The sequence below is a fragment of the Physella acuta genome, unplaced genomic scaffold (assembly GCF_028476545.2).
Source record: "Physella acuta isolate Inbredline_101_S28 unplaced genomic scaffold, ASM2847654v3 ptg000600l, whole genome shotgun sequence".
Taxonomy (NCBI): domain Eukaryota; kingdom Metazoa; phylum Mollusca; class Gastropoda; family Physidae; genus Physella; species Physella acuta.
In genome coordinates, this window is record NW_026732119.1 from 1,053,676 (window position 1) to 1,125,764 (window position 72,089).

Below are 72,089 nucleotides of genomic sequence, written 5' to 3' on the forward strand. Positions count from 1 at the left end.
GACCCTTGGCAATGAGGGCACGCTACCTTGAAATATCCGCCGGTCCGGTTGAATGGGGGGAAGTATGTGTGTGTGGGGGGGGGGGAGGGTGAGGTGTGTATCTCTTTCTACCTTTCAGGTTGTGCAGAAGAATAAAGTAGATCAGGGGTCGGCAACCTTTTGAAGCGGAAGAGCCAAAACTTACAATTTTCAAAATTTCCCTGGTTTTAAAGAGCCACTGACATTTTTTTTATTTCAAATATTTTATTTTTTTATTAATATTATTAGTATTTGTGTAAGGAGCTGGAGAGCCGCATCTTGATATGAAAAGAGCCGCATGCGGCTCGCAAGCCGCAGGTTGCCGACCCCTAAAGTAGATGAAAATGTTTTTCAATTTTTTTTTTCAAGATCAATCACATTTTATTCAAGTATAAACAAATGGGTCACATTTTCAAATCAATTTAATATCACCTAATCTGTACATAACTAATCCTGGCCCTCATAAAACTTTGAAAGGAAATCTGTTGGCTTGGGATTGACAGTGTCTTTAAAATATGCCATAAAATGGGTTGCCTGTTTCCAAATATTTGTAGCTTCAACAAGATCCATCTGACCCTTAATGACAAGCATGTCAATAGCCCGGATGTCTGTCACATGTTTGTTTGTTGGTTTTTAAAAACGTTAAAAATATCAAAGCTCTATTTAATAATTATAATTTTCGCAATACTAGAGCTTAAGTAGTTTATAATGACATTGGTTTTATAATGGAACTGAAAGTAAAATTGTTACTTTTTTAAATAAAAATATATATTTTTTAGAAAGAATGTTATAAAAAATTTCTCATTGGTACTTAAAAAATAAGTCTACAAACAAATTTTAGCAAAAATGTTTGTATAACAAGTAAAACTACTGGTATTTACAAGACTTTAAAAACTCAGTTGTGTGATCTCCCCTGGTAATTTAAAATTTACAAATGGAAGAAACTTTAATGCGTTTTAAAAATAGACAATATTTAAAAAATAACTTTACATTTTTGAGTGTATTCACAACATATTAAATAAATACATAATTTAATATTACCTAGACTGTTAAATACTATGTATTCGTATATATATATATATATATATATATATATATATATATATATATATATATATATATATATATATATATATATATATATATATATATTAGCGTACCCGTCCCCGCGCGTTGCCGCGGGAATATAAGAAAGTCCGACGAAATATATAAGAAAGGATTCATCCATGTGTTACCAATCCTATATTCTTAGACTCGTGACCTTATTTTCTAAAATTTAGTTATTTAAATGTAAACAATGCCTGCGCTTGGATCATAAATATCGGGACACGGGTTTACCTACACTACCGCGTGGAAACCTTATGTGTACATTAATCACTCACCGAAATAATGTGGTAGAACACACTTCGGTGACCACCCATGTGTCAGGGACGTAGAGGGGTGCTCTCAGGAGCCCCCCCCCCCCCGATTACACTATCGCATATGCGCAGCGTACGGCCCCTGGCTCCTTAAAACTAACAGGCGCCATCGTGTTCATAGGATAACCCAGCGTGCCAAATAGCATCCTGTAAACAATGATGCACATTTCGTCATTCGCTGAAGTGACACAAATGAACAGGATTTTTTTTCTTTAACACGTAAAAATTATTTGACGTGTTTTAAACATCAGTGTGACTGATGCAATATGGTAGCGTTACTAATGGTCTATTATTAGATGCTCGATCTCAATTTCTGACTGGATCGTCTAATAATAGATGCTTATTGCATCATTCGCAAAGTGACGAAACTCTACAGTAGGTTCCTCATATTCAAACAGTTATTTTTTCATCTTTTGCAAGGTGACGAAACTGTACAGGATTTCCTCGCGTTACAAAGTTATTTTTAGAAGCCTGTTGTAGTTTTACCGCTGAATATAGTAGTACCCCTTACTCGCTATGCAGGACGCTCGATTAACGGATGCCAAGTGCCAACATAGTCGCTCTAAAACTCTGGGCGCCAAACCGTGTATTGACGAAAGTTGTACCCTATATGGCGATGCCCGTAAGAAACTTTAGTTTTCTTTTTCGCAGAAATATTCTCGGGAGCATTCTCATCTACTCCCTAAAGTTTCGTGGCACTCGGATGAACCGCATCCGAGTTTTATTTTTTATATACCGTGTATAGAGAAAAAAAGAATGCTCCTCCCCGGTGGTGCGCCGCCCTTGCAATATTAAAAACTTTTTTTTTTTGCAGAACCCTACCATTGAGTGATCTAATCATCTCCCCAAAGTTTCATGGTACACGGATGAACGGTGTGAAAACGAAATTTTATAAACCATATATAGAGAAAATCGCAGCCGCCCGTGGCGCCGCCCTTGCGAAATTAATAAAGGTTTTTTTTTTACAGAACCCTTCCCTGAATTGTTCTAATCAACTCCCCCAAAGTCTCATGGCTATTGGATAACGGTGTCACACCAAAATCGACTTATTTTTATAAACCGTATATAGAGAAAAATCGCACCCTCCCGTGGCACCGCCCTTGCGAAATTAATTTTTTTTTTTACAGAACCCTTCCCTAGAGTGGTATAATGAACTCCCCAAAGTCTCATGGCTATCGGATGAACGATGCCAAACCAAAATCGACTTTTATTTTCATATACCGTATATAGAAAAAAAAACAAATCGCGTCGTGTCGGGGCACCACCCCTGCAAATTTGAAATATTTTTTTTTCGCAGAAATCTCCCCATGAATATTCTCAACAACTTCCTAAAGTTTCATGGCGATCGTGTGTCAGAACGGTGTCACGGCAATTCACTTTTATTATTTTTATGTACCGGAGTGGCCAGGGAAAATAAAACTACGAAAGTCACACTATTGTCTTTCATGAGAAGCAGAGTTTCTTCCCGGCATCTCTTTCAGCCCCCCCCCCCCCCCCCCCCGAAGAAAGTCTACAGCCCCACCCCCCACCCGATCGAAATGGAATTCATATAGAAAATATATACTTTAACAGTGTCCGCCCCCCCCCCCCCCCCCGAAAACTTCAGTCCACCCCCCGACCGATATTTTTAAGTACCCTCCCGCCCCCCTCTCCCCACCGGAGAGAAAAAACCTGGAGAAACACTGGGCCTATCTGTAATTAGTTTGACTATATTCTTAGTAAAAAAGAAGGAAGTATTATTGTTGCATTTTGGGTTTTATTGGTATTTTAAAATCGTGAAGCGAGGTCTAAAAACAAATAGCTGCCTTCTTTTTTTTTTAAATCAATTGGAATCTTGTTCTTAACATTTATTTTAGTTAGGTAACGTCTCTCAACATCACTAACGAGATGTGTTGTATGCTAAAAACTATAACACATTTTTCTTGAAACAATGTATTTAAATGAGGAGTAGACAGACCTTTTAAATAAGTAGTTCGCACCTATCTATCATTTATAATAGTATATTTTTTTTTTAAATGTGCATTTTAAAATTACACATCAATTTTCACTGAATATAGCATACGTTATAGCACTCAATTAACTAGGTAAAAATGCAATGTACACACATTATGTTAGGGCACGTTGTAAATACTAGTCATTATAATTTTTTTAAGGTATGTATGTTCGGAAACAGTTTAATCTAAAATTATAAGGGGATTTTGTTTTTATTGAAATAGTGTAGTCGTTTACTTATGTGGGAAATATATTGTTATTGAAATTAAGACGGCATTTACATACATACTTTTAAGATTTGCAAATTAACATTGCACATTCTGAACAAGTTAAAATAAGCGTCGTTAATTACGTTAATTTTGTTTTTAATCACCATTTGAAATAGGACATGCCCTACAATAGTTTACCATTCGTGTTGATATACGTCAAGGGTATTTGGTCAAGGCGTGTGTTTCTCATAGTGGGTGTGGGTGGTCTAGGGTTCAAATTTCAGATGTCAGGTTTTGTGAATCATATTTAGAATAATAGGAATGTGTTCATTCATTCGCGATTTTCTAGTGTAAATTCATCAAAGAACATTTCACCCGTCTGCTCCAGTCATTTCTGATGCTTAACTCTGGTAACTTGATGTTGTCGCTACATGTAAAAGTAATATTTGACTACTTTTGTACCAATGCAGTATTAAAAAGAAATTAAACATATTTTCGACTGCCGAAAAATACAGTAATAGCATCGTTTATACGTATCTTTCTTTTTATAAAGGATATAATTATTTTATTTGCTTAATGTTTTCAATAATCTGATAAAAATACAGTATTTTAATACGAAAATAGTAAACTACATAATTTATACATTTTGATATACAGGTACATTTTTTAAAAACTTGTTTAAAAGTATAAACATAATTTACTTTGTTTCTTTTATGTCAATTTAATGAACTTCTCTTATAAATCCCTTATTTTTTTCAATTACAAAATTGGAAAGAAAATGTATTACTAAATATTTATATTTTCAACATAACAATATCTTATGTTGTTAAGGTTTCAAAAAGTTTTGCAATACATTATTAAACGCCTTTGCAAACCTACAAGATTACCTTAAAGAAGACTGTCACTTCAAATTGGATGCATGATTTTTTTAGCGCAATTTCCATACTGACGATTGCGATTATTAACTCGTCAAGGATGGATGTGTGTCCGATGTGTGTCCGCAGCTTTAAGTCGTATATTCTCCTCAACGAAGCAATATCGAGGACTAGTTGCAAAAGCAAATATGTTAAGCAAGTTCCGAGGATGATTGTGGGCAAAAAAAATTCCCGGAATTCCTTCCTGGATTTCTCGGGAAAAAGCCAAAAAACCTCGAAAAAATGCAGTTTTTGGCCCATATTTCGGCAACCAGACCACTTAGCGACTTGAAACATTTATCAATCGAATCCTGCCATAATTTAGAACAATATAGCCGAAGAAAGTTTTCAAAAATATCCTTTCGTTCGGTCACAAAAAAATAATTAGAGAAAATTGCGCTTAAATTGTCACTAGACTTAATATTAACTTGTTTTAATATCACAAATGTTTGAAGCATAGCATTATTATATACAGCCTCCTTTATTTCCTAACCTCGGGTCGGCTCGTATACCTATAGTCCATACATTTAGATGTGGGTGATTTCTGATTTCAATTGATCCATCAGATTTGCTAATTATTGCTTTGTGAATTTATTTTTAAAATATGTTACGAGAGTAACAATTTTTAAAATAATGATTAATGTATAATGTGTCTTCCATTACTGATATTTAGAAATATTACTTAAAGGTTTATTGTTTATAAACATCCAATTTAAAGTGGAACTCTACTTTAAGGCAATGTTGTAGACATTAAAAGGCGTTTTGACAGTTTTAGAACATATTGCATTGTTGAAAGTAGAAATTTTTTGAAATATATTTCTTTTCAGATTGTGTGATTTAGCAGTCAAGGGAAACAACTTAAAACTTTATAATAAAAATTACACAAAACAGCATTATATTAAAGTATTCTAAAAGTAATAAACAAATAATTATTTCATTATTAAGTTAATACATTTTCTAATTTATGTGTTTGTCAAAATCTATGATTTTATATATATAAATGTTTAAAATGTTAAAACATTTTTTTATTGTACACTTAGACAAATGAAGATATTATTCTTTTTAAAATGAAAAACTTGATTGAAATAGTTGTTCGTTTACTCTTAGTTTGTTTAGAAAATTTATTTTATGCAAAAATAAATGTTGATAATATAATGTGTCAAAAAAAAAAAAAAGAAAAACAAAAAAAAAAAAAAAAAAAAAATTTATATAATGTGTCCTATTCTTCTTCTTCTTCTTTGTTCTTAATTATTAGTGTTGAAGGGGATCGAGATTTATCTGCTAGTGCGTTTGAACTCGAGACTTTGTTCGAATTTATCAACCATGAGCTTTTTTTTGCCGACTCGACCACGCCTCCAACACAATTAATGTTTCCTATTCATTTAGTGCATGGGGTACGCAACCTGCGTCTCGCGAGCCGCATGCGGCTATTTTGATGTTTAGATGCAGCTCTCCAGTTCCATGAACAAATATTAATAATTATATTATTTCATTTTCAAAGCTCATAAAAAAATATCACACTGTAAGGAAAAACAACTTCAAACATGACAAAAAATTCTCATCAGAAAACAGTAAGAATAAGTGGAGTAAGAGGCATAGTGACCGTTCCCGGCGCACGGGGACAAATTCGATTTGCCCCCCCCCCCCCCACACGAACTTTTGATTTACTCACATCCCCTCAAAATTTTGATTTGCACCCCCCTCAACACATTTTGGCGACCCCCCCTAAGGTCGGCGCCCTGGGATTGATGTCCCTCGCCACCACCCCCCCCCCCTCGCTACGCCTTGCTGTTACTATATATTTAGGCTGCTGCGGAACAATATCTAAGTTAACAATCAATAAGAGAAACACAATTAATTGCTTTACATGTCAAACTTCTGCTTACACTTAATTTTCCGGTATATACAGTTCACGTAGCTAATATAATAAAAATTAAATTAACAAAAGTATGATTTTAGTAAAGACATTTATAATCTGCAGAAAGTACTTCATTAAAGTATTTTTATTTTCATAAAAGAAATTATACAAACTATTGTTTAGACCAGGGGTCGGCAACCTGCGGCTCGCAAGCCACATGCGGCTCTTTTGATCGACAACTGATAGATTCCAAGTTTGTTATGGCCTAGATTCTTTCCTATAACCTTGGAGATTCCAATCTGGTGCCTGCCTGGTGATGTTGCTAGTTGGATTACAAACATGTTTGCAAAAGTTTGTAATGAAAGGGGCAGGTAACTACGGACATGGGTACGTGGTTACATGTCTGTTTGTAACACCCAGACAAATTTAAATACGAGGAAATAAAGTGAGGTAAACAAATAAAAAAGAGGCAACTCTGGTGTCCCGCTTGTTTTGTCATATACTCGGGGATAATATACCATCTAGATTTGTTTTCTTTAATACATTTTTAAATTAAATTTTTAGTTTCGGTGTGTATAATTGTAATGCAAAATAAAGCTTTACACATTGTAACTGTGCCAGCTATGAAGTTTTCAACTGGCACACACCATTGTAGCGGGACGGATGTCCCAATTTCCACCACTGACTTACAGACAACGAACAAAACAACTTCCGTATATTCTAATTTTAAAAATGACGTCATTCATTTGGCTGCATGGGAAGTTGAGATTCATTAAAAAAAAACGAGTATTTAACGATTTATTTTACAACATATAACATTAAAAGAAATCAAAAGAAAAAAGCCAAAAAAAAATAATGCATAATGTATTTCCTGAGCCATTAAAAAAAATCACAGTAGAATATATTTTTTTTTCATATTAAAAAAACTGCTTACTTTTATGTAAGTTCCCATATAAAATAAAATATTACACTTGCAAACATGGTGTATCATGTAGGGCAGGTGATGTAGAGTTATGTGACCTTGGGATTTGATAGGATAATGCTCACTCACCATGTCCACACCAAATCACATCCCATCTTGTCGTCACACCACTGGGGTTACAAGCCAAAGTTGAATATTAAAAAAAAGGGTTTAATAACAAGCTTTTATGTAATAATGCAATCAAAACTAGACAATTAATTACAAACTACTATTTAAATAACTATAAAGAAAAGCGTGGGTCACTTTAATATTTATCGGCTACCGTTACTAATATTTAGGAAGTGACCCACGCTTTTCTGTATAGTAATTTAAATAGTAGTGAATAATTTATTTTCACTTTTTACATAAAAGCTTGTAATCAAAACGTTTTTATTAATTTGTTTATGATTTTTTTTCCTGCACTTTATTTATTTACTTTTCAAATTTGTACTAGTTGCAATTACACATTTTTTAATTTCAAGTTGAGATAACACAACTTAGTATTAAAAAGTCATGGAAAAACATTTTTTATTGAATATACTAAATAAACATGATTGAATACATTTCTACATTCTATAATTGTTGTTGATTATACATTTTTTTCTTTAGTGTAGATCGAAAACCTTAATCTTTATTAGCTAGATAAAGTGTAATCGTTGAAAATTAAGTTGATTTAACAATGTAGGTGTACATTTAATGGTAAAATTATTATTCCTATATTGTTTGTTACCCACTTCGTTTTGTTAAAGGAGAGAAGGAAAATAATTTTCGGCCTTTACGTTGACATCAAAGTGTAGCATCTAACATAGGTCTACACGTAGGTCTTAAGTCATGGCTTAAGTCAGTCGTAATTCTGACACCAATGTCATGGACTGTCAAGTTCAATAGACCAATCATCATGTAGAATTTCGGGTGAGGGGTGGGGGATCGCAGGTTTATTATTTTCCTTCTTTTTTTCCATCTTTTTTAAAATATTTTCCGATGCTTTAAAAAATTCTTTAACGGGCAGCCGAGTCCATATCATTAAAGTCCTCCATCCAAATTCGTGAATGTCCCCACATCCTACCGCCTGTTACGAGCCCCACATGAAGGTTTTCGATAGACAGCTCGTGGTACATGTCCATACTACCTGAGTTGTTTTGTTTTTACGATACTTAGACGGATATAAACAGGGACCAATCGCATTAGTGATTATTCCACGGATGTCTAAATTTTCTATTTGATCTATGCATTAAATCGTTGACTAAATTGAAACAGGCGCGTCCCCGTAAGGTGCGATTTAGCGCCCTGGGCTTTCCCTTTAACGCAATGGCGCATACGTTCGTTCTAAACAGTGCGATAGGTTATGCTAAAGATGGGGTTTTAGAGTCGTTTAAATATATATATATATATATATATATATATATATATATATATATATATATATATATATATATATATATATATATATATATATATATATATATATATATATATATATATATATATGTGTGTGTGTGTGTGTGTTTATTTATTTTTGAGTTTAAAAATAATGGTCTGTTTTAGAAAAAAATAAACCAATTTTTTATTATTTTTTTTATTTTTTTGTTCACACAAGCACTAAATCTATGTCATTGTCAATATTTTCTCTGAATTATCGTGTAACAAAATGAGTTTGGATAAAGTGCTGAATATAGAAAACATCAAATGCACTGAACGAACATTTGGTTAAGATTAACTTTCGTTATAAAGACATAATGGTTTCATTTAATTAATATTTTTAAGTAAACTAATACAATAAAAAAAGAAATTCTACGATTAAGTATATTTATTCTCATTATTCTAGCTTAATAGTATGTCTGCTTGTATTAAATCTGCAATAAAATACATATTTGTGTATCTTTTTTATTGTTACTTAGTGTATTGATATTTAAAAAAAATTAAGTTGTAAGTTGTTTCCCTTAAATACAAAATCACAAAATAGGAAAGAATATATTTTTAAATGTTTATATTTTCAACATTGCAATATGTTCTAAAAGTTTCAAACAATGATGCAATACTTTATTAAACGCCTTTTCAAAGTCCACGAGATCAACTGAAAGTGGACAGCTATTTTCAAATTGGATGTTTGTGGACGATAAGACTTTTAACATTCATTTTTGTTTATAAAATAAATAGTAATCAACATTTCAAACAGAGAATAAATTAACTATAACTCTCATAATTATAAACATATTTTCTAACAGGGAATTCCCAAAGTAATTAAACAAATTTATTAATGAACAGAAACTAATCAAGTCTATACATATGGGCAAATTGTGTGCATCAGCCACAGCTCATTAAGTCATTAAATCGTCCACATTATAAGAAAAGCTGATAATTGCTGACTTTATATTTGAACCAAACATGGCGGCAAGAGTATATCAAGAGTATATCAAGGGTACCCTGTGTAGTGTTCCCTACTATTAGAACAAAGGAGCATTGGTTTTAAGAAAATTGTGAGTGGTGCACACCCCTACCAATTATTTAAACTCCAAAACGAGACGGCATACAATCGTGTACTGAATTTCAAAAGGATTTTCAAAGACCCGCTCCACTTTATTGTGCTCAGGTTAATACAAATGTCTCTCTAACAAAAATTCCTCTCTAATCAAATATAATTTCTCTTCCTCTGACATGTACACCGTTCACACAATAAGCTCTTGGATTAAGTGGGGTGAACTGTGTGAAAATCTAAAAGGCATGCACCTATTTCTGAAAAAAAACAAACAAATGAAACGCATAAGTGAATCCAATGGGACTGACTGGTTGCCATTAGAAATTCATAATCCCTTTAAAGTGATATAGCATACCTTATGATAGCCACATTTTAACATACACGTAGAGAAAATTACTTGAATAGAGCTTTTACAGCATTTAATCCCAAACCAAATAGGGACAGTACCCAAATAACAAACTACAGGCCAGTCTCGCTGCTAAACACGGATTACAAGATTCTGACCAAAACACTAGTTAGGAAACTCGAACCTTTTATTGATAAAATAATACACCCTGACTAGCAATACAACATACTAGACACACAAAACCACACACATCTACTACGTGACGTTTTAATCTATAGCACACAGAATGACACACAGTGAGCTATTCTAAGAATAGACCAACATCAATGTTTTGATAGAGTAGATCACACATAGTTGAATAATACAATAGATACGTACAACTTTTAGGAAAGTAGGTCGACGTTCAATATATTGAAACAAATTCACCTTTCTTACATTGCTTAGCCCTTTTCTCGTGAATATCTCTGGTTTTGTAAACATCACACTGTGCTTTCTTTTATTCGTGTTGTAATAAGACTTTAATGTAGAGCGTGTACGTTTAGCATTAGCGTGAGTTTTATTTCTAGATTGATAATAACGTTCTATATGTTTTAATAACTCTTAATTCTTCTATACGACACAGCAATGTTGCAACTTGATAAACATGTATTAAATAGGTTTCTTTTAGTTACTTCCTATACATGTTTAGAAAAATAAGGGAAACAACTTAAAATTAAGTTATCGAATTGATAAAAAACCAATACCCCAGTTGAAATATAATAATTAGGTAAATACTTGTTGAATTTGTTATGTTTTATAAAAGTATTAATAAAATGTATATAATTATTTTGTCAACACTAAGAGTTTATTGATATTAAAAGAAAACATCATTTTGTAATTAAATTACGAAACTATTAATTGTTAAAAATAATGTTGTGTTAATAAAATGACTTTCTTTTATTTCGACGTTGAATTATTCCTTTAACAGTAGTCTTTTTAAAAGAATATTGTCAATGATGCTCAAACTGTTGATATTTTCAATGATGAGAGAGATGGAAAATTGAGGGAAGTTGGAAACCAAGCAGTTTGGTCTCTTTCATCATTTAAACCAGGTTTTGGTGTTGATCAGCTTCGTGATGAATCTAATAAAACATACTGGCAATCTGATGGTCCACAACCTCATACAGTTAGTATTCAATTCAGGAGGAAAACTGCCATCCAAGATGTCTGTCTTTATGCAGATTACAAGTCAGATGAAAGCTACACACCAAATAGATTGTCTATAAGGGCAGGTAATCATGGCAATGACTCGTGTGAAATTGAACAGGTAGAGTTATGTGAACCAACAGGCTGGGTGTGTATTCCTCTAAAAGATGTTCATGACAAACCAATATGAACATTCATGATTCAAATTGCAGTCTTGAGTAACCACCAAAATGGACGGGATACACATATAAGAAGATTTAAGATCAGGTCACCAATAAATTATGGAGCTGTGCCAAATTCAAATAATTCGGCTTTAAGTAATTTGTTGTATACGATTAGGTGAAAAGCAAGTCAGTCAAAGATAGTTGTATAGATTATTTAAAGGCATTTTTCAGTGACTACTTTTTTGCAAAGACTTAAACTTACACAAGAATAAAACAGATGTATTCACCCATTTCTATTCCATAAATTTTTGTCTAACTTTAACTGAAATACTGAAGTTGAAAAGTAAGTTTTCTACAGACGTGTATGTTTATTGATGAAACATGTTTAGTTCATACATGTCCTCAATAAATTATCTTTGTGGACGTTATAAAATCTTAACTGTATATTGAAATGTGACTTATGTTTGTTTTAAATATTTATGCAACGTTATTTTAGTGAACGACTGCAAAATTGACAGAATTAATGCTAACATTTATTTAAAATAATTAAGGAAGATATAATTAATACCAGAAGTGTGTATTTCTTATTGTTGTAATGATTGTTGAAGATTGAAGTATAAATACAAATCATCGCAATGCTAAAAAAAAAGTCAAGTATCAACTATGTATTCAAACTGGGTTTCTTAAGTTAACCAAATAAATTACGCGCGTAACCCCATTAACTCTAACCATACAACTTATTGCAAGACCCAAACACACGTACAGACCGGAACATACGAACTCACATATGCTTTGTAGTATGTATAGTGTTAGTCGCAATCAAATTTCAGTTTTAGGCCTGAATGTGCAAATTAAGTAGAGTCAACCAATGTCTGATACTTTGGTTAGTTATTGCATTATGTCCAGCTGTTTTTTACTTTCTCTATCGTTGGTTACAACATTGTCTTCATCTGTCTCCATCTTTTCCACACTGTTTTAGATGACGAGTATAAACTGTTGTTGGATTTTGTTACTCCACGTAATTTTGTAAAGTCAGTCTTCTTTCATTAAATATTTATATTTATGTACTTACATATACCATTGTTTACTTACACTTAACAATAGACAAGCGGATTTTGAACTCATAACATACAAAACTTACGATATACAAAATGTAACAAGACCCCAACAATATACATCGATACTACACCAACACAAGAAGCCAGTATCGAGAAGCCTATCAACACCTAATTTCAAATTAACTTACACTTATTCATTTTGTTTTACAGTTTGCAACATTTAAATGTTGTGAAATTATCTAACGTTATTACCATAAAATTGGTCGCTAAATTATATCAGATAACTAATAAGCAATCAAAGCTTATACTTTAGAAAGCAAGATGGTTTTAATTTCTAATTTCAGTGCATTTAAAATCAATTAACATAAAATGGTATATATTTCTTACTTTTTTTTGTTGTTTTTATTAATTGAAATGCTCTAATCATGTTACAAACTTAAAATTAACAGGGAAAATGAAGCAACTTTTCCGTGTTTTTTTTTTTAATGTAATACCTGCAAATGTTGTCGCAAGACAGGCACAAAATAATTTGTTTTGTTAGATTTTCAGTTTTTGAAGATACTGTTTGATTAAAAAAAAATTGTATATATTGAAATGATTTTATCATCAATTATTTACTACATAGTAACAACGAATTTATAATCGAAACAGCTTTTTCTTCAAATAATGTTTAATTCCTTACATTTGTTAAAGTTTTAATTTGCATTATACAAACTGATATTTTTAATTATGAAACGAAGGTTGTCATCGGCTCAGTTTTTGGTTTAGAAAGAGAACTACATTCCATCATGTTTCAATGTACTTAAAACAGTTTGTTATGTATTAATTTAAGTACAATAATGTGCATATTACTGTTTAACACTAAAAAATAAAAACAATTTTTAATCCCAATTTGAATAATTGAATAATTACATAAAATGACGTCATTTATTTGGCTGTAAGTGAAGTTGATATTTCTATTAAAAATAGCATTTTTCAATGAATTATGCTACAACTTTTAACATTTAAAGGGATTAGGAAAAAATAGAAAAAAAAAATACCTAGTGTACTTGCTAAGGCAGTATAAAAATAAGAGTAGATTTTATTTTCTTTTCATATAAACTATATATTTATGTGCAAGTTACCATATAAAATGAAATATTACACTTGCAAACCTGGCGTACCATTTGGGGTAGGTGTTGTAGAGTTATGTGACATCGGCATTTGAAAATTTCCTCTCCATAGAAGAATGATTTATCTTAATAGCTTATTAATTTCGATTTTTAAACAGTCAGACTATGTTAGCCAATGATTACAATAGATGCATTACTCCACATAAACCGCTCTCTCACCATGCCCACCCCAATCACATCCCATCTCGACGTTACACAGGAACCACCCCTTCTCAATATAACACGGACCTATTAAGTCAAATAGTACGTAGTGTTGCATTTATTCCTAATTTGTTTTTCGCTGCTTACCAATTAAAAAAACAGGGAGTGATCTCCCCCCAAACTCTCTCTAATATTCTAATATAACATTACGTGGGATGGCACCTCTGGACATAGGCAATATTTGTAATCCATTTTTAATTACTTAAACTTTTTATAATAGTATTAAAAGTAAAAAAAAAAAAGAATTGCACACCAAGTGAGCACCAAATAAAATGTGCATAATAGTGCGGGATAGTATTAGTACTTTGCAAATTCACATGGTTTTTTTTTAGAAATCGGAAATAGCGTGTCGATTGATTCATCGTCCTATATAGCCTACTCTCTTCTACTCGTTCGCAAACGTATAAGTGAGTTAAACACATACAATTCAACAAATTAAAACATTTCTAATATGTAGGCTATAAACGTATACATATTATGTAATAACCTAGGTAATATTTTATTATAAGTTTATTTAGTATGCTGTTATTACACCCAGAAATGAAAAGTTAACTTTTATAAAAATAGTGTCTATTCTTAAAACGTATTAAAGTTAAATCCATTTCTAAATTTTAAAATACCAGGGGAGATTACACAAATAAGTTTTTGAAGTCTTGTAAATACCAATAGTTTTATTTACTATAAGACATTTTTGCTAAAAAATTGTTTATAGACTTATTGTTATGAACCAGAAAGCAACTTTTTATGAAGTTCCTTCTACAATATATACTTTTTATTTTAAAAAGTAACAATTTTACTTTCAGTTTAATTATAAAACCAATGAATTTATACACTACTTAAGCTATAGTAATGTGAACATTAATATATATTTATATTGTGAACTTCAATCTAAAATCTGTATTAGATCTATGTATAAGTAAACCATCTTAAATAAAAAAAAAAACATCTTAAATGAATGAAAGTAGGCTCCAAGTAAAAAAGAAATATTACTATTGTAAATCTGTATCAGTCCTCACAAGCCAATGATGAAAACTGTAATACTAAAGCTAGGGGCGTAGCGAGGGGGGGCGGGGGTGCGGAACACACCGGGTGACACCATTTAGGGGGGTGACACCAAGGCAAAAAATAGCAAAATATAGAGAGAAAAACTCGAGGGGGGGGGTGCAAATCGAAAGTTTGAGGGGGGGTGGGTGCAAATCGAAAATTTGAAAGTTTGTCCCTGGGAAGGGCCTCTATGCCTCTGGGGGGGGGGGGGGGGGTGACACCATTAAGTGCCGCACCGGGTGACACCCGACCTCGCTACGCCACTGACTAAAGCGAACATACAACTGACACTGAAAATAACATGTCTGATGCGGGAATTTTTTTTTTTAAAAAAGGTAACTATTTTGTGAACACTTAACTGTTCCATGTAGTTTGAATGCTGTCTGACAACGTTACTTTACAATTATTTTATCTTAATTAATCCTATGTTCTTTGAAGCTTTCAGCGACTAATGCTGTTGTTTTGGTGGTTAACGGCGTAGCATCGTATTAAACTGTTTCAAGATTTAAGTATGCTCTAAAATAGGATTTTGCCATGTTCAAATTAAAATTTTGTTTGAAATTAAAAAAAAAAAAAATAAAAAAATAATTGATTTCACCTACTTTATTCTTCTTATATCTATTTCCGTTTTCTGATGCTCTCCAAAATCTGTAACGGGCAGCCGAATACATTTCTTGTATTGCTCCATCCAAACGCCTTCCTTCTATTCCCCCCAACGTCACCAGCCCGCATTATATTTGATAGACCGTTGGGGTCAACCGTGTATGACGTCCACAAGGAGGAGGAGAGGGGGGGAGGTCGAATAAAGTAGACTTTTGTGGACGAATGGGGGGGGGGGGTTGGATTAAGCTCCAACTTCACTGTAAAGATAAGATAATTCTTCACGGTGGTGATGAGCTCCCACTTCATGGTATGGATACGCTCCCACTTTAGGTTGAGGATTAGCTCCCACTTCAGGGTGAGAATAAGCTCCCACTAAATGCCCCTTACATCCCACGTCACTGAAAGTTTCTGACAACCAGATCCAGCTCTTGACCTACACGTGTGGCCCAGTCTCTGAGCCCGGCCAATCGCATTTTAAACAAACAATACAAGGGGAAGACAAGTAATATTATTTTATGGCATTTCGATTTTAAATTGGATTGTTTTAAATTAAAAAAAAAACAGTTCTATCTCTTACTTAGTTCATTAAAGGTTTCTACAAAACGATAATATAATGTTTACTGTAATGTGTTAGAGGCAGACTAAGGCAGTCTTATCTTATAGAGGCCCATAGAACAGAGTTAAGAGTTAAGTTAAATCTAGGCTTAGTGTTGGTTTTGGTTCTAGCGCTTGGTTGTATTTGGTATTTACCTTTGGTGTTAAAGAAATGGTCAGTAATAATATTTATGTGAGAAGGTTAAATGTTAGGATTCGTGTTTTACTTTTGATGTTAGGGTTAAACGGTTAAACTAGAGACACGTTTGGTTTACTTTGTAGTTAGTGTTTGATTTATGTTACGTACTTAGCTTAGTGTATAGCCTGTATAGATAATCGTGTTATTTATCCTCGGGACTATATGATAATTATAATGTTAAGACAAGGCTTTCGAACAGGCAAAGAGGCAGTGACCTAATTATAAGTTAGGATTTTTACAGCATAATGTAAGAGATGAAACGCTAATCTTCTGTTTTTTCTCTGCGTTGTTTTATACACATGAATATATTGTGATCATACAGTGATATATATTTTTTTTTCAGTAATATATCATCGGCATAATTATTAAGAAAAAGAAAGTGTTTACATTTTGTACATTTAATAAGTATGATTACTATTTTTTAACAAGTTGGAAAAACCACATAGTTTCAAATACATAGCTTCTTTATTTTAGTAAAGTAGGTCTACCTTCAATATATTAAAATAAATTAACCTTTCTTACAATGCTCGGCCCGTTTCTAGTAAACATAACTTTTAATTCTTCTATACAACAAAGCAATGTTGCAACTTGATAGATCGGTATTATACGGGTTTTTTATTGTTACTTCCCATATAACAGTTTAAACGAGTAAGGGAAACAACATAAAATTTTGTTATCACATTCACAAAGATACCAATATCCCAGTGGAGATATAATAATTATGTAAATCCTTGTTGATTTTGTTTTCTTTTCTTTAAGTTTTAATAAACTTTATGTACTAGTTTTGTCTACCTTTAAATGGTTTTTGATACCGATAGAAAAAAAAATACCACTAATTAAATTACGAAACTAGTAATTATTTAAGATAACTTTGCTTTTATAAAAATGAATTACTTGTGTTTAAAGAATTGTCCGATCCCTCAGCTTCGTTGCTCAAAATATTTATACAAGATTAACAAGATTTCATATTTAAAAATGGCTATGGAGCATGGATCCCATACAAGTGTTCAAAAACTGCTCTAAACATGGCAACCATCATGATAAGCAGAGAACTAAAAGATTCTGGCATCCTTGTTACTGCCATCCACCCTGGCTGGGTGCGTATTGACATGGGCACAGAGGCGGCTCCCACTGGTAAGGAGGAAAGTGTTGCTGATTGTCTGAAAGTTATTGGAGAGGCTGGACTGAAGACACATGGGAAACTGGTTGATTTCAAGGGAAACATTATTAAATTCTAAAACGTGTTGTTTTTGTTATTGAAAAATGTGATCTTGGTCAGGCAGAAATGTTTATGAAATGCAAAGTAGGTATAGAAAAAAAAATTATTTATATTTGTCTGAACAGTAATATTTTTTTCATAATAGACACAATATGGTATTGTCAAATATGTCTTCATAATTTAATATTCATGTGCCTTTATAAGGGCTAGTGCCCTATATGCATGTTTTCGGTTTTATATTTTTTCTATACGTTACTATAAGTCTAAAAATTTTGGAAATTTTACTATTAGTTTGTACAGCATTTAAGCATCAACCTGTTTTGAATACTTTCAAGAAACTAAGTATTTTTTTTTAAGTAGTGGAGCTTAAAGTAAGGAAGTCAACATAGGCCAAACAGCTGGATCACACAGCAGTTTCTTCTTTCACCTCGTATAAAATTAGTAACTAATAAGAATTAATATGTTACTTCCGTGTAATTATTTTGTCACTGTTTATAAAAGACCAAAAAATGTTTACAATTCAAGCTTGAGGAAGATTCTATGAGACATTTACACTTTCTTTGAAAGATTTTGTAGCAAATAGTGTTTTTTTTTTTTTGTAAATTGACTATTATTTGTACTTCTACTTCTTAGTTTAATGCTCTTCATTTGTATATTATTTATTGTAATTATGTTTCCATGGCATTAAGTAATAATGTGATGGATTCACTGAAATGTATTACGATAAAAGCAGCATTATAAAAACTTTATGTAAATTATTTTTCTAGTCTATTTTTCATGTGAAATTTAGTCATTTTTAGCTAAGATTACTTAGTATTTGTTCGTTTATAATTAATTTATCCATCCTGTATTTATAAAGATTTTAAAGCTTATTTGGACATGAAAAAACAATACACAGATGAGCAACAATAAAAATATTAATTTGGAAAAAAAAAAAAAAACAAATACAAGATTTCATTGTTCAAATTTTTATGGTTGACAAATACTAGATTTTAGATTTAGAATCTAGTCAAGATCTAGATCTCTAGATGATATCTAGATCTAGCTCATACTATCTAGGCTAATAATTACCTTACACTGGCAGCTAGTTAGTCTATAATCTACTTTTACGAAACTTTAACTTAACTGATTGTTGTATAAAATTAGATCCGCAAGTGAATAGGAACGACTGAGTGTGAGTGTTTAGTGACAGTAGTAAATAATTACATCAAATGGACAATCAAAATAATGACACTCTTGAAAAAAGACCATCTATTGCAAATGTGTATAGTGAGTTATTCAAAGATATGTCGACAGTAAATAAACAAAGAAAAAGACCCTTTGATACTAGTTTATGTGAAGATGACGGTTCACCAAGTAAAGTTGCTAGACTAGACAAATTATTAAAGAAATTAAAGATTTGCAACACAGATTTTCACAATCATCGACAACTGATTGCCAAAGAAAATGTTATTTCTGCTCTAGAAAGTAAAATTCTAGAGCTTGAAAATCCCACACATGATAATGCTTCATCCCCATCAACACAGAAACTGTTGTATGAAATAAGAAATATTGAAAATGAAAATGAGAGATTAAGTAAAAGGATAACAGATTTGGAAACTTATGAAACACTGTACAAGAGAGGCAACATTGAGAACCCAGCTCTACATTCAATGGGTTTTACAAAGGTTGATGGGAGGCTTCTACCTCGTGTTTCTGCAACAGAAAAAGACCTTAAAACTTTCATGCAGATTTTGTCAGAGACAAAAGAAAAAATCAAAAAATTGAAAACAGAGAAAGAAAATTTAAAAGATGAGTTGAACATTTTTGATATTAAAAAACGTGAGCAAGAAATAGAACTGAGACAAAAGATCAGACATCTAGAAAACAAATTATTTGATGCCAATATGCAATGCATCCAGGAACAGATTAAATGTACTGAACATTTAGCAGACAGTCCTACTATGATTGCTGTAGAAAGCCGAGTTCCCAAACGAATGAATTTGGATGATGTGTAAAGTATAAAATACATCAGCAGTATTCTGTTTATGGATCTAAGGGCAGTAAACAAAGAATGTTTACTTTCTGTCTATGGATCTAAGGACAGTAAACAAATAATGTTTACTTTCTGTCTATGGATCTAAGGACAGTAAACAAAGAATGTTTACTTTCTGTCTATGGATCTAAGGACAGTAAACAAAGAATTTTTACTTTCTGTCTATGGATCTAAGGACAGTAAACAAAGAATGTTTACTTTCTGTCTATGGATCTAAGGACAGTAAACAAAGAATTTTTGTTTTTTTCTGTCTATGGATCTAAGGACAGTAAACAAAGAATGTTTCCTTTCTGTCTATGGATCTAAGGACAGTAAACAAAGAATGTTTACTTTCTGTCTATGGGTCTAAGGACAGTAAACAAAGAATTTTTACTTTCTGTCTATGGATCTAAGGACAGTAAACAAAGAATGTTTACTTTCTGTCTATGGATCTAAGGACAGTAAACAAAGAATGTTTACTTTCTGTCTATGGGTCTAAGGACAGTAAACAAAGAATGTTTACTTTCTGTCTATGGATCTAAGGACAGTAAACAAAGAATGTTTACTTTCTGTCTATGGATCTAAGGACAGTAAACAAAGAATGTTTACTTTCTGTCTATGGATCTAAGGACAGTAAACAAAGAATTTTTACTGTTTTCAAAATCAGTGATGTCCAGTATGAAAGATTGTGTTTACCAGGTTCAAGAGGCAATCAAAACCACTGATGAAAAGAACAAAGAGCTTGTAATGAAGTACACTAAAGAGATCCAGCTGCGGAAATCTTTCCATAATCAGTTGGTGGAATTGAGTGGTAACATTAGAGTGTTCTGTCGTGTGTGACCCTGCATCAAAGAAGATGGTGAGACTGAGAACATGGTAACAACAGACCCGTACGACGATGGGGTTATCACATTAAACAATAGAAGCAAAAGTGTACATTTTTAAATGGACAACGTTTTTCACATGGATATCTCACAATCACAGGTTTTTGAAGAGGTCTCATCTCTTGTGCGCTCAGCTATAGACGGCTACAATGTATGTATCTTTGCTTATGGACAGACGGGCTCAAGGAAAACAGACACAATGGAGGGTTCTTCATCTGACCCTGGCGTGAATCAAAGAACTCTTCAATTTTTGTATGAGGAAACAAAAAACTCCAGCTGGCAATATAACATTGAAGCCAGCATGTTTGAGATTTACAATGAGACTATAAGGGACTTGTTAAACCCTGACACACCAGCTGATAAACTTGAGGTCAAGATGAAGCCTGAGGGAGGGCTGTATGTACCTGGTCTAGTCACTGTACCTGTCAGATCTCTTGCTGAGATCAATAAGATAGTTGAGACAGGTAGACAGAACAGATCCACGGCTGCCACCAGTATGAATGAAAGGTCTTCCCGGTCCCACTGCTTGCTGTGTGTTAGTGTAGTTGGTGTCAATCTTCTGACAGGAAGCAAGACTTTTGGGCGACTAAATCTAGTAGACCTGGCAGGCTCTGAGAGGGTCAGCAAGTCACATGCAGATGGAGCAAGTCTTAAATAAGCACAAAATATAAACAAGTCTCTCTCTTCTTTGGGTGATGTCATCAGTGCCCTAAAAAATAAACATAGTCATATCCCATACAGGAACTCAAAACTAACAAACCTTCTACAGGATTCACTTGGTGGAGACAACAACATACCTTCTACAGGATTCACTTGGTGGAGACAGCAACATACCTTCTACAGGATTCACTTGGTGGAGACAGCAAAACTAACAAACCTTCTACAGGATTCACTTGGTGGAGACAGCAACATACCTTCTACAGGATTCACTTGGTGGAGACAGCAAGACTAACATACCTTCTACAGGATTCACTTGGTGGAGACAGCAAAACTAACAAACCTTCTACAGGATTCACTTGGTGGAGACAGCAACATACCTTCTACAGGATTCACTTGGTGGAGACAGCAACATACCTTCTACAGGATTCACTTGGTGGAGACAGCAACATACCTTCTACAGGATTCACTTGGTGGAGACAGCAACAAACCTTCTACAGGGTTCACTTGGTGGAGACAGCAAGACACTAATGATTCTCCAGGTCTCACCTGTTGAGAATAATATAAATGAGAGAATTTGTACCTTGAACTTTGGCCAAAGGGTCATGTCTGCTGAGCTAGGACAAGCCACAGGAAAAGTTGAGAAAGGAAAGAACACACCATCCGGCGCACGTAGAGCAAACGGTGACACACCTAATGTGGTAAACTCGCCAATACCTTTGACCCCCACCAACACGACACCAAACATCCCAAAATGTTCAACAGTTCCTTCAAAACTTAATCAAAGATTTAAATAACATCTGTAGATGAATTTATGTTTCACCTCTCTCTCATTCACAGCATATGAACATAATCTTATTCCCCATTTTTGCTTAGTGTTGATCATCATATGTTATATAAAGAAATATGATAAAGTACATGTATATAAAACATAACATAATTCGTTGCTTTTTTAAACGTCAAAACAAATTTTCGCTTGCTAGTGCTTGATTTGTTGCTAAAAAGTTTAATGCATACTGCCATATATGTATTTATATTTTTTTTCTTTTTTCACAAAGGATAAATGATTTAAAAATGGTAAACCTGTATAAAAAGAGAGACCCTAAAAAATCACTTTTGAAACATAATTTTAATTTTAAAATGAGACAGAAATTTGTCTAGAACAATTATTTATTTGATTTGTTTTTCAAAAATAACTTGTATAGAATTACAGTGTATTTTTAGTTATTGATATGTGTGCTACGATTGGAAAAAAATGTATAAGCTGCATCTGCATACTATTTATTCTTTATAAGATGTTTTTAAATGTATTTTTTGTAGGTTACTTGACACTGGACTTTTTTTGTAGGTTATATAATAAAGTTATTACAAAAAAAAAAAAAAAAAAAAAAAAAATTAAACAAGATTTCTTATGTTAACCAAATTACTCGCACACATGGGTAGGCAGCCTGCGGCTCGCGAGTTGCATGCGGTTCTTTTGATGTCTATATGCGGCTCTCTAGTTCTATAATAATTATATTCTTTAATTATAGAAAGTATTTTTTTTTTGCTATAAAAACAAAAACTTCAAACAAATTAAAAATCGATGAGAATAGGTGGAGTAGAGTGTATATGGACAGTAGACAGCCTAATTATGAAAAACCGGGTTCAATGTAGTGTGTACATGGTCTTTTGTTTAATTTTTTGGTAAAAATAGCAATTTTTCGACCTAGAAAAGTACTATTAGGCTTCGCGGAAACCTAATGTGTTTCATATCAATGGAAAGGCCGTGACCTCCTTTCTTTATTTGTTCTACAATTAAATGACCAATCAAAATACATATTTTAATGTGATTATTTTTCTACGTCATAAAGTTGTTTATTTTACTCAGTCGGGTTTTTCCGGTATGCAAATTTTTGACCTCAATTTTTTCATTGGCATACGACGGCGGAAGCTAGTTAGCGATTGGTCGTTTCGCTTCGGGAGTAAACCAGTAGCGTACGCAGGGGGGGAGCAGGGGGAGCGGCCGCTCCCCCTCTGGCCATTTTCATCAAAGTGGCGCCTTTTTGGAAACTTTTTAAACTCAAAGTTTTAAACAATGATATTTGTTAAAAAAATATTTTTGGTCGGCACATCTATGTAAATCACAAGATTTCTTTTCATGCAGCAATTAAGCATTATTGTACTAGTCTAGTAGTGTCTACGTTTACAACACGTATTAACAGCTGCATCAGTTTGCCATTCTAAAAATAACCATTACGATGCATTGCAATGTTTAAAAAACCTCTACGGGTAGTACCACTTGGCAAGAGGGTTATTAAGTTTAAGGCAACTGTATAATGTATTTGCTTACGAATAATTGAATTAGAAAATGTTATACATAAAACTTCACACATAACTACTTTATATATACAGTTTGAATCGTGTGATTAATTTAAAAAGAAATCACAATACAGAAACAAATACAACTGATGTGGCACCTCTATTTAAATTCACTGATGAGCAAACTGCGTAGTGGTGGGGAAATTTCGACAAGGTCAACGTCATCACAATGAAGTAGTAGTATTCTTACAGTTTGGGCGATAGTGATTACGATTACAAATTATATGAAACAGTTACAACCCCCCTCCCCCATGGACCCCTCTGTAAAAAAAAATATTGTCATAATACCACTGCTACTTATTTAAATCTATTTCTGTAATATATATTTGTGTAATATATATTTGTGTAATATATATGTCATCTAAAAACTGACGCTATGTTCACTCTGAGTTGGTTATCTCCCCCCCCCCCCCCCCACACACACCTCACCACCACAATTGTGTAGAGCGACATTAATGTCACACCTAGGTATACACTGGGTTGGATAATTGACCTAAAGTGACCGGACAGTGGTGAATGAGGTTGAACCCCCCCCCCCCCCCCCCAACGCACCCCGAACTGATCTGTTAAGTACATGTAGAAAAACGCGTAGTGATGTACCAAAGTACCATGCCGCAAAAAAAAATAGCTTTTTAAACGTAAAACTGTGAATATTGTTTTTGCAATTACCAGTAAAAAGGTGTGTGATCAATACAGTGATCTAACCCCTACCTATCACTATGTTAAAAAATTATCTTTAAAGAACACAAAGAAGCAGTAGTTATTTAAAAATATATGATCTGAACTAAAAGACCGATATTTAGTTAAATGTAGGTTTTTATTCCGAATGTTTTTCTATTACATCGAAAAGCGTGACTTTATACCAACTCTGATTTTAAAAACTTTCATTATGCTGTAAAACTTTAGCATTTATGATGACGATATATTAAATTATGATTATAGAAAAAAACATTTTGTAAACACGATTAGTGTTAAACAATTTGATTATATTCTAAAGTAATTATTTATTTGTTTTGACATTTATAATTAAATGTGTAGATATATACATATTTATATTAAGAGAGTGATTATTTCCCCTATTTCACTTGTCTTAAATAATTTCCGAGGAATTATTATGTAAGAAATTTGTTTACAAGAATTACAAAACAGATTGTGTTATGTTCATTGTTTTTTCTTGTAGTGTGTGTATATTTTTTTTTTGTTTAGATTGATACAATTTTTGTTTTGTCGGCCTACATTGTATGTTTTTTCTTATTTCTTCAGAGTGCTACTTTCAATTTATTTTACATCATAGCGAAGTAATGACATACAGCTAGTAATTATATATATATATATATATATATATATATATATATATATATATATATATATATATATATATATATATTACACGTATATAGAACGTGTTAAAAATTCGGCGCCTTTTTTTGCTCTTTTCGCTCCCCCTACAACGAAAACCTGGATACGCCTCTGGAGTAAACATTCCCTTAGTTTCAGCGCGTTGCTAAGTTTGATCTAGTTTTGTTTCTCTAAGCTTCTGTAAAATACTTACATTATTTTAACATATAATTATTTCAATTAAATATACTATTAACAGTTTAGATTAGTTTGTGTGAATTATCATAAGCAGTGAGACGATTTAATTTGTTTCTCTTTCGATAATGCGTAGAACAAAATACTCGCTAAAAATAGATACACACATCTAACTAATTTACTAAAGCTAGGGCTCATCCGAATGCAACTGATTGCAGCTACCTCTACTAAATCTAGCACTATTCAGACAAGCACTGGTGCAGATGTAATATGCACATTTACTAAGAAACTGCGGCAATGTAAGACACAGTTTTTACAGACAGAAGAAAGCACTGTTACATCTAGTACTAGTAGTACTAATTGTAAACCACAGCCATGCAGAATTATTGTCGACTGTGATTTGCTTCTTGATGTTATAAATACATCTCCTCGCACACTGTGATGTAGTGGCTACTATTGATGAAAACAGTGTAAAGGGTTTGCTTCAAGCATGGTGTGGCAGTAATAAAAATGTTGTAAACCGTAAGTATACAACTGCAAAAGAATCCAGAACAAGGCCTTTCACAATAAACAAAGACGTCTTATCATAATTGGCTTTAGACATGAGACCATGCAAAATATACTGCTGTTTCTGTGATAGCATAATTCAATTTTGGGCCCAGGCATGCTATGGCATTGCTGTCAAAAGAAGGAAACCATAGTCGAGGACCCAGTGAAGACGCGAAAAAAGACGCCATGACAACAGCTTTACTACAACTCTAGGTAAAACAAACAGCGCCAGAAAAAAAGAAAACTAACAGCCGAACAAGCTCAGAAGGAATATATTCAGCAGCACCATACTTCAGGCTATAAATGTGGTCGATTTTAGTGACATACAGCGATAAATGTTCATTTTTTGCAACTTTTTGTTAGTTTTTTGCGTTTTTCTCAGTTTGATGTTTTTTTGTACAATTGTTGAAATAACTTTGTTAATAATTATCAGAACTGAACTAAATTTGCTCCAGTTACTCTTTATATATGTTCAAAGAAAACTGATAGAACACTTTTGGAATTTTTGTAAAAAAAAATTTTGTTGTTGAAATAGTGAAAAAATTGGACGAAATAATGAAATTTTTACAGTAATGTTTTTAAAAAAAAAGTAAAAAAAAAACTATTTTCTTTTTTGAAAATGTAATCTATCAGAAGTCTTAAACACATGTTTCTGCAGACTATATTAAGTTTTCATGAAATTTGAACAAACCATTTTTGAGTTATTTCCATTTAAAAATCGTCAATAAAATCCAATATGGCCGCCGTCACCATGGCAACGGAAGATTTAAAAAATTAAAAAAAATATTTTTATGCTTAACTCTTTGAGTTATAACTATTAGCCAAGTATTACATCTTTAGACTCGGAAATAAGGAAGTTGGTACTCATCACCCGCCCATGCCCTTAAATAATTCTCTAACGGGCAGCCGAGTCCATATCCATAAAGTCCTCCATCCTAATTTACCAATGTATTCCCCTCATTCTCTCTCCTGTCACGAGTCCCGCACGAAGGTTTTTGATAGACAGCTCGTGGTACATGTCCATACTACCTGAGTTGTTTTGTTTTTACGATACTAATATAAACAGGGTATAAACAGAGAACAATCGCATTGGTGATTATTCCACGGACGTCTAAATTTCCTATTTGATTTATGCATGAAATCGTTGATTAAATTGAATCAGGCGCGTCCTCCGGCGTTCCTGTAAGGTGCGATTTAGCGCCCTGGGCTTTCCCTTGAACGCAATGGCGCATACGTTCGTTCTAAACAATGCGATAGGTTATGCTTAAGATGGGATTTTAGAGTCGTTTAAAGTGAATCAGGTGTTTTTTGCCCCGGACAATGCTGTGACTAGCCAGCAGACTTTCTTCTGAGACCGCGGCAACGCGCGGGACTGGGACGCTAGTAATATTATAAATATGATAAGTAGTCTGGATATGTTGAGTACTATGAGTTTCTTTTAAACAGCTATATCCACCGCAGTCCTCCCACGTTTAATATATATATATATATATATATATATATATATATATATATATATATATATATATATATATATATATATATATATATATATATATTTGAGTTTATAATAATGAACTATTTTAGAAAATATACATCTATATTTAAAAAAAATATATATATTTTTGTTATTTTTTCACACCAGCACTAAGATTTATGTCATTGTCGATATTTTCTCTGAAATATCGTGTAACTACATGTGTTTGGATAAAGTGCTAAAAATAGATTACAACAAAACACCATTTGTAATTATTAATTGGGTAAATTTAACTTTCCTTGCTTAAAGACATAATAAGTTCATTTAATTAATCTTTTGAGTTAACTAATACAATTAAAAATGTAATTCTACGATGTTGTATATTCATAATATTGAAAAAAAATGTTAGTGGCTCTTTTAAAACTGGGTAACTTTGTAAAATATAACTTTTTGGCACTTCCGCCTCAAAAGGTCTATACTCTTCTCGCACCAAAACCCACAAACCAACTCTCATCAACCGTTCATCTAACCGTTCATCTAACCGTTCATCTAACCGTTCATCTAACCGTTCATCTAACCGTTCATCTAACCGTTCATCTAACCGTTCATCTAACCGTTCATCTAACCGTTCATCTAACCGTTCATCTAACCGTTCATCTAACCGTTCATCTAACCTTTCATCTAACCGTTCATCTAACCGTTCATCTAACCGTTCATCTAACCGTTCATCTAACCGTTCATCTAACCGTTCATCTAACCGTTCATCTAACCGTTCATCTAACCGTTCATCTAACCGTTCATCTAACTGTTCATCTAACCGTTCATCTAACCGTTCGCTTCAACTCCTTCCAAATGGCACAGCGGGACCCTACAGAAGTGGACAAATTCCTTTCATCGGTATGGCAGCAGACAGACAGGAAACCATCCCAGAAACAGTCGGATACCTCGCATTTCAAACGTGAGTAATGTTGATCCAACCAGAAAAAAACTGCTAAAAAAATAATCCCTGAGGTTGCCCCTGGACGGCACCCAAAAAACACTCTTACAGCAGCATTGCAAGAGAAAACAGAAAAACGAATGGATGAGATTATCATAGAAGACTTAATTTCGTATGAGCTGAATGTCAGTCAAAGAGTGATTACAAACGTCTACAATCTCGGCAAAGCTAAATAGTGGTTTATTACCCTCATATGTGAAGAGATTTTTAATTATCTGCATATGTATGAACTGCGTGAACACTCTGAATATTGTAAAAGTTTACTTCTGCTTCATGCAGACGAAAATGGGCAAAGAGGCCACTTAATGTGGGTCCTCCCAAGATCACATAAAATATGATTAGCCAAATTATGCAAACGCTGGCCGAGGAAGATTCAAATGTCACTATTCTCAAGTTAGGAAAAGGAGACAAGTGGGGTAGATTTTTGCCCAAGTGCCCCTACAGAAGATCTACCCCACTATCTAGACCCATACATTACTTCTACAATTAAATGGTAAACGGACCATATGCCAACTATGCAACACGACTTAGCACGGGCCTTCGGCCTGCAAAAGTCAGTTTGTGGGAGGTAGAGATAATATCAGGGTCGACGAATCAGGAAACCATTGCCTAAGGGTGAAGCAAGTACAAGAGAAAAATCGCCCAATACATCAGACGATGACTCCGTGAGAAACATCCCAGACGTCGAGCAAGACCCCAGGGAAGCCATCGAGACAGCCACGTCATCTTGAGAGTCGTGGACCACAACACTTTCAATACAATAACTTTTGGAAAAACGGACTAACCAACGGAAACCACAGAACAAATAAAAGTAACCCAACCTATTCAAACCCCTAAAGTCCTACCCCTAGCAGGGGCCACCCTATAAAGGAAAGAACCTAAGAAAAAAATCCACACCCTCTCAATGGATCCCTAAGCAGACTAAGGCGAACCAGGATTAAAAGAAAAAAAGAAACAAACATCGTAAGTAATAGCCTCACATTAACAACCCTCAGCATACAAAGCACGCATCACAAAGACAACCACATCAGACACTTAATTCACAAACATAAACCCGATTTCCTTCTACTACAAGAGACAAACTTCAAAAACGCTTACACAGCAGACAAGCCCACACACAGCCTAGGCCTAACACAAGCACACCATAGCTACAGTTCACGTTCCATCGGTAGTGGAGCGTCGATTCTCAACACATCAAACAGGTACAACATTATCGTTTTTATAATGGTGGTTTTTTTTTCATAAGGGCGTGTTTTTTTATGGCAAGTAGTGAATACAAGGCATTATATATATATATATATTTTTTTTGATGTTTGGAAACAGTTTAATCTAAATTTCAAATGATTTTTTATTTAATCGTTTATTCATGTGAGTAAAATATTGTTATGGGCATTACGAGTTCATTTACAGACATTAATTTAACATTTGAAAAAATGACTTTGCACATACTGAACAAGCTAAAATAAGTATCGTTAATCACGTTTCATAAATCACCATTTGAAATAGTTTACCATTGGTGTTGATATACATCAATGGTATTTTTTCATGGCATGTGTTTCTTATTTCAGTTATGTGAGGTCCTGGAATCAGTTCGCAGCTTGTGTACATTATATTTAGAACAATGTTGATTTGTTCCTTAATTCTCGGAACGATTTTCTAGTGTAAATTCATCAAAGTGCAGTCCACCCTTATGATCCAGTGATTCACGCTAATGGAACGGAGTGGTCTAGCGGTAGAGAGCTGGACTGCTAACCCGTAAGTCTCAAGTCATTAGACCGTCCCTGAGCCCACCCAACTCTGATGGGTACCTAACTCACGTTAGGGAAAGTAAAGGCGGCTGGGCATATTGCTGACTACACTATCTCTTCATATGCCGAGGTCACAAAAACAAGAGAACTCTACTTCAAATAGCCCTATATACCGTCAGGATTGAAAAGGAAATGCTACTTTACTATTCATGTTACTTAATCCTGCCATCTAGTTCTTGTCAATTAATATAAAAGTTCTTGTTTGGGCTATTTTAGTATCCATACATTATTTAGAAAAAAATTGTATACCAAGAATAAATAGGAAACATAAATGGAAGGGAACTACTAATGAATAACTTTATCATTCTTTTTTTATAACATTTCATTATTGTATATGTTTAATGTTCTGCAAGAAAAAGATAACATCACATTTTCTAAAATGTGAACATATTAAACTAATTTTCTTATACATTTTAAATTACATATTGATTGCGATATATTAATTTGAAAATACAACAATCATTTATTTGTACCTTTTATTGCAATTTAATGTACTTCAATTGTAAATGATTTAAAACAACAACGTTGTAAGTTGTTTCCCTTGATTTTTTAGTTTAAAAATCGGAAAAAATATGTATTACTAAATATTTATATTTTCAACACTGGAATATGTTCTAAAAGTTCAACAAATTATACACCATTAAACACATTTGCGAAACCTACAAGATGACCTTAAAGATGACTAACATTTCAGCTTAGATGATTGTGGGCACTATGACTTTCACATTTTTAAAATATCACAAATGGCTGAAGCAAAGCCTTATACTTAGGTGCTTTTATGTCCTAACCTCGATTACAGTGTTATACTTAGCCACCTTTATTTTCCTAACATGGTTACAGTGTTATACCCAGCCGCCTTAGTTCCCCTAACGAGAGTGACATCACTATGTCCAGCCGCCCAGGGTTAGGTACCAATCAAGGATGGGTGGACTCAGATCTGATAGAACCAGGATTCGAACTCGAGATTTGTGCCCTAGCGCTCGACCACGACATCACTATACGCTATACGATAAAGTAAAAAAATAACGATATAATTAGATAGAGTAAGAATAGCTGATACAATGAGATATGGTTAGGATAATCTATGCATTATGATAGTATTAACATGTAAAGAAGAATCAATGTGACGTGTTTTTCTTTTACCCACACCTCCATCTAGTTTATATCCTGATGTGGATCTCCACTAACCACTTCAAATATGTTATACAACACAACAGCTAACCACTTCAAATATGTTATACAACACAACAGCTAACCACTTCAGATATTTTATACAGCACAACAGCTAACCACTTCAAATATTTTTTACAACATAACAGCTAACCACTTCAAATATTGTATACAACACAACAGCTAACCACTTCAAATATTTTATACAACACAACAGCTAACGACTTCAAATATTTGATACAGCACAACAGCTAACCACTTCAGATATTTTATACAACATAACAGCTAACCACTTCAGATATTTTATACAACACAACAGCTAACCACTTCAAATATTTTATACAACACAACAGCTAACCACTTCAAATATTGTATACAACATAACAGCTAACCACTTCAAATATTTTATACAACACAACAGCTAACCACTTCAGATATCTTATACAACACAACAGCTAACCACTTCAGATATTTTATACAACATAACAGCTAACCACTTCAAATATTTTATACAACACAACAGCTAACCACTTCAAATATTTTATACAACACAACCGCTCACCACTTCAAATATTGTATATAACATAACAGCTAACCACTTCAAATATTTGATACAACACAAAAGCTAACCACTTCAAATATGTATAGAGCACAACAGCCACTAACTACATACATGTTTTAAGTTGTCATTGATCTTTTTGTATTTCCTACGGTCGATATTTGGTAACACCGGACTGACATCGGAATATTAAAAAAAAATATATTCACTTTTTAAAAAATAATTTACTATCTACAACTTAGAACATTTTAATGAAATTTTCCACATGGAAGAGATATTGTATAAAACGATATTTACACATAAAAAAATGTTAAATTAAATACCGCATAAAAACCGTTTTTTTAAAAATTCAGAATTTAAACGCAGGAGATAATGCAAAAAAAAGGAAAGTAAATAAAGTAACTAAAATTACCTTTTAAAACCTGACCTACATGGTGCAGATGATGTAGAGTTTACCTGTTCGTATGACATCAGCATTGAAAAGAGAGTTTGTTAAGCTGTAAGCCTTATCGCCTTTACTTTCCCTACCGTTAGATACCCGGGGTAAACCCAGGGACATCTTTCAGGACCCGAGTGTTCTACAATTTGACAAGGGCAACACATCAATATTAAAGTAATTACATTTGTTTTATGGCTATGTAAGTATACTACACTTAAAAAAAAAACCACGGCAAATTGCTTATCCTTTGCGAAAGATAATCAGAAGATAAAACAGTAAATAGAATATTTTTTTGCGATGTATTAATATTTAGTTCAGTAAATACAATAATCCTGTGTATATGATCCTCTATGACATAAAGCACATAACTCGCGTGTATGATATTTGTCGAATATGGTATATGTGGTGTAGTATTGTACATAGTTTCGTTTCGTCACCTGTCACATATACATGGTTGTTGAGAATATACAATAGGAAGTAAAGAGCCCTCACACCACAACATAATATTATAGCAAATACACGCCCATTCTAAACCAATACAAATCATAACACACGACAACGGCGAAGACTTGGACAAAAATCAGGCACGCTTCACTGATTACAGCCATTAGCTATTTATAAAGACGAAACCAACAACGAAACCCAAGACAAATATCTAAAATTTACAACAAAATTAAAAGACGAAGATCAAGACCAAATCAGCGACCCTCTAACCATGCAAGACTTAGGGAAAACAATCAATGGCTTAAAATTAATCAAAGCATCTAGACAAGACGGACTAACTAAAGAATTTCATCAAACTTTTAAAGATGATACTCTACAGCCACTTTACGTCACACAAAAAGATATAGGCCTACATGACATAGAATAGGGTAATTGCGACATATTTTGTAAATCATTGTTCATTGGTTTATTGTTATTGTTCGAATTAATTTCACACATGTAACACGTTTTTTCGTACTTATAGTTTTTTATCATAAAATAAAAAAAAATGTATTTGTAATCAAAATACAAAAATGTTACTGTTTTAAATGACTATTTATTTAAAACAAAAATTTCTTACCTTAGATAGTTGATCAATTTTTAGAAAAATTAATTGTTTTTAAAGGAACAAGAATGATCTCTCATGCTGGCAGCTTAACGAACTTGGTCAAATACCCAGCCTCAACTGTTCAAATTCTTGGTGCTGAGAAAGCTCTTTTCAGAGCCCTTAAGACTAGAGGCAATATCCAAAGTATGGCCTCATCTTTCATTCAACCTTTATTGGACGCGCAGGTGCAAAAAATAAAAGACGTATTTCCAGATACCTAGCAAATAAGTGTACCATAGCATCTAGGGTTGACAATTTTTCAGACATCCCAACTGCAGTGATTGGTCAGCGTTTAAAGCAGCATGTTGAAGACAGGCTGAAGTTCTATGAAACTGGAGAAAATCCTGCCAATAACATAGATGTCATGAAGATAGCTGTTAGTGAAGCTGAAGAAGCAAAACAGAAAGTCTTAAAAACGCATAGACAACAAGAAAGAAAAGAGAAAAAACGAGCAAAAGAGGTAGAAGCAAATGGGGAATATGAGCCAGTGAAGAAGAAGAAAAAGAAGAAGAGCAAGGAAGAGAATGATGAGAGTGTAGTTACTGAGGTGGATACAAGTGTTGGGTCTGAACTTGATACAACTGTTGATGGGGAGAAGAAAGCGAAAAAAGAGAAAAAAAGAAAAAAAAAAGATAAGAAAGGAGATAACTAAACTTAGTACATCTGTAAATTTGTGTCGTTGAAATACAATTATTTTAATACAAAAAAAAACAAAAAAAAAACTTTGTTTTTAAAGGATTAAAAAAATTGAAGGGTATGTCTTTAAATTTTATATTTCGTGTGGGTGGGTGGGGTGATGAGGTATGGCCTCATAAGTGGAGTTGAAATAAATTTCGGAGTAAAGAAAAGCATAGTTTATTCTTTTTTAACAACAAATAGTTAAATCACATATTAATCACAACTATGCATTTTTAGTGTCAGTGAGAAAAAAAATGTGTAATTAGACCCTTTGTATTATATATTAGTAAACTATCTTAAATTAATTAAAGTACGTCAGAAAAAAAATTATTACTATTGTAAATCTATATCAGTCCTCACAAGCCGATGATGAAAACCGTAATACTAAAGAGAACATGGCAAGGTAAACTAACGCTGTAAATTACACGATATACTAAACTTACGATATAATAAACTCACAATATGCTACATTTACGATACGAATTCACACTAAACTCACTACATAATAAACTCACGAGACATTCTAGTTTTACTATATAGTAAAGTAACAATCTACTAAACTCACGATATTCTAAAAAAAGAAATGTTTTTTTTTCATGTTTTACCTTGTCTCTCTGCAGTCGTCCTTCGTATCATGACACCATTCCAATATCAGGAAACATTGAATCCCCATCAATTTCACCCGACTAAAGTCACAGTGTATATTTAGATGTGGCGAATGCATTATCCGCCCGACCTCTTCCCCCATCCCCCCACCCTCAGGTATGTATAACCTATTCTCTCCCTTCACGGCAAATTGACGCTATAAATTACATGTTTGAGGCAAACAAAAATTAAAGCAGTCACCTTTCACAACATGTACATGTTCCGACATCAGGTAAAATTGTATCCCATACAGCTACGGTCAAACTAACACCTTTTTGTACACTAAGATGATTCGCTGTGTTCTTCGACCCCACCCCTCCCCCATTACTGGAATTCATATCCAACTCTCTCCCCTCCGGAATCAGAATCTTATTTTCAAAAACTGAGTGCGTACTTTTCTAAACTCCGGAACAATTTGTACACATTTTTTAGAGTGAAAAAATAACTATCAAGTTAAATCTACAACAGCTCTCATAAGTCCGATGATGAGCAAAGTAACGCAATATCGGTCGACTTTGAGACAAGGATAATACACGTGACCAATATTACATGTCTGAGGCAGAAACAAAAATGAAAACACCTTGTTACATGTGTAGTCTTCTCATTCTTTCTAAACTACTAGATTTTTTATCGTTTTGTGGTCTTTACATTTGTTTTATATAACATAGGGCTCGGGGGGGGGGGGGGGGATAATTTAGAATATACGTAAGTTGTTTTGTATGTTTTCGGTCAGTCAATGGTGGCAATTGGGTCATCCGTCCCTCTACAATGGTGAGTGCCAGGGCGATACCTTAAGGCTGGCACAAATCCATCGTGTAAAACTATTTTGCATTTGAAATATAGGGGGCCTACATACCGAATATTGCATTAAAATATACGTAACAAATATAAACTTTTTTTCAAATGTGCTAATAAAATGAAATCTATATTCTTTATCACACAAGGGAAACAATCAATCATTTAACAACCTTTACCTTTGATTATTTCCTCTTTTTTTTCGGGTGTATCAAGCAAACAGATAATCACTTATATATGTTCCAACCACCTGCCCATTTCATTACAAAACGTGTGCAAGTTTAGCCAATTTTTATTTCTTGATTCCCCCACATAGCCTGTTTCCATCCAAGAAAAAAAAATGCATATGTTATGTGCCATAGTTTTGCTCCAGAACTTTTATTTTTTCAAGAACAAACTACAAAGCCGCAGCTGTTTGATATTGGAATTTTCTCTCCTAGATGGGTTGCTGTTTCCAGCTAACGAGACTCATCTACTTAGGGGTTCCACCTCGGGACATGCCGGTAAAGCAAACATGAGCTTTACCAACCCGACGACCTCGACACCCCTGGGGTATTAATGATATGATTTGTAACAGGAGACACTTTCAACCAAATATTATAACTCAGGGGTCGGCAACCTTTTGAAGCGGAAGAGCCAAAAGTTACAATTTTCAAACTTTCCCTGGTTTTAAAGAGCCACTAACATTTTTTTATTTCAAATATTTTATTTTTTATTAAGATTATTAGTATTTGTGCAAGGAGCTGGAGAGCCGCATCTTGATATCAAAAGAGCCGCATGCGGCTCGCGAGCCGCAGGTTGCCGACCCCTGAGATGCGATTTGACGCCAAAGTTGAATGTTAAAAAAATTGTTTACTTTTAAAATGTGTATTAAATGATTTCAATTTGTAAATTTAAAATTATCAAGGGAAACTACACAACTAATGACTTTAAAGTCCAGTAAAATTATAATTTTTATAGATCATACTGAAAAAAATGCACACAAATTGTAATTGATATTATTATTTACGACATTAATAAAATACAATAATTTTCTACATGGTATAATGTGTGTATTTTGCAATAAATAAAATTATATATTAAATTTAAAAAATAAAACCTGTGGTTTTTAAAGGTAAAGTCAAATTTATTTTAGACAAATGTATGGAAAGATTTCGAATAATAGACCAGGTTGTGTATTACAGAGACACTTCTCCCACGGTCGTTTCTATTTCTGTCCATAGGTGGCTACAATGTGAACTTTTGACTCCGCAGCTAAGGACGGAGCACAGTAAACTAAGCAGTCAAGAGAAACCTAGTTTGCACACCCTATTTTAGTCTAGTTCTTATGCCATTTTATTTCCTCCCTTTGATTATTATATATATGCAATTGATGTTTATGTCTTTTGATGCTGTGTAAAATCTATCAAATAAATTATTACTGATTTAAATGTTTAAAACAATTGAATTCATAAATAAAAAAGAAAAAGATCAAAACATTTCTTAAACTATCATCCAGTTTAGATTCCACCATGGTACTTACTTAACATAGCCTGCAGCTGCTTCGCTGTTAGTCTATACCAGGGGTCGGCAACCTTTTGAGATGGAAGAGCCAAAAGTTACAATTAAAAAAAAAATCCCAGTTTTAAAAGGCCACTTACATTTCTATTACAATACTATGATATTTGATTAGGATTATAAATATATATATATATATATATATATATATATAAATATATATATATATATATATATATATATATATACACACATATATATATATATATATATATATATATATATATATATATATATATATATATATATATATATATATATATATATATATATATATATATATGTATATATATATATTTATATATATATATATATATATATATATATATATATATATATATATATATATATATATATATATATATATATATATGTACATATATATGTACATATATATATATATATATACATATATATACATATATATATATATATATATATATATATATATATATATATATATATATATATATATATATATATATATATATATATATATATATATATATATATATATATATATATATATATATATATATATATATATATATATATATATATATACACATACAGTGTTTAATACTTTGCTTGCGGTTTTTGTTGTCAATGGGTAAAATCATTTTAATTGATACAAATTAGTTGACCTTACCAAACATTTTGCTATTTAAAACAGCACTAACTCAAATAGTCTTTATTGAGCATTTAAATTGTCTAAATAATCGATATAGTTCAGGGGTCGGCAACCTTTTGAAGCGGAAGAGCCAAAAGTTACAATTTTCAATATTTCCCTGGTTTTAAAGAGCCACTAACAATTTTTTTTTATTTCAAATATTTTATTTTTTATTAAGATTATTAGTATTTGTTCAAGGAGCTGGAGAGCCGCATCTTTATATCAAAAGAGCCGCATGATGCTCGCGAGCCGCAAGTTGCCGACCCGTGATATAGTTTAGAAAACCGTGGAGGTATAGAAACATTGATAAATTTAAATTCCTTTCTCTTCTGTAATCAGTTATTCTAGTTAATTAATGGTTGTATATAAAACTGGGTAAAAGTATTAATAAAATCAATAACGTAGAATTGACAGACAACATCAGAATATAACGCAATAATATTTAAATTTTTGTATTTTATAATAAATGATGTAGCCTATAAAAATAATTTTACAAATGAATGTAATTTTTTTTTTTTTACCTTTTAAGAAAATATTTATTAGTTGCCTACTATAATTATCTCAAGTGTACTAATGGGAAGTAACTTAAATAAATTTAAGATTATTTTGTTTTAAATTTTTACAATATAATTCGAATATAAAAGTTAACTAAAATATCGCTTTTAATGTTAAATAAATGTAAATAAACACAACCTAACCCCTTAACGCCAACTGTCGCGAAGAAACTCCAAACTGGGTTGTTACACGTCGCCAACCTGACGTCGTCCGACCAGCTTACTGATACGTTTTAAAAACAATTTGATTTCTTGTGGTTTGTCTTGCTATGTATAACAAATCTAAGGAAACCCAGGTTTAAATCTACAATCTATAAACAACTCCCACAACACAACACGATTCAAATTAAAATTTTAATGTGTCGAAACCAGCTCATTTAAACAATGTTCAAACGTTATGTGATTAAACAGTTCCACTTTGTTATATTCTATGGTGTCGTAAGGTCAGTATCGAGATATTTACCCGTTGTAGCACATTTCCTGTTAGGCTGACAAAGCTTGTACAGAAGCCCTATCGAACCAACTGTGAGGAATATAATGGATATCGATAAGAGGGTTGTGTGGTATGTAAACACGTATACTACATTACACTTAGATTTGTTAAAATATTAAACAACTATGTCACTCACATAATCCGAAACTTTAGACAATATTCCGGTTTATAATCAAATAAACGATAGATATTGTTTTTTGAATATTTAAATATCAAAGTCTGTTGCATAAGAAAAATGAGTTACGAATTAGATTAGTTTTGTGTTTCAAGTAGGATTATTGTTATAAACCTGAACTGGTATATACATACAAAGGCGTATACAGGATTTCGTATTAGGGGGATCAGCGAGTTGAGAAAAAGGCAACCCATATTTATCTATATATCTGTATCCAATTATATAGGCCTAAATTCAAATAATTAACGTATTTTCTGTACTTATCACCTTTTAAAAAGAATACTAAATAAAATAACACTATGTTTTGAAGTTTTGAGGCTGTTCAATTGCAAAATAATATGTGTTATTGATTTGATCCTTACTTAATTTGTAAAACCTTGGAAACAAACATTAGATGCAAACAGTGCAAGTTAAGAGAAGTATGAGCGAACAACAAATAACACCAAACATATCCTAGTTCGAGCTAAACTGATAGACAAAATACTCACGTTGAAAATTCCAGCCTATCTACCGTCCTATTGCTGTTAAACTGATAGACAAAATACTCACGTTGAAAATTCCAGCCTATCTACCGTCCTATTGCTGTTAAACTGATAGACAAAATACTCACGTTGAAAATTCCAGCCTATCTACCGTCCTATTGCTGTTAGCGTCCAGCTTCCTGAAGAGCACTCCAACGTCGTAGTCGAGCAACATGCCGTCGTTGTAGGAGTCAATCAAACTCCAACGTCGTAGTCCAAGAACAGGCCGTCGTTGTAGAAGTCAATCAAACTCCAGTAGTACTCGGCAACTTTAGACATAAACTGTAGGTAGTTGGCCTTGGTGTTGATTTTCTGGACAAAACAACGGTAGAGTGAAGAAGGCGCGTGTGTTATATAGTGAATATCAGTGCAGTGATTAATAAAGCTTTTTTTTTTTAAATTATATTAATTTCAAAATTAAATAAACAAAACTGAATGCATCTTTTCTTGACCGCGTTAAATACAACAGTTGGATACACAATTATACGATTGTGGAAAAAAAAAACCTGTTAGTGCAACTGTTAAATATAAATATATTTAAAAGTAATCTCACATATTTAATATCAAAGTAAGAACATAGAACTATCATTTTAAATAAAATATAACTACTTTTGCATTTTTATTTAAACGATCGTAATGCCGTGCAAAAACTGACCAGTTATAAGTAACTTATAGCTAAACAAAAGTGGATTTTCGTCAGTCAACCATTTATTACAACGGCAATGCAGAACCTGAACAGTAAAGACGAAAAAATATTTTTGGAGCAGATTTAAATATTGATTATTTGCAAATAAAATATAGGTTTGTTGACATTTTTCTTTTCTCTTTAAAATAATACAATTGTAATTGTTCTATTATTACCCGCATGTATGTGTGCAATAAAGGATCAGCCCAGCGTTAAGGATAGAGTTTATTCCAGGCATCTCTTCGCCGCCCCGAAGAAAGTCTACCGCCCCCCCCCCCCCGAAAATTTCCAGTGCCCCCCCTCCCTAGAGAAAAAAAGTCTGGAAGAAACACTGGTCAAGGATTATCTTAAGTACACGTATGTGTCGTGAAGCGGTGAGGAAACACTGTGTACATTATTACAGTTGGACTAGTTATTTAAATTATGATTAAAATATCAACACATGCTAATCATGGGTAGATATTCATTAGTGGTACAATAAAAGTATAGTGTATATCGGTTAAATTGTTATATTTTATAAGCATAAGTAATAAATAAAAAGAACTATGATATGCATGTGAGTTTTGCGTTAACAAAATGAAGCGATCGGGAAATAGTTAAGCTATAGATGCAAAGCAATGGAATATTTAGGGGGAGTTTATTGAGACTGAGGGGTAGAGTGGTGGGGTCGGATGTGTAGACATGACCGGATGGCACCAAATTAATAAAAAAAGACACACAGTAGAATAATGTTTTATCCTCTTCAAATAACCAAGTGTGAAAGTTGACTTTCAGTTTTGGCGCTTGTAGACACACAACAAACATCAGTTACTGGTACAATGTACACATAGCCTAGTAGAAACAGCAAACGCCGTTAGTTTAAGAGAGTTGTGCATCTTTATTGTCTATTGTCTCCGTAGGCTCATCTGTTTCTATGACCTCAACGTATGAAAAGATAAAGCGGCCAACGCTATGCCCAGCAGTCTTTATTTTACCAGAGCTGGGTGGATTCATGGCCGTTCAACTAATTTAAGCCCGGAATCGAACTCGAGCCTTTTGGGTTAGCAGTCTAGCGCTCTACCCACCCTTTGGCCACGCCGTTCTATGTTAAAACAAGCAAAAAGATTAATTCGAATGAATTGTTGGATGGAGTCTGTAGTTAACATGTTAAAATGACTAACCTGTATCCACTCTTTAAGCTCCTCTACTTTAATTTGGTTGTTTCTGTCGGTGTCCATGGCTTGAAACAACGGGTTGGTGTAGGTGGCCGTACTCTGTGCTAGTACTACGACAGGCAGTAGACAGACGAGAAAGAACGGCAACATGGCTTAATATATAGACTTGGAGAACGAGACAAACTCTTTGTGACTTTGGTAGCTTTGTTGTGTAGAACGTTGATATGAAATGGATTACTGTAGCAATGAGATGGCTTATATACAAGATGAAATGTTAATTAAAAGTTTTAATACATGCGAGGATGTTTGTGCGGCTATAATCCTTAAAATAACGTTGCTTAATGGCGTATGTTTGGTAGACTTATCTGTACGTGACATCAAGGATATTGTCATATCAATTATACGATCTAAGCAACATCTGTTATAAACAACACGAGCTATGTATGATCAAATAATTCTTGTCTGGAGTTATCATTTTCTGATGTAGATGATTAAAATCAATAGTTTAGAAATAACTAGACGACCCAGCTTTCCGTTGGAAAACGGTCTGTCGGTTGTATTGCGCAACACGAACCAATCTCGCAATAAACACGACCCAACGACCATCCCATTCTCAGTATACAAATACCAATTACGTACTGCGCCATTTAAGTTTAGATCTATTTATGACGTCCACACACATTTTTTCGACCACTACCAGGTTGACTTACGTCCACTTTGAATGCAGTGATTAAATGATCCGCAACGCTGTGATTCTTATTAAACGAGCACTACATCTTTACATTGAAACATTCTGAATGCAGATTAGTTATTTTTATAGTTATCGTGACGTAGAAGAGATTTAATGTTACATTTCACGCGGATTTTCCTATGAACTCTTCACCCCTCACCTTGTTTGACCGAGTCCCCACCTCTCAACTAAAGATGACTCTGACAGAATTCTCAGCCCCCCCCCCCCCCCTTACACTCATGTGTCTGTCCATCAGAAATATATTACACCTAACGTATTATATAATATGTATCGTTAGGTAAAAAAATCACTTCTTTTCAGAATTTCCTAGACCACCCATCATCCGGCAATCGTACGCACTTCCATTCGATCATCCGTCCAAGTAATCCCCTGTTATTTTTATAAAGACTTTTATAATAAAATGGTTTATTTGTTTATCTTCTTCTTCTTTCTTAATTTTAGTGTTGGAAGGGATCCCCTTTGAGGCCATTGACTCCGATTTCACCCTTGTTTTCTTTTTGATTTGCATCCATAGCCTTTGTCCAACAATGAACAAACTAGAAGGCAGCAGTTGTTTGATTTTGGAGTTGTCTCTCCTAGTGACATACCGAGGTCAAGAAACATGAATTCTACTTTATCTGCCCACTTAATTGCTAGGTCTAAAGAGGAATATTGTATTCAAATATACTTGTGCACATCGGCTCAATGTTAACATCATGTGGAAATAATGTCTTACATTTAGGAATTGTGCACATACTTATTTAAAGTGCACATAAGTCGTAACATGTTCACAGATTGCTAAGTTATGTATTTTGAAAGTTGTAATACCACAATATCAATCTAAATGTCGTATCAAACCCATATAAACCGATATTAGCTGTATCGTAACAGTACAAGACCAAATTTAACGTATCGTTAACGTAACCGTTTTAAATTTATCTTATCATATATTTTTAAAACTTCTATTGATAGTGATGTGATCTAAAGTAGAGTTTTAGTAAACAATGAAGCTTTGTTGAGCTATGCAATAAAATAAAAAAAAACATAAATGTAAATCATGGTTTATAATTATAATAGCATTTACTTTGATTATATTGTTAACCCAGTTTTTATTTTTTAGAATTTAATAACATTGAAATAGACCATCTGGCTCAACGCATGTATGTATGTTTGATCGCCATAGTGTAATATTCTAAAAGTGTTTATTATCGAAATTAATACTTTAAAAAATAAAATTGATGGTTTTGGAAAAAAATAGTCCATTTTCCAAACTTGTCATTTTAGTGAACCAAATGTAGAAAAAAACTAAATTTACTACTCTTCCCTCGGCGACTGGGTGTTATCCACCATGTGACGCTATATTTTTGCTCATGTTTCGAGTCTCGTTTTATAAATTTTTCTGGGCCTTATTGCCATCTATGAGGTAGTTGGAGGTTGTAAATTTTAAAAAAAATGCGAACATTTTTTTTTAAAATCAGGGTTTGAATTTTTTTTTATACGGTCCCTAGCAACTGGGTGTAAAACACCCGTTCACAATTTTGAATTGAAAAAATGTATATAACTTACTAACTGGCTTCTAAATATTTGTTTTTACTCATTATTGGTTAAGTCATTCTGTTCCATTTTCAAAGTTTAACTATAAATTAACAATATGAAGGTATTTAAGTAACACAAATATAATAAACCTGGAATGATCTTCAATAGTTTTCTCGAATATTCTTATATAAAACAACAGGGGATGGGAACTCCATTTTAAATAATTAAAGTTTTTAAAATAGAATAAACTCTCGTAGAAAAAAAATTGCACACCAAGTAAACTCCAAATGAAATGTGCATAATAGTGCGCAATATTATTAGTACTTTATTCATTTAAATTAGTTTTTGTAAAATCGGAAATAGCGTTCAACGGAAATTACTCAAATGTTTTAAAAAGGTAGAGGATTAGATCTTTTAGTTACATGTGAAATTGTATTTATCTATCTGAAATAGTACTCAAGTTATAGGCTTTTGAAAAATTCAAAGTAAAAAAAAGTACCACTCACAATTATCGGAAATCGCTCACAAGTTGATACTGATCTATGATTTTGATAAAATATTTATATATGAAATTTCATCAACCTAGCTGTAACGGTACCAAGTTATCGTGTTTACAGACACACAGACACACACACAGACATACACACAAACACACATATACACACACATACGGACAAGATTGCAAAATTATGTTTTTCCATATCAGTGAGATGTAAAACGTCGAGATGTCCGAAAATCTCGATTTTTTTGCACGATTACAACCCTTTCTCTGTACTTCATATATCCGAGAAAGTAAAAAGGATTCAGGTAATCAACTTTTCTAATAAAATAGTAGAACATTTACAATGTTATAAAAATTACACCTCATTTAGCACATTTGTTATATACAACTAAAATAACTTGACATTTCTTTTTGAAGGCAGAAAACTGTTGTTTTTTTTTTAAATATAGAACTTTTTTAGTGATGTTAAAGAATGGAATGCCCAAATAATGTGTATTCTATACTAATTTATCGGAATTACTTGGTATTGATTGGATAAATCTACTCCCACCTCTAAAATCAACCAGATGCCCAATTATTTATGATCTCATTAGAAATAAAACACCTTTGTAAATTTCTAAGAAATATCTCTCATAATGGGAGCAAATATACCATGATTCTGATGGACTGTTGTTGTCAAAGTGAATATGATCCAGAAGGTTGCTGAATATCTTCATAGAAAATGCTGCCTTCAAAAAATTTCAGAAATGAATTGGTATACAACTCAAATGTTTTTCTGCAGAGTGCCAGTGTCTGTTCTTGCTTTCTCTCCTTTCTCATAAATGCAGTCAAACATTGGTTGTTTTATTTTTATTCATGTACAGAAGAAATATTTTAATGAGAGAGACGATACAATCAGTGAGTCATGCTGTTGATGTATATAGGAATTAGCACTTAGGCAGTTGTCTAGTGTACTGTTACTTTATCTTTCATGAAAATATTTCTCTTTCTTCACTTTGCACCATCAGCTTCATTTCATTAGGGGTCGTCCATAAATGACGTCACACTCGTAGTGGGGAGTAGGTCCGTAATTTTGTGCCGGTGTGTGATGAAGGGAAAGGGGGGGGGGGGTTCATATGGTGCGAAGTCACACTTTTGCATTATACAAAAGCAGCGTCAGAAAACGAATTTTAGACGTTATTTCGCTTTTAAGAAAACTGTTTTAATAAATTGTAATAGGAAATGATTAAAATACACTATTTTGATACAGTTCATACACGATTTTAGAAAAATATCTATGTTTAAAAAAAAAAAAATTACCTACAATTTTGAGGGAGGGTTGTAGGCTGAGGTGTGACGTCATTTTAGGGGGGATCTGACTTTTTGTGACGACGTATGACGGGGAGGGGGGAGGTTAAAGTCGTCAAAAAAGCGTGACGTCATTTATGGATGACCCCTTATAAGTGTCAATTGTTGACACATTATTGCTAATTGAAATGCAGTACACTTTTTTTGGAAGTATCACATGAGCTGCTTGAAACTGAACCAGCAATATCTTAATGTAATGATGGCTGCCATTCTCCATCTTCTACCTCCCCTGATACGGATAGTTCAGACTCAAAACTTGTTGGTCTATCATCACCAGCTACACTAAACCTGGCAAAGATATTCGTCTGTCATTAGCGCTTGAGTTTAGACAAAAGCGTTCTAGACTTGTAGAACACTTACCCCTCACATTATTTAAATTTACGTATATTCAAAACTGTAATATAATGTCATATAAAGGTAGCAATTACCAATATATTTAGAGAAGACGCAAGAAATACATCTTAAACTAAAACAAAAATTAAGTTAAACACCTTGTTGGGTTCGACCTTAGTCTGATTTCGTATTTTCATTCAATTCAACTTAGTAAGGCTTAGATCGACTCTTTCCTTTGGTAGAATACTTCACTGCCGCTATTCACATTAGTAATCATTCCAAATAAATATTGTATGCTTTATCTTCGAAAAAATTATAATGTTGTTTAACCTAAACTTCAAATATATATTAAACGTGTATTTCAGTAGAGTGGTTTTCTATCATTTGTCTGGACAATCAATTAATCGAAAGAAGAAATATTTTCCTTATTTTACAATTTAACATTTTCGTTTCTTTTTTTTTTTTTTGGAATAACCGTTTCATCTTGACTCTTCAAATTCTTGTATTCATACACTCGTTTACAAAGGTTCATAATAAAATGATTACTAAAATCGGTCCATTGTTGTTTTTCTTCAATTGTACCTTGGTAGTGACCGTAAAAATGCCAGATAGGTAAAAAATAAACTAAGAATCAATTATATAAAAAGTTGCGCAAGTTGATAACTTGAAAATGTGTGTGTAGTGTGTGTTTAAAGTTACAGTTTATTCATTTATATATTATAAAGCTTAAACTATTTCTCGCAGTTTCTAATTGTGTGTACGGCAACTTAGTGATCGATCTTCTGAAAATTCTACTTTGTGATAATTTGTAATAACAATTTGCAGATACATTTTTTTAAAGGTTGTACTTTAAAACCACGTGTTTAGTTAAGCCATGTTTGTTTAAATTCTCATTGACAGCATGAAAAAAAAAATGTTTTTGGCTTTTAAAATTTGGTTTAGATAACAGAAATACGAAAAACATCAAAGATATCCAATCTTTAGTAAATCCGACTCTTACATATAGTATCGTAACAGCTGTAGCTAACATATGTAGATTGAGCAGCTACATAACAACACTATAAACGTTCGCTCACACAATGCACCCAGGCCTACCTGCCATTCACTGATAAACAGAGATAAAAAGAGAACTCTGGTGTCATTATTTATGTCTCAATAACCAGTAGACTGGCATTTATGTACTAAATATTGACTGCATGCACGAAATACAACATATGTACATGAATATTCAATACATATAACACATGTTTAAAATATGCGCACGCTGCTACAAGATGACAATCTACCCTGTTTAATAACTTTAGCAACTTATTTATTTATTTTTCTTTGTATCAACATTCTTTTAATACATGACAGCTAGGCAATTTACGCATAAAGAAAATGTGCTTCTATACATTCACCAAATCAACAGATTGAAAGAGCTTACTGTAAACTTTGCAAAAAGATAATTTAGTTTATTTAGTCTTTCTGATATTATATTCATTTTTTATACGATTTTTAATTTCTCGTATATACGAAGTATAGAGAAAGTATTGTAATCGTGCACAAAAATCACTTGAAATTTTAACAATTTTCACCGTATAACACCTCAGTCCTTCATCACATCCGAAGTATAGAGGATTTATTTTAATCGGGCAAAAATTATCAATCCGGATTTATCAAAATTAATAGGTTTTATGCGTTATCCAGTCTGAAAAAACTGGGCTTTGCAATTCTGTCCGTATGTATGTGTGTCTGTGTGTGTGTGTCTGTGTGTGTGTGTGTGTGTGTGTGTGTGTGTAAACACGATTACTTGAGTACCGTTACAGCTAGGTTGATGAAATTTCATTAATAAGTATTTTATCAAAATCGTAGATCCATATCGACGTTTGAGCGATTTCCGATAACCGGAAGTGGTACTTTTTCTACTTTGAATTTTTCAAAAGCCTATAACTTGAGTACTATTTCAGATAGATAAATGAAATTTCACATGTAAGTAAATTGTCTACCTTCTGTTAAATTTTGAGTAATTTCTGTTGACCGGAAGTAGTAATTTACGCTACTTCCGATTTCTCAAAAAACTAATGTAAATTTTTTAAAGTACTAATAATATTGCGCACTATTATGCACTTTTTTCACTTGGTGTGCAATTGTTTTGTCTACGAGATGTTATTCTATTTTTAAAACTTTAAGTATTTAAAACGGAGTTCCGAGTTCCCATCCCCTGTTGTTTTATATAAGAACGAGCCGACCCGCGGCATATCATACGCCGCTATTTAGTTGTTGTTTTTTCTACTTTTCATTTATTCATAATTTGTGAATTCGACACTACCAACGCTGCCACTAAAAATATTTCTTGAAAACACTATAAGTCGCTCGTTAAGGACGATACCCCCCCCCCTCCGTTAAAGTAAATCCCACTTAATAACCCCTCTACGTTTAAAATCGTTTCAAACTAAATTATCTGCCCCTAATAGTCGTCACTAAACCCGGCTCTGTTTGTAAACATTTAGAGTGAACCACAGCTCACCAGACCAGTGGGGGTGGGGGTGGTAGGGAGCGCGTTTACAGCTTGTTTTCTAGCGTCTCCCAGAAGAGAATTATATATATATAGATATTCGAGAAAGTTTAGGGGAGATCACTCCCGGTTTATTTAAATACGAGTTTGTATATCGGGTAATTTAATGAAAACTGAGCATGCAAATATTTTGCAGCAATTTATTTTTGGTTAGTTAATGAAAGCACAATTGAACATGTATGCAAGCAAATAAACCATTGTATAAAGGTAAGCGTTGGAATGATACCGTTTGACACAGCTCTTGCAAGTGAAATGAAACATTAAAGAGTTGAAAAGGATAATCCAGAAATATATTGTAAAAATAAATTCTTAAGGGCCACGTGAATATACTGTTTGGCGCTGCTTAGTTGTTTTATTTTCTACTTTTCAGTAATTCATAATTCACTACCAATGCTGCGACTGAAAATTACCTCCCGGGTTTTTAGATGATGGTTCTAAACATACATACACCATTTTACATAGATACTGATTCAGAAATAGATTTAAGTAAGTAATAATGGTATTATGACAGTACAAAAAATTACAGAGGGGGCCATGGGGGGGTTTGTAACCCCCCCTAACCCCACCTGCCTACGCCACTGGTGTTAGCGTCAGACTAAGGCAGTCTTATGTTAAAGAGGTCTACAGAACAGAGTTAAGAGTTAAGTTAAATCTAGGCTTAGTGTTGGTTTTGGTTCTAGCGCTTGGTTGTATTTGGTATTTACCTTTGGTGTTAAAGAAATGCTCAGTAATAATATTTATGTCAGAAGGTTAAATGCTAAGGTTCGTGTTTTACTTTTGATGTTAGGGCTAAACGGTTAAACTAGAGACACGTTTGATTTACTTTGTGGTAAGTGTTTGATTTATGTTACGTACTTAGCTTAGTGTATAGCCTGTATAGATAATTGTGTTATTTATCCTAGGGACTATATGATAATTATAATGTTAAGACAAGGCTTTAGGACAGGCACAGAGGTAGTGACCTAATTATAAATTAGGATTTTTACAGCACAATGTAAGAAATGAAACGCTTATATTCTATTTTTATCGGCGTTGTTTTATACACATGCATATATTGTGAATATATTGTGATTTATCATCTGCATAATTATTAAGATAAAGAAATTGTTTATGATTACTATGTTTTAATAAGTTGGAAAAATCACATAGTTTCAAATATGTAGCTTCTTTATTTTAGGAAAGTAGGTCTACCTTCAATATAGTAAAATAAATTAACCTTTCTTACAATGCTCCGCCCTTTTCTCGTAAACATAAATCTTAATTCTTCTATACATTACAACAATGTTGCAACTTGATGGATCTATATTATATTGGTTTTATTTTGTTACTTCCCATATTATAGTTAAAAATTAATAAGGGAAACAACTTTAAATTATGTTATCAAATTAATAAATAAACCAATACCCCAGTTGGAATATAATAATTATGTAAATCCGTATTGATTTGTTTATTTTCCCATAAGTATTAATAAACTTTGTGTACTTATTTTGTCTGCCTTTAAAAGTTTACTGATAATAAAATTAAAAAATATATCCCTAATTAAAGTACGAAACTCTTAATAATGTAAGATACATTTTCTTTAATAAAATGAACTCCTACATTTTTAGCAATCATTTTTAATCCTGTTTTGGTTTCTCAAATAAAAAATCATCAATATATACGCCCCAACACATAAACAAGAACAAAAACATTTCTACCATACGCTTAATGAACTTATAAATACCGAATACAAAAACAAGACGATACTTTTAGCAGGTGATTTTAATATGGTCATTGATGATACAGACCTAATAGGACAAAATGACAGGAAAACGAAAAGGCTAAATCACGATAAAGAACAAATTAATACATTAAACAATATAATAAAAACGACAAGCTTAAAAGACACATACAAGAATACACTAAATTTCACTGAAACAACACACTACAGCAGAACACATCATAGCGCAGCTAGGCTAGACAGAATATATGCTCATGAAAGCATAACGGTAAACAAAGTAAAACACCTCGCTCAGACACTTACATTTACAGACCACAAAATAGTTGTTGCTCAACTACAAATTAACCCCACTCACAAAACAAAGAATACATATTGGAAACTCAACAACACGCTTCTAGAAAATAGCGAATACATCACAGAAATAAGGAAGCTAGCACCAGAATTCACACAGAGAGCATTAAACACACATGCACTAGAGCTCTGGGAAGATTTTAAATATATGGTACGGGAATACTCGAACCCTTCATATCTAAATTAATACACCCCGATCAGCAGTATAGCATACCAGGTAGAAACATACACAACCACACGCACTTAATCAGAGACATCATACATTATAGCACGCAGAAAGACACACAACTAGCGATTCTTAGCATCGACCAACAGAAAGCGTTCGACAGAGTAGATCATACATGGTTAATAAAAACAATAGATGCTTACAACCTAGGACACTATTTTAAAACATGGATAAAAATAATATATAACAATGCACATAGTCATTTATTAATAAACAACAGTGTTACAAGCGCTTTTCACATACAGAAATCAGTTAGACAAGGTTGTCCTTTATCTCCCCTACTATACATCCTAAGCTTAGAACCCCTACTAGAAAACATTAGACAGGACAACTCGATTAAAGGACTGTACATTCCAAACACGGTAGGCAAGAAAATACTTGCATACGCAGACGACACTACTTTCTTAGTACAAACAGAAAAAGCAATACAGACTGTAATAGAAAAATTCAACAACTTTGGGAAAGGGAGCGGGGGAAAAATAAACGCAGAAAAATCAAAAGTAATGGGTATAGGTAAATGGAAAGGTAAAGATAACTATCACATAGACATAACAATAACTGACAAACTCAAAATTTATGGAATAACCTATACTAGCGATTCCACAATAAACGACCAAGAAACTTGGACCACACTGGAAAATAAAATAAATCACAATCTGGAAAAATACCAATACTGCAATACAACCATTTTTGCCAGAGCTGCATTAGTAAACAGATATATCATTCCAAAAATAATTTTCATAGCGACGAACTCTACAATACCCAACTCATTTATTAAAAAAACAAACAAGCACATTAGAGAGTTCATTTTCAAAAACACGATTAGAAACATTAGTCACAAAACCTTAATACAAAATAAATTAAATGGAGGTATAGGGCTACACGACATTCAAACTAAAATAAACACCTTCCGATTAAAACACCTGGATAGAATAAGGATAGAACCACATTATCATCCATTAGCACAATACTACATTGGGTTAAACATAAAGAGCATTTTAAAATTAAACATCATAACACCACATTATGGGGGAAATGACATAGGCAGCTTTTATAAAGAAACGCTAGCAACATTCCAAGGAAACAAAAGCATAATTGGGGAAGACACAAAAAAAATATACGACATCCTAATCAAACAACAAGCGACACCCTTATACACGAGAATTAGTTGGGCCAGGGAACACAATATAATAGACATTAAAGATACATTTAGAAACCTACATAATAAACGCATTACACCAAAAGAAAGGGAAATAGCATACAGACTGATTTTTAACACAACTCCAGTTTCACGAAATACAAAGTCAAATCAAAATGTTAAAATAACATGTCAAACGTGTAAACAAAATATACAAGAAACTGAGAAACACATTTATTTAGATTGTATATTAGTACAGAAAACAAAGCAAACACTTGCGAAAATATTAAACACCACCAATCAAACAGCCACAACAAATAAAGCAATCACACTTAATTTAATTAACACGACTAGACAAAGAACAGAAGACGAAAACAGACTAGTAGCAACTGCTATTTATAGATCGACTATATGGCAAATTAGGAATAAAGTCAGATATTTTTTCACAAAATACACGGACATCGAGTTAAAAGAAATATTTCAAGCAAAGCTAAGACATAGACTGGGAACTCTCACTTAACTGAGAAAAAAAAAAGAAATATACAGGAAAGAAATAAATAAAGTATTAATTTTAATTTAGACAGTCTCAAGCCAAACATCACTCGATCAGCCCCCAAGTAAATTAACATTAGAACAGTCTTCTGTTTCCCGGGTTTTAAAATGCACAACCTGAATGGTAGAAAGAGATACCCACCTCAACCCCCCCCCAACACACACACACACTTCCCCCCCCCCCCACACTCAACCGGACTGGCGGACATTTCAAGGTAGCGTGCCCTCATTGCCAAGGGTCAATTTTATGTCATGGAAAGTTTAGGAATGATAGATCAGTACGTGATTACAGAGACAATTCTCCCACGGTCGTTTCTATTTCTGTCCATGGGTGGCTACAGTGTGAACTTTTGACTCCGCAGCACACTAAACTAAGCAGTGAAGAGAAACCTAGTTTGCACACCTTATTTTAATCTAGTTCTTATGCCATTTTATTTTTTCCCTTTGATTATTATATATGCAATTGATGTTCATTGTTCATGTCTTTGATGCTATGTAAAATCTATCAAATATATTATTATTACTGATTTAAATGTTTAAAACAATTGAATTAATAAAAATAAAAAAAAATAAAAAAAATCTACCCCCTCCTCTCTCCCCCTCTATCCACTTTACCCCCAGACATGATAACCCCACAATCCCTTTAACTGTTCCAACTACCCCACCACCCACCGCAACATCAATATCCAGAACTTATTTAAAGTTCTAAATCTTGTCTCTTTCCCCTCATCTTTAACACTGCAACCTTTTGAAAACTCAATGCGACCACTACAACACCCTTTCAACTAGTCAATTTAAGTTGTTTCCCTACATAGAAAATGCTTCACTGTCCCATTGACCCTCTCTGAAAAATTTCCTTTCCTCTCCCCACCCAGACTTCTGACACTTTCATTTGACCTTCACCTCTTTTACTGTCATCCTTTGCAATTTTTTTTTTATAATCAAATACATGACATCATGTAAATATTCATTATGTACATTTGCAAAACCTTTCGTTTTCATTTGGTGTTCAAAATTATGTTAAAAAATTTGATGTTGATGTACTTGTTTTAATTGCAAATAAAAGTATTTAAAAAAAAAAAAAAAATTAAAAAAAAAAAAAAAAAAAAAAAAAAAAAAAAAATAATATATAACAATGCTGCCGGGGTCGAGAGGCGGTAAAATCTACTACTCAAACTCACGCAAATCTCGCCAACGACCGCTGTGGGGTTGCTCCCACACATCCCTCGAAGCGCACATGCCCTCGAGATGAGTCACCCAGTACTTGTATTGGGTGGCTTCAAATATACGAGTGGCTAACTTTCAATTTTTCTATTTTTCAGCCTGACGACACCCATCTAGGAGAAATCTTAGGTGGGAGGTCTGTCACAATTGCCAACAAATCGAACTCATCTACTACGTCAAACGCAACTACCTCGCTCCCAACAAAATCACTACCACTCTGACGACACCCACCTAGGAGAAATCTTAGGTGGAAGGTCCGTCACGATCGCCAGCAAATCAACCTATCAACCACATCGCCACTAACTTCTCCAATACCAACTCAACGTACCCCAAACAAATAATCGTCAACACCTTCACTCTACCCACTTCACTACTAGACCAAGCTCAAATCCTCGACTCAGCAATACCACGAAAACTAATCATTCCTCTACGTCATCTCGCCCACTTCAAGCTCCTCTCCATTAACGACATCCAGTACCAAGTCATCTCGTCATCCCTCAACGATCAATTACTCAAAACATCTCACGTGTAATCAACCATAAACTCTCGTCAACCTTCTCCAAGTTCTAGAACATTCGATCAACTCTACCATAAACGACAAGACACAAGCTCGTCCTTTCAACAACAGATTATCTCCCATTGACATTCTCAAACTACAACTACCAACTAAGAATCTACCACTACCCAACCAAGACTGTATTAATCACAAGAAGCACGGCCAAAAACAGAGAAGCGATCATGTTGTCATGTACTTTATGTTATTTTAAAAGAAACCAAGAAACCGGAAGTGAAAACAAGTGAATCAAGGAAACAGGAAAATATGGAAATACGACAAGCAAAAATTAAAATTGTCTAAATATATATCATATTTCATGTATGTATATAATCATGCAACCTACTCTTGCTGCCTCCCTGTTCGCGCAGGAAGACAGCAAGTGAGGAAATCTATTAAACGCCAGACGGCAAAAAAAAAAAAAAAAAAAAAAAAAAAAATATATATATATAACAATGCACATAGAATAGTCATGTATTAATAAACAACAGTGTTACAAACGCTTTTCACATACAGAAATCAGTTAGACAAGGTTGTCCGTTATCTCCCCTACTATACATCCTAAGCTTAGAACCCCTACTAGAAAACATTAGACAGGACAACTCGATTAAAGGACTGTACATTCCAAACACGGTAGGCAAGAAAATACTTGCATACGCAGACGACACTACTTTCTTAGTACAAACAGAAAAAGCAATACAGACTGTAATAGAAAAAGTCAACAACTTTGGGAAAGGTAGCGGGGGAAAAATAAACGCAGAAAAATCAAAAGTAATGGGTATAGGTAAATGGAAAGGTAAAGATAACTATCACATAAACATAGCAATAACTGACAAACTCAGAATTTATGGAATAACCTATACTAGCGATCCCACAATAATCGACCAAGAAACTTGGACCACACTGAAAAATAAAATAAATCACAATCTGGAAAAATACCAAAACTGCAATACAACCATTTTTGCCAGAGCTGCATTAGTAAACAGATATATCATTCCAAAAATAATTTTCATAGCGGCGAACTCTACAATACCCAACTCATTTATCAAAAAAAAAAAAACAAAAAAAAAAACTTGAGACTTAAGTAATACAATTGATGGCTTAAAATTCGTCAAAGCATCTAGACAAGACAGACTGCTTAACGTATTTCATCAAACTTTTAAAGATAATATTCTACAGCTACTAAACGTCTTACGAAAAGATAGATACATATATTATGTCAGAGAATAGGGTTATTGCGACATATTTCAGCAAAGCCTACATTACCGAAACCCAACACTGACAAATAAAACGACACAAAAGATAAACATTATAGACCCATATCCAAACTAAGCGAAACTATTATATAGAATAATGGAAGACACATTACACATTACTCATAATTTTAAACATTGTTACTCTCATAACATATTTAAAAAATGAATTCACAAAGCACTTAGCAAATCTGATTAATCAATTGAAATCAGAAATCGCCCACGTCTAAACTTATGGACTATAGGTATATTTCACAAAAGGTCCAGGGCGATAAGTTTTTCAAACAGTTCATCCCTTTTAAACCAGTAGCTTACTGTGTGACCGGGGTACATGATAAGGCTTATTGTTTATGTAATGGCTAATGAAAAAATATATATTTGACAAACAAGAAGTTGTTGTGTGATATATATCTCTATTAACCTAAGCACAATGAAGTGGGGCGGGTCCATCCATAAGTGACGTCATGCTTTTTTGATGACTCACAAAAGACCAGACCCTCACCCCTAAATGACGACATTTATTAATAGTTCATAAATCTTCATCTAATTAATGTACTTATAAAAAAAATTCATAAAAAACGTTTTAATAACAAGCTTTTATGTAATGATGCACTAAAAAGTAGAAAATAAATTATAGACTACTATTTAAATAACTATAAAGAAAAGCGTGGGTCACTTTAGTATCTATTGGATACCTTTACTAATGTTAAGGAAGACACCCACGCTTTTCTTTATAGTTATTTAAATAGTAGTCTATAATTTATTTTCTACTTTTTAGTGCATCATTACATAAAAGCTTGTTATTAAAACGTATTTTATGAATTTTTTTTTCAGTACTTTACATGTTTTATTTACAATAGAGTTACATGACTAAAAACCATTGCGCGCCTACTGAACATCATGTTCAGTAGGCGCGCAATGGTTTTTGAACGCAGCCATTACGTGATGGCGCAGCTATTGAAGGTGATGACGCGTGTGGTGTGGTTGGCTAGACATGCCTACTAATTCGGTCCAAATTTTAATTAATTCATAAAAAATTAATTAGGCATCCAATTAAGTCAAATGTAGATTCAGATTGCATTGTCTTCATGTCTTGACCCACGTGCCAACTGTGAATCGTATCGGTCAAGTAGAACTGTCCGAATTTTCACTCCTGCGTTTCCGTCTAGACTGACGACTGACGACTGACGAGGAAGTGAGTTAAATAAAAGCTTGTAAAAATAGTCTTACATGTCTTGTTTTATGAATAAGATTCGTCAAACTAATTTGCTATTTTTTTTCATTGTACACAATGCATTATATTTGTAAATGGAGAAAACCGTGCTTGAAAAGTTTTAAACAAAAAAACAAAAACACATTAATTATTTGAAAACGCTGACGAATATATTAAAATTTTATTGTAAAAAATATGTCGATAATTTTGTTTAATTTGGTGTATTTTGGTTGTATCTTCATGTGATGCTGTACTGTTGGTCTCTGTTATAATTTAAAGTAGGAATCTACTTTAATGACTTATATTTGTTATTTTTTGTCTATACTATTTTTAAGTCGCTCTTTAGTTTGGATATGGGTCTACAATTTTTTTGTCTTTTTGCGTCGTTTGATTTGTCTGTGTTGGGTTTTGGTAATGTAGGCTCTGCTGAAATATTTGAAGTGGTTAGCTGTTGTGTTGTATAAAATATTTGAAGTGGTTAGCTGTTGTGTTGTAAAAAATATTCGAAGTTGTTAGCGGTTGTGTTGTATAAAATATTTGAAGTGGTTAGCTGTTGTGTTGTATAAAATATTTGAAGTGGTTAGCTGCTATGTTGTATAAAATATCTGAAGTGGTTAGCTGTTGTGTTGTATAAAATATCTGAAGTTGTTAGCTGTTGTGTTGTAAAAAATATTTGAAGTGGTTAGCTGTTATGTTGTATACAATATTTGAAGTGGTTAGCTGTTGTGTTGTATAAAATATTTGAAGTGGTTAGCCGTTATGTTGTATAAAATATATTTGAAGTGGTTAGCTGTTGTGTTGTATAAAATATTTGAATTGGTTAGTTGTGTTGTATAAAATATTTGAAGTGGTTAGCCGTTATGTTGTATAAAATATCTGAAGTGGTTAGCTGTTGTGTTGTATAAAATATCTGAAGTGGTTAGCTGTTGTGTTGTATAAAATATTTGAAGTGGTTAGCTGTTATGTTGTATACAATATTTGAAGTGGTTAGCTGTTGTGTTGTATAAAATATTTGAAGTGGTTAGCTGTTTTGTTGTATAAAATATATTTGAAGTGGTTAGCTGCTGTGTTGTATACAATATTTGAAGTGGCTAGCCGTTGTGTTGTATAAAATATTTGAAGTGGTTAGCTGTTGTGTTGTATAAAATATTTGAAGTGGTTAGCTGTTGTGTTGTATAAAATATTCGAAGTGGTTAGCCGTTGTGTTGTATACAATATTTGAAGTGGTTAGCTGTTGTGTTGTATAAAATATCTGAAGTGGTTAGCTGTTGTGTTGTATACAATATTTGAAGTGGTTAGCTGTTGTGTTGTATAAAATATTTGAAGTGGTTAGCTGTTGTGTTGTATAAAATATTCGAAGTGGTTAGCCGTTGTGTTGTATACAATATTTGAAGTGGTTAGCTGTTATGTTGTATAAAATATCTGAAGTGGTTAGCTGTTGTGCTGTATCAAATATTTGAAGTGGTTAGCTGTTGTGTTGTATAAAATATCTGAAGTGGTTAGCTGTTGTGTTGTATAAAATATTTGAAGTGGTTAGCTGTTGTGCTGTATAAAATATCTGAAGTGGTTAGCTGTTGTGTTGTATAACATATTTGAAGTGGTTAGTGGAGATCCACATCAGGATATAAACTAGATGGAGGTGTGGGTAAAAGAAAAACACGTCACATTGATTCTTCTTTTCATATTAATACTATCATAATGCATAGATTATCCTAACCATATCTCATTGTATCAGCTATTCTTACTCTATCTAATTATATCGTTATTTTTTTTACTTTATCGTATAGCGTATAGTGATGTCGTGGTCGAGCGCTAGGGCACTAATCTCGAGTTCGAATCCTGGTTCTATCAGATCTGAATCCACCCATCCTTGATTGGTACCTAACCCTGGGCGGCTGGACATAGTGATATCACTCTCGTTAGGGGAACTAAGGCGGCTGGGTATAACACTGTAACCATGTTAGGAAAATAAAGGTGGCTAAGTATAACACTGTAATCGAGGTTAGGACATAAAAGCACCTAAGTATAAGGCTTTGCTTCATCCATTTGTGATATTTTAAAAATGTGAAAGTCATAGTGTCCACAATCATCTAAGCTGAAATGTTAGTCATCTTTAAGGTCATCTTGTAGGTTTCGCAAATGTGTTTAATGGTGTATAATTTGTTGAACTTTTAGAACATATTCCAGTGTTGAAAATATACATATTTAGTAATACATATTTTTCCGATTTTTAAACTAAAAAATCAAGGGAAACAACTTACAACGTTGTTGTTTAAATCATTTACAATTGAAGGACATTAAATTGCAATAAAAGGTACAAATAAATGATTGTTGTATTTTCAAATTAATATATCGCAATCAATAAGTAATTTAAAATGTATAAGAAAATTAGTTTAATATGTTCACATTTTAGAAAATGTGATGTTATCTTTTTCTTGCAGAACATTAAACATATACAATAATGAAATGTTATAAAAAAAGAATGATAAAGTTATTCATTAGTAGCTCTCTTCCATTTATGTTTCCTATTTATTCTTGGTATACAATTTTTTTTAAAATAATGTATGGATACTAAAATAGCCCAAACAAGAACTTTTATATTAATTGACAAGAACTAGATGGCAGGATTAAGTAACATGAATAGTAAAGTAGCATTTCCTTTTCAATCCTGACGGTATATAGGGCTATTTGAAGTAGAGTTCTCTTGCTTTTGTGACCTCGGCATATGAAGAGATAGTGTAGTCAGCAATATGCCCAGCCGCCTTTACTTTCCCTAACGTGAGTTAGGTACCCATCAGAGTTGGGTGGGCTCAGGGACGGTCTAATGACTTGAGACTTACGGGTTAGCAGTCCAGCTCTCTACCGCTAGACCACTCCGTTCCATTAGCGTGAATCACTGGATCATAAGGGTGGACTGCACTTTGATGAATTTACACTAGAAAATCGTTCCGAGAATTAAGGAACAAATCAACATTGTTCTAAATATAATGTACACAAGCTGCGAACTGATTCCAGGACCTCACATAACTGAAATAAGAAACACATGCCATGAAAAAATACCATTGATGTATATCAACACCAATGGTAAACTATTTCAAATGGTGATTTATGAAACGTGATTAACGATACTTATTTTAGCTTGTTCAGTATGTGCAAAGTCATTTTTTCAAATGTTAAATTAATGTCTGTAAATGACCTCGTAATGCCCATAACAATATTTTACTCACATGAATAAACGATTAAATAAAAAATCATTTGCAATTTAGATTAAACTGTTTCCAAACATCAAAAAAAAAAAAATATATATATAATGACTTGTATTCACTACTTGCCATAAAAAAACACGCCCTTATGAAAAAAAACCCACCATTATAAAAACGATAATGTTGTACCTGTTTGATGTGTTGAGAATCGACGCTCCACTACCGATGGAACGTGAACTGTAGCTATGGTGTGCTTGTGTTAGGCCTAGGCTGTGTGTGGGCTTGTCTGCTGTGTATGCGTTTTTGAATTTTGTCTCTTGTAGTAGAAGGAAATCGGGTTTATGTTTGTGAATTAAGTGTCTGATGTGGTTGTCTTTGTGATGCGTGCTTTGTATGCTGAGGGTTGTTAATGTGAGGCTATTACTTAAGTTGTTTGTTTCTTTTTTCTTTTAATCCTGGTTCGCCTTAGTCTGCTTAGGGATCCATGGAGAGGGTGTGGATTTTTTTCTTGGGTTCTTTCCTTTATAGGGTGGCCCCTGCTAGGGGTAGGACTTTAGGGGTTTGAATAGGTTGGGTTACTTTTATTTGTTCTGTGGTTTCCGTTGGTTAGTCCGTTTTTCCAACAGTTATTTTATTGAAAGTGTTGTGGTCCACGACTCTCTAGATGACGTGGCTGTCTCGATGGCTTCCCTGGGATCTTGCTCGACGTCTGGGATTTTTCTCACGGAGTCATCGTCTGATGTGTTGGGCGATTCTTCTCTTGTACTTGACTCCACCCTTAGGTAATGGTTTCCTGATTCGTCGAGCCTGATATTATCTCTATCTCGCACAAACTGACTTTTGCAGGCCGAAGGCCCGTGCTAAGTCGTGTTGCATAGTTGGCATATGGTCCGTTTGCCATTTAATTGTAGAAGTAATGTATGGGTCTAGATAGTGGGGTGGATCTTTTGTAGGGGCATTTAGGGCAAAAATCTACCTCCCACTTGTCTCATTTTCCTACCTTGAGAATAGTGACATTTGAATCTTCCTCGGCCAGCGTTTCCATAATTTGGCTAATCATATTTTCTGTGATCTTGGGAGGACCCACATTAAGTGGCCTCTTTGCCCATTTTTGTCTGCATGAAGCAGAAGTAAACTTTTACAATATTCAGAGTGTTCACGCAGTTCATACTTATGCAGATAATTAAACATCTCTTCACATTTGAGGGTAATAAACCACTATTTAGCTTTGCCGAGATTGTAGACGTTTGTAATCACTCTTTGACTGACATTCAGCTCATACGAAATTAAGTCTTCTATGATAATCTCATCCATTCGCTTTTCTGTTTTCCCTTTCAATGCTGCTGTAAGAGTGTTTTTTGGGTGCCGTCCAGGGGCAATCTCAGGGATTATTTTTTTTAGCAGTTTTTGTTCTGGTTGGATCAACATTACTCACGTTTGAAATGCGAGGTACGAGTGTATCCGACTGTTTCTGGGATGGTTTCCTGTCTGTCTGCTGCCATACCGATGAAAGGAATTTGTCCACTTCTGTAGCGTCCCGCTGTGCCATTTGGAAGGAGTAGAAGCGAACGGTTAGATGAACGGTTAGATGAACGGTTAGATGAACGGTTAGATGAACGGTTAGATGAACGGTTAGATGAACGGTTAGATGAACGGTTAGATGAACGGTTAGATGAACGGTTAGATGAACGGTTAGATGAACGGTTAGATGAACGGTTAGATGAACGGTTAGATGAACGGTTAGATGAACGGTTAGATGAACGGTTAGATGAACGGTTAGATGAACGGTTAGATGAACGGTTAGATGAACGGTTAGATGAACGGTTAGATGAACGGTTAGATGAACGGTTAGATGAACGGTTAGATGAACGGTTAGATGAACGGTTAGATGAACGGTTAGATGAACGGTTAGATGAACGGTTAGATGAACGGTTAGATGAACGGTTGATGAGAGTTGGTTTGTGGGTTTTGGTGCGAGAAGAGTATAGACCTTTTGAGGCGGAAGTGCCAAAAAGTTATATTTTACAAAGTTACCCAGTTTTAAAAGAGCCACTAACATTTTTTTTCAATATTATGGTATTGGATTAGCATTTTAGTTTAATAAATTAAAAATTAATGGGTTTAAGTATGAAATGCAATTTATTTATATGGAAACATACACATGTTTCGCACAGAACATAAGAAAGTATTTGGCTAGCTCTGCTGGGATAATAAAATCAAATAATATAACTATAGCACTATCCCTACCCCATTTAGAAGCTAATAACTAAAAATATGTCACTCAAGTCAAGTTAATGCACACTGGCACACACAAATTGCCAACTGAACAAAATAATTACTATTGAAAATATTCGAAAAAATTAAAGTTGTGCACTTCGGTAGTGGAAAGCATGGAACCACTGCTACAGGGCTGGCCACATCACAGTTGTGGAGCTGGGCCTTTTGCCTAAGTAGTTGCCAGCTGTCTGTATACTATACACCATACTACACCAATTATTAGTGTTTTTTATCTTGTTTAAAGTTGTGTTTTTTTTACATTATAATATTTTTATGAGTTATAAAAATAAAATAATATAATTATTATGGAATTGGCGAGCCGTACCCTGACATCAAAGGAGCCGTATGCGGCTCGCAAGCCGCAGGTTCCGACCCCTGGTATAGAATAACATCGAAGCTACTGCATGCTATGAATTTGTTTGTATATATATATATTCCACTTACATGCCCAAAACAATATAAAGACAACAATTACAAAGTTAAATTTCTCTTCAATAAATATTATTTTACCTTATAAAACTGTAGTCTTTCTATTTTTTAATTTGAGATAAAATTGTATTTACTGCAAAGTATACACATTATGTCACTGTTGAAAATTATTAAATTTAAATAATGTCGTTAAACAAATATCAATTACAATTTGTTACATGTATGTTTGAGTATAATCTATAATATTTACATATATTTTGAGGACTTTTAAGTACTTAGTTGTGTAGTCTCCCCTGGTAATTTAAAATTTACAAATTGAAATCATTTAATACACATTTTAAAAGTAAACATTTTTTTAAACTTTCAACTTTGACGTCAAATCGCAGCATCTAGGTTGTTGGCTGGTACAAAAATCGTATTTATGTATTTGTATATCATCTATACATTTAAAATAAATTTATTAAAAAACATGTGGAAGAACAGCTATAGATATGTTTGAAAATGAAGAATGTTTGATTTGAAGCGTTTCATTGTACCGAAAATAGTCTGGCTTCGTATAATATTTACATCGAGCCTATCCGCGGTGTATAATATGCCGCTATTAGTTGTTTCTTCTACTTTTCAGTAATTCATAATTTGTGAATTTGACAGTACCAATGCTGACATTAAAATATTTGCTTTAAAACACTAAACCCTCCCTCCCCCTCCCCTCCCGTGAAAGCAGCCTCCTCTTAGTTACCTCCTCTAAGTTTAAAATAGTTTCATAATTTCAAACTAAATTGTCTGCCCCTAATAGCCGTCATCAAACCCGGCTCTACGGCTGTAAACATTTAGCGTGAACCACAGCTCACCAGACCCTGTGAGGGGGGTGGGGTGTGGTATCGACAGAGAGGAAGAGAGGGGACTGCAACGCGCGCTTGCAGATTGTTTTCTAACGTCTCCCATAAGAGAATTATATAATATAGATATGTGTTTTATTTAATCCCAAATTTCTTTCATCTATATTTAAAAGCCAAACCCCCTCAAACCACCATGCCGATAAAAACAATCCATTGAATCACCATTTTATTACACATGTGCATTTTCACGTTTAAAAACAAAATTGAAATTAGGCATTGTGTACTATGTAAACAATCTAAAATGAAGGAGAGTCAGAAGGAAGTATTATGAATGTTAATCTGTATCAGTCCTCACAAGCCGAGGTTGAAAACTGTAATACTCAAGCGAATATTACAAGGTAAACTGACGCTGTAAATTACATGTCTGAGGCAAAAAAAAAAAAAAAAGTAGGGACATTTTTTTACAATGTTACATTGAAAAAGAAAAAAAAAATACCCTTCTATCATTGAATCACCCATTATTTACGCTTTTACATTTGAATATACTATCACTTGTAAAATAAGTAAATGTTGAGATTGCTAAACAATCTGTCACTGTTAAAACCATGCTAGAAGATTTGGGTATGGATGAGGATGAGGATGAACCTGTCCCACTACCTAATGTTAATGCTGCTATATTAAAGAAGGTAATTTAATGGTGTACCTTCCATCGGGATGACCCTCCACCACCTGAAGATGATGAAAACAAAGAAAAAAGAACAGATGATGTTTGCTCCTGGGATACAGAATTTCTTAAAGTTGACCAGGGCACCTTGTTTGAGTTGATTTTGGCTGCCAACTACTTAGATATCAAAGGCTTGCTTGATGTAATAAACTATTAGCTCTAGAAAGTTGATACATTTTTATTTTTTAAACATATTTTTTTTAACTTTAACCAGTTACAGCAGTGCCGTAGTACATCTCACGTTAATACTATACGTACATGCTGTACATTCTAATATTAGTACAACATAACTATAGGAAAGCAAAGTGTGATATAAACACTATAAGAAAAATTCACATGAAAAGTGTGGATCATTGAATGAAGATAAATTTGTTTCAAATAATTGATGTAAAATTGGTAGACTTTTTTTTTTTAAATGTTATTAATTTAACTAATGACTTTTACTAATTTTTTTTAAATTTTATAACAGAAATACAACAAAACTGTTGCTCAATGAATTATTTACCAAATATCTTTATTTGTTTAAAAATGTCCATTCTTTTTTTTTCCGAAATAAATCATGTTACATTTTAAATGTTTCTGAAATGAAACAAATCCAACTATTAAATAAAAACTATGTGCATTGCAAAAAGTAAAGCTTTATCGGCTTATTTCTTAAGTGAGATGTCATTAAAATATACAATCAATAATATTTATATAACACAACTGGACATAGTTCAACTTTGCTTACTCACTGTTAAGTGATACCGACATGTTACTCACTTCCGACCACACCCCATCCGCAGAAGGTTGTGGTAGCTCACAGTAAATAAGCAGGAAAAAATAATTGTTTCGTCAGGGTATTTTGTAACGTGTTGTGGTGTCCTATTGTGTAACGTGTTGTGGTGTCCTTTTTTTGTAACGTGGTCTGGAGGGAATGATGGAGTTTTTTTTTCAAGAAATCACAGCTTTAAAATATGTTTTTAGGAGGGGGGGGGGTCGAGTTAAAATTCGCTGAAATTAACACTTTTGTGTTATGTTCTATATGTTCTAACACTGTAATTGTGGCATTCATATATTGATTTTATTATGTACACACACACACAATCACACACACACACACACACACACACACATATATATATATATATATATATATATATATATATATATATATATATATATATATATATATATATATATATAGATATATATGTTACCGAGTCTATTTACTTGTAGTGCCAAATGTTACCGAATGTATTTACTCGTGCTATCTTTGACCAGCACACAACATCGACCACAATACAGATACTCGGAAGTGCAGGTTTACATTGATCTCTTTATTACATGAATCAATAGAAATGCTCCACATAACAATGCATCAATGTTCCACAAGAATACATTGAACCAACTGACCCCCACTGTCCTCACTAGTCCTCACATATCAGAATGCACGTGTCCATCGTTCCTATTCTCACAAATCACAACAGGTCTACACAGTTCAGTCTTCAACTCTGTTCTGCGCCTTATCGTCGTGCCGTCCTATTATATCCCACGTATTCGTAATACTTTCCATTCGTTGCCTCAGAACTATGAACTACGCAGCGGCTTTGTGTTCGTTATCAATCCACATCGTTGCGTCAGACTGTATTGCGTTCTTATCAATAGTCTCTAGTAACTACACTAGTTACATATATATATATATATATATATATATATATATATACATACATATATATATATATATATATAATGTGATCATAAGATTAGGTCACTACCTCTGTGCCTGTCTGTAAGCCGTGTCTTAGAGCTTGATCTAGTTGCCTCTTAAACCCATGGTTTAGTTGTTTTAAATGTTTATAAATTAACTTGAATCGCAGTGTGCTGTTTTTTTTCGGCGGCCCAACATGCGGACGGCAAAAATGACCATAAGCACCCAAATCCCCCTCCCCTCGTCTGTCCGTCCACAGAAGGCTTATATTATTCGAACCCCCTCCCTGCTCCTCCTTGTGGACGTCATACACGGTTGACCCCAACGGTCTATCAAATATAATGCGGGGCTGGTGGCGGTGGGGAGAATAGAAGGAGGGCATTTGGATGGAGCACTACAAAAAAAGGTATTCGGCTGCTCGTTACAGATTTAGGAAAGCATCAGAAACCCAAAAAGGATATCAGAAGAATAAAGTAGATGAAATCAAAATAAGTAATTGATTTCCGGTAAACCTATACCTTCAAACAAAGTTACATAATTTCAAGTTTCACATTACTACAGATTAAGTATTTTATAAAGTCATTGGTTTTATAATTAAACTAAAAGTCAAATTGTTACTTTTGTTAAATAAAAAGAATATATTGTAGAAAATCGGTCATTAAAAGTGTTTTTTTTTTTTTTGGTTTATAAAATCAAGTCTATAAACAATTTCGTTAGCAAAAATTTTGTAAAACAAATAAAACTAAATTACATTAAAAAGATAGTTGTGTGACCTCCCCTAGTAATTTAAAATATAGAAATGGAGAAAACTTACGTTTTAAAAATAGACAATATTTAAAAAAAAAATATAACTTCATTTTTGCGTATAATCACAACATATTAAATAAACATATAATACAATATTCCCTAAGCTATCACATATTATATAGGCCTATATGAATATACATGTTAGAAATCTTTTAATTTATTAAAATGTATGCGCTTACCTCACGTATACGTTTGCGAACGAGTAAACGAAAGTATATAGGACGAGGAATCAATCGACACACAGCACAATTTTAACTGAATCTCCGATGACAACACGCGACTTTGTATATGAAAATATACGTACAATATGTGTAGTTAACATTATGTACATTGCTAACCGCTCGCAACTTCCCTAACTTTACCAAACTTTTGAATCTGACAACTTACTTAGAGCCTACGTTAGGAGTTACATCTTATAGTAAACTTAGGAATAAATTTAGCCAATGATAAAATGTCTGAAAATTCTATTTTCACTACTTTGAAACAGCTTACATTTTTGACAGTTTTTATCTCGTTCTATCCCCTAACCCTTCCACCCCCCACCCACACACACACACACACACCCTAACTATATGTCCTTGACAATAAAAAACACACATTTCATTACAGTTTGATCACTTTAAAAATTAAAAATAAAAACATCAAATATAAATATCTTATTCTTATGGAAAAAATAACATATCGTATAATTGATTTCGTTCGTTGCATAGGTTTAGCGTTAGTTATTATTTTGATACTCGTAATGTTGAGAGGGCAGATAGTGAAACATCAACCACAAGGGTTAAGGTTAGGTTCGTGTGTTAAGTAAGATTGGTCTCGTAGGTTTAGTATATAGACATTAAAATTATGTATGTTCAGGCATGTTATTTAACGTCATATAATAACATAACTGCTAGAAATTTGATTTGTCGTTTATTTAAGTTGTGTACATAGTTCAACTCCGCTAATTCAATATTTAGTGATACCGACATGATCCTCACCCCCTCCCACACCCCATTCCCTGTGGTGTTGTCGTAGTTCACTCTAATTGAAAAGAAATCACTATTTTATCAACCATTTTTTTTGCATATAATTTTTTTTTTTTTTTTTTTTTTTTTTTTTTTTTTTTTTTTTTTTTTTTTTTTTTGGTTTTGCAGAACATTTTATTTATTGACATGGAATACCACAAGTTGAAATGCTGAATATTTACATGACCATGTTAATATATGTACATTCTTGAATGTCAAAGGAATTTGAATACCAGTGCTCTTCTACTATTATCTTCTACTATTATAAAACTGTTTTTGGCTGTTGTGTGGGAAGAAGCCTAAAACGTTTCTTAGTAATGATTCTGTGTCTTGAGTATTTATCCTCAGGGGAGAACCTTGCTGGATGTGCTGATAAACTTGGCTTCCCTTCTGGATCAGTTTTTTTTAAAAGTATAAACTCTGTCTCCTGCGTCATTCATGTAGAACATCAGTAACAGAGACATTTTTGTTTAAATTCTAGATTGAAATCTAGAGAATTATTATGGATCTATTAGGCCTGTTCTAGAACTACTCTAGCTAGATTCAGATTTGTCGCATATAATAAATTCCCCAAAAAATATAATGAAATACCGAACATTTGTTAATTAAGAGTTTTTAATTTAAAGCTAAAAATATCTTCATTTTTCTAAGGGTGACATAAAAAAATATTTTAAAATTTAAACATTTACACATTGAAAATAACATATTTTGACAAACACGTACATTACAATTTATTAACTTAATAGTAAAAAAATATTCATTTATTTATTATTTTTAGAACAATTTAATCTACTGCTGTTTTGTGTAATTTTTAATATGAATTTTTTAAGTTGTTTCCCTTGACGGCAAAATCACATAATCTGAAAAGAAATATATTTCTAAACTTTCTATTTTCAACAATATTTCTTAATGTCAGTATTGGAAGAAACATTATACATTAATCATAATTTTAAAGAGTGTTACTCTTGTAACATATTTTTAAAAATGAATTTAAAAAAGCAATTAGAAAATCTGATTGATCAATTAAAATCAGAAATCGTCTACGTCTAAACTTATGGACTATAGGTATATTTCACAAAAGGTCCAGGGCGTTAAGTTGTTCAAACATTTCATCCCTTTTGAACCAGTAGCTTACTGTGTGACCGGGGTAGGCCTACATGATAAGGCTCACACTTTATGTAATGGCTAATGAAAAAAAAATTGACAAAAAAGGAGTTGTGTGATATATATATCTCTATTAACCTACGCACAATAAAGAGGGGCGGGTCCTTTAAGTTTATTTTTACTTCTGATTTCAGGGGCATCCACTAATGACGTCATGCTTTTTTGATGACTCACAAAAGACCAGACCCTCACCCCTAAATGACGACATTTCATAAATCTTCAATTAATTCATGTACTTATAAAAAGTAGTCTTACATGTCTTGTTTTATGAATACGATTCAGCAAACTAATTTGCTATTTTTTTTCTGCGTACACAATGCATTATATTAATTGTACATGGAGAAAACACTGCTTGAAAAGTTTTAAACGAAAAAAAAATATTTGAAAACGCTGACGAATATATAACAATTTTATTGTAAAAAATGTCGATAATTTTGTTTAAATGGGTGTATTTTGGTTGTTTTTTCACGTGATACTGTATTATTGGTTTATGTTATAATTTTAACTTAGGAATCTCATTCACTGACTTCTATTTGTTTTTGTTTTAGTCTATAATATTTTAAAATCGCTCTTTAGTTTGGATATGGGTCTATAATTTTTGTCTTTTGTGTCGTTTGAATTGTCTGTGTTGGGTTTTGGTAAAGTAGGCTTTGCTGAAATATGTCGCAATTACCCTATTCTCTTTCATGTGTAGGCCCATATATTTTTGTACGGCGTATAGTGCCTGTCTGTAGAGTATCATCTTTAAAAGTTTGATGAAGTTCTTTAGTTAGTCCGTCTTGTCTAGACTAGTGGGTCGGTAATTTGATCTTGATCTTTGTCTTTTAATTTTGTTGTGAATTTTAGATATTTGTCTTGGGTTTCGTTGTTGGTTTCGTCTTTATAAATAGCTAATGGCAGTAATCAGTGAAGCGTGCCTGATTTTGTCCAAGTGTGCGCCGTTGTCGTGTGTTATGATTTGTATTGGTTTAGAATGGGCGTGTATTTGCTATAATATTATGTTGTGGTGTGAGGGCTCTTCACTTCCTATTGTATATTCTCAACAACCATGTATATGTGACAGGGGAAAAAAAAACTATGTACAATACTACACCACATATACCATATCCGACAAATTGCATGACGCGTGTTATGTACACATGATTATTTTATTTACTGAACTAAATATTAATGCATTGCCAAAAACATATTCTATTTACTGTTTTATCGTCTGGTTATCTTTCGCAAAGGAAGCCATAGAGCTACTTTTTGAAGCTTAATGCAAAGATCATCAGCTTCAACACATTTCTTAGCGTTATGTGTCAAGATTGTTCTCATATGTTTGCAGTCAGTTTTTGTTTACAATAAAGCCAAATATAATATTATGGTGTTCTAATTGTTGGAACCTCTCTTCAATTGACTGTATACCCATATACAAGACAGCTTTTCAACAAACTCAAATAATTATATAAATAGGCCTAATTTGAAAGGCCTACGTGTCTCAAAAACAAAAACACTTTACGTAGGCTATATTTTTTATTTAAGTTAGCCTTTATCTTGAAGTTTATCATTTTCTTTGTTGACTATTTTAAACATCTTAAAAATAACAGAAGTAAATTATCTAGTTATTTATTTACCAGTTCAATACAAAAAAAAAAAAACACATTTGTTTGAACCATACTAGCTGGCAAGTACGAGAAGTTAATGACAAAATAACGAGGTTTACAGCCGTAAAGTTTTAAACAACACATTGTTTACTATTTATGTGATGGTCAATGACCCATGTAATGTTATGGATAACATATTTCACATATTGTGTACATGCTGTATAAGGCACACTTTATATGGTTAGCTTATATATGTGTTTCTGTATCAGGTTACCTAGTGTTTTAGTTACATCTGAACTGTGCTTCTATATCGCGTAAGGTTGTCAGTTAATTACTTCTAAATTAGATACGGTTGTAGATAGAGATGTATTTCATTTCATTATGTGCCTTTACTTGTACTTCTTCACTAGACATAGATTTAGCCCTAACAATACGTTTTCTCTCCACCTTTATAACGTTTCCTATCAATAGCTTTCGGTTAAGATAATGTTTAGTACGTTGAGATTAATGTTTTAACTTACACTTTTGGTTTTATTTATTTTTTATTTGTATACATTTTGTATTGTTTTTTTATATTCTACATAAGTTTATTCAGACGTTAAGATTGTATTAACATGTATAAGTCTCTCTACGTCAAGAAATATTTTTGGCTTAGTTTCATAATTGGTGAAATTAGTTTCTATACATAAAATACAGTTGGGTTTTTAGTGATAATTAAAGTATAGCTGTTTTTAAAGGTGTAAGTAGATGTGTACTTTAATTGTAGGTCTCAAGTAAATTTTCTTCGTGAGTGCGTTTAATTATTGTGTTAGTTCATGTTATTTAAGATGTTTGTATCTATGCGACAATAACATATACGCATAACTCCAGGGACAGATCCAGGAGCAAGAACTGAAAAACAACTTAGTGATCCTGCGTAGATCAAATAGGAAATATAGAAGTCCTTAGAATAATCACTAATTCGATTGGTCCCTGTTTAGATCCTGCCAACTTTCGTAAAAAAACAAGACAACTCAGGTAGTATGTACATATATCACGAGCTTGTCTATTAAATACCTTAATAGCTTATAATGACATTGACGAATTTGGATGGAGGACTTCAAGTAATGGACGAAACTAACCCTTACATAATGTAAATGTTGTAAAGCACCAGAAAACCAAACAGGTTGTCAGAAAAAGAAAATAGGAGAATTCAACTTTTTTTTAATTGGAAATTGTAAAGAAATGTATTTTTTTTATTACACATTGTTTTATATTTTCAAGTTACTTTTGGGGAAAACAATTGCATTAAAAAAATCTAAAGCATGTTTATAATAAATGGACTCAACATAAGTGAGTGAAACATAAAATGCTGTGTGAATCCTGAGCTAATGCTGCCAGGAAGAAATAAACTACACAGCTCTGCTGACAAAAACCTATGATATCCTTAACACAGAAATAAGTTTAAGTTCTCGTTTTTTCTAAATACAATTAGGCCTATTCCTGAATCAGTAATCAAAATATCAAGCCGTTGTTAATTAATCATAATTATTATCTCCTGTAATAAGTAATTTCTAAGCAGACACTGATAATGTTAAGTGCCATTTGTGACATTTCTTTCACAGGCTGGTTAACCAGTGAACAGTAACAGATAGGATCAACTTTGAAAGTTTCGTTTGGAGTATTTCCTTAATGATATAACAATAATTTCATTAAAATTATCATACGCTGAGATTTTCAGCACAATTGTACAATGAAACAAACAATACGTCTGAAGCTAAAAAGTAACTTGATAATGTATTATCTCTGCAATATTTAACATTAAGAGCAGTAGGTTGTTAACTAAACATTGTAACTTCATATGCCTCCTGACTTGCAAATCACAAAAAAATTCTTTACTTATGTACAAATAAAAATATTTGAAATATTTTTATTTGAGAAACAATAAGAAATTTAAATTGCCAATCATCCAGAATCTAATGAGTATCCATAAGAAAACCTGAAACTAATCGCTCAACCAAGCAGAGCACAATAAGTTAAAACCTCCATTCAA

The 72,089-nt window shown here is 33.0% G+C and overlaps 2 protein-coding genes, 1 long non-coding RNA gene and 1 pseudogene across 3 annotated transcripts; 3 read left to right on the plus strand and 1 right to left on the minus strand.

Annotated features, from left to right (window-relative positions):
* Positions 1–9,755: 9,755 nt before the first annotated feature.
* Positions 9,756–11,789, plus strand: LOC131947586 (anaphase-promoting complex subunit 10-like). The gene is given in 2 exon segments (XM_059308828.1): positions 9,756–9,767; positions 11,175–11,789. Coding segments are annotated over 2 exon segments (558 nt in total). The 3' UTR covers positions 11,721–11,789.
* An 8,717-nt stretch (positions 11,790–20,506) lies between these two features.
* On the plus strand, positions 20,507–21,310 carry LOC131947612 (kinesin-like protein KIFC3). The gene has a single exon (XM_059308845.1). The coding sequence runs from the start codon at positions 20,591–20,593 to the stop codon at positions 21,185–21,187; it is 597 nt and encodes a 198-aa protein (XP_059164828.1). The 5' UTR covers positions 20,507–20,590; the 3' UTR covers positions 21,188–21,310.
* Positions 21,311–33,195: 11,885 nt separating this feature from the next.
* On the plus strand, positions 33,196–33,821 carry LOC131947588 (nucleolar protein 56-like; annotated as a pseudogene).
* A 4,587-nt stretch (positions 33,822–38,408) lies between these two features.
* On the minus strand, positions 38,409–39,566 carry LOC131947559 (uncharacterized). Its single transcript, XR_009387906.1, has 2 exons — positions 39,347–39,566; positions 38,409–38,591 (listed from the first exon to the last, which is right to left on the minus strand). It is a non-coding gene; the product is annotated as an uncharacterized LOC131947559 (long non-coding RNA).
* Positions 39,567–72,089: the final 32,523 nt, after the last annotated feature.

Bases quoted from the DNA above. Each gene is read 5' to 3' on its own strand.
- LOC131947612 (XM_059308845.1), top strand. From the start codon at position 20,591: ATGGACAACGTTTTTCACATGGATATCTCACAATCACAGGTTTTTGAA.